The sequence below is a fragment of the Hibiscus syriacus genome, unplaced genomic scaffold (assembly GCF_006381635.1).
Source record: "Hibiscus syriacus cultivar Baekdansim isolate YM2019G1 unplaced genomic scaffold, ASM638163v2 tig00110890_pilon, whole genome shotgun sequence".
Classification (NCBI taxonomy): domain Eukaryota; kingdom Viridiplantae; phylum Streptophyta; class Magnoliopsida; order Malvales; family Malvaceae; genus Hibiscus; species Hibiscus syriacus.
In genome coordinates this window covers 15,888,930-15,956,413 of record NW_024062900.1, presented here as the reverse complement: position 1 = coordinate 15,956,413, position 67,484 = coordinate 15,888,930, and the positions used below count along the sequence as shown (strand labels likewise).

Sequence of the window (67,484 nt, the reverse complement as noted above, 5' to 3'; positions counted from 1 at the left end):
GACAGCTTGGCGACTCCGCTGGGGATTTTTTTAGAGAGTCAGGCTGATAGTCGATTAATTAATTGTCTTTGCAATTGGAAATTATAAATTCGTTTTAAATTGGTTTTTGATCCCTTGCTTTGTTTTTAATAAGTTTTGTTTGTATTTTGATTTCTTTAATTTAATTCGATTGACAATTAAATAGTTGTACTGATCTGTTTGCTAATGATTTCAGAATAATTGTGTGTTTTGGGAATTGATTTTGAGTGTTTTTATTGATTGTTTTTTCCGCTTTTCCTCACACACTGCACAGTTGCATTATCATAACATGAGCTAAAATCTCTCTCCGTCCTATTTAAGTAGGAGTGAGAGACTATGCCCTCGTGTGGTTTTCACCTCTGCATGGGATAGTGGATCGCTCCTGGAGCTCACGCCTTATGGTCCCCGTGATGGTATTCACCTCCGCATGGACATAAGGAGGTGTGTTCCCTCGAAATTGAACTCGATCCCCTAAAGCCTGTGATGGGCCAGGATTGAGGGTTCGGTAGCCCAAGGGGGCACCGACAAGGACAATTCAAGAACCTATTACTTTAGAACCGAACCCAGCATATAGTGAACATAGAGCCCGAACTTAGGTCGAGCCTAACCCGAACCTTAAGAGTCCCGTGAGAAGGGTACACAAGGAAAAGCTTTTTGAGTCATTTATTTTCACTTTTCGAATAAATGCATGCAAACTAGAAATCATGCGGTTAGGTTTATTTGTCAAGCAAGCATGTGAATTAGATATTATGCGGTTAGGGTTTTAATGTTCAAACAAAGCATGGGGGTAGATATCATGTTGGGTAGGATCTACTAAAACATGATTGGGTAGCCAACATGTAAGGGTAGGTTTTATTTAATGATTATGATATTTATTATCTTGTTGTTGATATTATGTGTACTAACCCATTTTTTCTTTTTTTTTTCTTTTTTTATGTCTATTTTATTTTGATTTTATTGCATTCGCATCTTCATGTCATCACAAGGTGTTAATTCGCAAGTGATTGACTAATAAGAAGGCTGGTCATATTGAAACAAGAAATTCTTAACCATGTAGTCAAAATCAGGAGGTTCAAGGATATTCAGATGATCCATGAATAAGGACATCCGATGAATGAAAAAATCTGAAGCTGATTGAAGACTTCCTTTAAAAGAGTGAAGGCCAAGATATTCTCAGAAGATAGATACAATTATACCAAGGACAAGAAGACCCTTCACAAAGACATGAAGATCACTTCGTATTGAAAGTAAAAATGGAGACCTCAAGATTCAATTTAAAGACATCTGGTGTCATTAAAGGTGATAAAGTACGCCGACAACTTTGGGCGCAATATTAGATTCCATGAAGAGTACGGTTCAAGGGAATAAAGAAATGAAGAATCACATTTATATTTTGACTACATGGTGTACTGAATTCTTGTTGTCTAAATGAAGGTTGTTCTATGGTGGTCACTTTTGGAATTAAAACCTTGTGTATTTGCATTTGCATTCTTATTAGCATTAATTTATTTATTTCGTTATTGTTGCTTTTTGTCATTTTGTTATCTCATTTGTACTAACTTGTTTCTATGTTGTTTTTTTTCTCTTTGTCCGCATTGCATGATCATGACATATTCAAAAGGTGTTGATTTGTGAGTGGTTATCATAGTAAAAGGTTTTCATGACGGACAAGGGGTTTCGTGATCAAACAAACTATAACACAGTCAAAAAATAGCATCATGAGAAAGCTTCAAAAATAGTGGAGAGTTGCGCGCATAAAGATCATATGTCTGACGAAGAGCATAATGAGATAAGAGATATAAAAGAGCAAATGTCCAAGATGATGGATAGAATAAATATTTTGTCCAAAGAAAGAGAGACTTCTATAAAAGAAAAGAAAGAACTCAATGAAAACAATCTCGAGGTGTCAGATACGCAAGGGACTACTTTGGAACCTGCTGATTCTAGCCAAAATGAGAAACCACGCACAATCATTATTCGTATCAACAAGTTGTTTGGAAATGCCAAGGAAATAGTGGCAACTATAGAAGTTCAGAAGGATGAAAAGAAGACATGCAGTCCAAACTCGTTGGTGTTTGATAGTTTATTCCCAACATCAGGGGAAATAAAACTGGAAACTCCAATTCAACCCAAGTTGAGAGGTGGATCTCGTTGTGATTCCATCCCAATATCATATAAGGAATTGTATGATGAACTGTTAGAAGCCCGAGAAGTGGCACCGCATTATGTGAAACCTTTGCAACCTCCATATCTAAGTTGGTATGACGTCCACGTTCGTTGTGAATATCATGCTGGGATTCAAGGACATTCTATTGAGAATTGTTCCACCTTCAAACGTCGAGTCCAACTTCTTCTAGATCATGGAGTATTGGAGTTTGAATTGAAAAGACAACCCAGTTTGAAAACAAATTATCCTGTTAAGTTTGAACCAAAAGTGACCAAGGGTAAGAGTATCAGTGAGGACATCCATGAAGAAAATTGTTTGCCAAAATACGAAGCTATGATTCATCATTTAAGAAGTGAAAATAATAAATTGAGCAGAGAGATGGAAGCCATGCGAGATGATTTTTGAAGGATCAGTCAAACTTTTAAATTTGTTGGTATAGGAAATGTCCCAGAGGAGTGGATAATAGGGGTTCACTAAACTTAAAAATGATGTTGAACAGTTAGGAAAGAATTACAAGATGCACGAAGGTCAAGTTGAGAAGTTTTCTCATGATTTACAAATTGCAGAAAAAAGAAGCAATATAGTTGTTGATAATTTGGGAAGATATCAGACCGAGAATCAGATGTTGAATAAGTCTATTGCCAATATGGAAATTTCTTATCAACGCCACAAGCGGGAGAATGACGCTGAGCTTGAAGCCGTTAGAGCCAAGAACGAGAAGTTGATGAAGATGGTGGATGATTGCAGTGATCTTATACAAGAGCTTCATAACCACAATGACTTTCTTACAAGGAAGATTCAACAGCAGTGTCTACAGCTCCGAGAATCGGCACTCAAGATAGAGAAAAGAGATAATGTCATGAAAGAAACTATGACCCAAGCAAGCAATGTGGCTCAAAAATGGGTTGATTTAGCTGGCTTTGCAAGAGAATTGAAGCATATTGACAACTCGACCCCCGAGTATGAGTGGAAATTAAATTGGCTTTTGAAGGAAATAGAAAATTTTGGATTGAAAGCTGTCCGTTATATGTAAAGTTTGTTTGATGTATCGAGACCTTTGTGTTCAATGAAAGTTGTTTTAAGATGGTCACTCTGGAATGACACCTTTTGTATTTGCATTTGGCATTTGCATTTGTATTACATGTATTTATTTAAGCATTTTACATGCATTAATTATAAAAACATAGAAATAATTTATGGAAGGTTATGTGACAGTAATAACAAGATCATCCATTCATACTACTTCCTTATCGTCATGAATAAGCAAATGGAAACAATTGAGCAATCTCATAAGGGATCACAAGATCAGTTGCAAGAGCAGTTAGTCGGGTCACAACAAGATACGGGGAATCAAGCATCGGGTTCTTTGCAAGGCGTATCGAATCAAATGATCCAGGTACTGGTACCACAGGCTGCTAGTAAAGAGAAAATAGAGGATGAAGGAAATCAATCTCATCATATTGGTACATCAAGAGTGATAATTTGCCCTGGAGTGTCTAACTCAGACCTAGGGATGAGCCTCGTCAATTTTGAGCAATTTGAAGACAAATTCAGGTGGTTGAATGAAGCCATTGAAGATATGAAGATTGTTAATGCTCCTCACAAGGAGTTAGAAGCTAGAGAACTTAGTTTGGTCCCTGATTTGGTCATCCCACATGAATTTAGGGTGCCTAATTTTGAGAAATATGATGGCACTAGTTGTCCCATAATTCATCTAAAGATGTTTTGTAGAAAGATGGAAGGGTACCTAAATAATGACAATATGTTGATTCATTACTTCCATGATAGTCTTGCTAGGCCATCTATAGTATGGTATAACCGTTTGAACAAAGAACAGATCAAGACATGGGTCAACCTAGCTGATGCTTTTCTGGGACAATATCAATATGTTAAAGGCTTAGCCCCAAAACGTCATGACCTTCAAAGGATAAGAATGAAAGCTACTGAGAGCTTTAAAGAATATGCCCTAAGATGGAGAGGAGTGGCAGCACAAGTTCAACCTCCTTTGTTAGAAGAAGAAATATCATATATGTTTCACGATTCTCTTCATGCTCCTTTCTTTGAGTTAATGTTGGGAAAGTCGACGAATAACTTCAAGGATCTTATGACAGCTGGAGAGTTAATTGAGGATGCAATCAGCAAAGGAAACTTGAAAGACACTTCTAAAAACCCAACCGATCAAAAGGAACAAGCTGATGAGGTGAATGAATGTCATGTCCAGAGCTCTCAAAGTCGTAAAAGAAAAGGGGTAACGGGTTACTCGAGGCGTCTAAAGAAAGTCCCAAGATCGAAAAATATTTTAAAAGTGTTCCAAACTCCTATCTCAGATCTATATCCCCATTTGATTGAAGGTCAATACCTCACACCGAGGCCAATGAAAGTACAACCAGACCCTTTTGCTCATAGTTATGATCAAGATAGTGTCTGTGATTTCCACTTGGGGGCATTGGGACATTCTACGGGAAACTGTAGGCCGCTGTTAAAGGAGATAGAGATGCTTGTGGCAAATGAGACGTTAACAGAGGAATTGGTGGAACAGTGGATGACGAGCTTGAGTGGGGCATCAAAGAACAATATGTAGCATCCGTTTGAGTTAAGTACCACGACATTAGATGGGTAATGGGGCATCCTAATTAGGAATAGATCATTTCATTCATTATGGAGCTTTATTTCATTTGCAACATCATGTTTGAACTTGTTTTTCATCCTTTCTCAGTTTTTTTTATAATGATGTTTAAATAAATTCATGTTACTTTGAGGATGGTGAGCATTGAATCGAATTTGCAACTTGAAATTCTTTGAATACCTACTGAATTAAAAACTCTGTAAATGATTAGAGTTATAAATCTTTGACAAGATGACAAGGTTGAAACTTGATAAAACAAAGACCTTTACCTTATCTCCAGAAGATACAATCGAACACCATACCCTTCTATTACAGGGACCGATATAGCCTTCTTCTATCATAAGGAGATGAACAATGGTTTGGTATTCAGGTATGTATAGGAGCGGACAACATGGGGCATCTTTTGTGTATGATGTTACAAAACCGACTAGATTACATTTCTGTTGATGACGTTCAATGATGATTATGATCCTTACAGATGGAATAGTCGAGTAGGTGAATCTAGTTTAGGTCAGTTGCTTGGAAATTGAACTCTAACGATGAGATTTTCTGACTTTCAACAACACCTAGACTATGACAGGTTCTTCTTGACAGGCTTAAGAAATTGGACCCGTATACCCAAATTATAATATTATATGTATACAATAAAGCTTGAGTTGTCCCTCTAGAGCAATTGGTTAAATGCCCCGGCTTTATGGACATAATTTAGCTAGCCTAATAAAGGTGATGATATTTTATATATACAATAAAGCTGAGCTATTCCGCTAAAGCAATTGGTTATAGAGGAAACGCAAAAGCCTTGGTTTTATGAATATATTATATTCAAACCATAACCTTGATTGGGTACCTGTCAATTTGGTGTATGCTCCACTGTGATTGTCAAGTCAAAGACTTTGTGATGAGATGAACCCTTCAGCTAGCCCGATAGAGGCAAATTACAATAAAGCTGATTTCAGCTAGCCAGACAATGGCAAATTAAATCAAGTTTTTCTAAATAAGGAGTTTCGGTAAAGATTGACTAAGGGAGTTAAGGAAAACCTGTTATAGTCAACTTCACACGAGCACTCAGGAATTTCATTTTTAGATCGATATTTCTGCACTGCCTTTGTTAGAGGAGTCTACGAGGCTTGAACAAATGGAAGATTTCAGAGAACTGAAATAGAAGTGTTCTATAAAGTCTAGTAATTGATTATGCAAGTTGCGTCATTTTGTCCGTATCCGATTAAAATACCAAGCCAGAAGAAGGGGCATGTTGTGATGTTCACAAAGACCGAGAAAGAAATATAAGTTTGTTGGTTGAAACCTTAAAAAATAAGAAGCCAACTGAAGCCAACCCATCAATTTTGACACTTGTCAAAGAGTTATAACTCTGAAAAATTAAATAGTTATTGATTCTTTTGATATTTTTTGAACTCATGTTTATGATTTGATTGTGAGCCTGAATTAAGGGGTAATATTTTATAAAATTCTTTCATTCATTGATCCCTATAATAAGAGAAAAGGGAAAAACATTTTCAAACATGACATTTCAAGTGTGAAAGATCCTTGAAGCTTGTGAGACTCATTATTCCTCTATTGGAGAAAATGAATAAGCAATGCCAGAACATGAAGCATTCCACGATCTTGAAGTAGATGGTCCAAGAGAACAAAATGAATGAAGAATGAAGAATGAAACTTATAACATTTCCTTGTGACGTTGTCAATTACTCATCGAGAAGAAGATGATCTTGTTATTCGGAAGGGGCATTTATCACAACTTGTATAAAATGCAATACATTTTGTTAGAAGAATTGACCACTTTTTAAGTGTTTATGACAATATGAAGAGACGCCTTCAAGATACTTGGCAATACCACTGTGAAGTGACACCAAAATGAGAACATTCAAATTATGATATGTTGGGCACGAAGAGATCTAAGAGTACCCACTTTGGGGCATGACCAAAAACCCAAATCATGTTAGGATGACAAGATTCAGACCAAGAAGTTATTGAGAATGAGTCTCGCAACTTGAAGTGTCAGGGGCAGACCGTGAATTTGAGCAGAACTTACCTTGTAAAGCAAATCAACTGAGCATTGATCAATGGCAGAGTCCTGGAAGAACAACTCTAAAAGCATAATTGAGCCAAGGACAAAAATGGGGCAACACAGTCGTATTTCTGACTATAGCAAGATGTTGAGAGAGAAAACACTTTCTCCGAAATAAATAAAGAAAACAAAAACGACAAAAAGAAGATCAGAGGGCTCGTCAAAGATCCAAGTTGGAAACTATGAGTTGCTACACGAGCATATGAAGTAGATCCTTGAAAGAATGATCAAGTAGAAGAAGACTAAGTTCGCCACTTTAAAGTCAAATGAATATTAAATTGACATTTATGCATTCATGAGAACATCATTTGCATAAAAGAAAATGCATTACACTGATACATTTCATTGTATTCGTGTTTCATGCATAAACACATGATTTTGACAGATTTTCCAGTGAAAAGAGAAGATGCAAGATGTTAAAATCCCTATAATTGAAAGGTAGAAGTTAAACATCAAATACAGGGATTCATGTTTAGAGAGGCAGAACCTGAGGAATGCAAGGGTCAATCCACAGAGGAAGCATTTCTTTGAAGCGGGGTATGTGGCTCGGCCATTAAGCCATTTTATGAAGTGAAATGAGAAGGATTTCTTATTAAAATCTGAAAATTGAAATTTTTGAAAAGTAAGAAAGTTTTCTTACCTAGTAATCAATTTAAGTCCTTCGGATCATCAGTAAGTCTTTCGAGCATGATGATTAAATCCTTCGGGTAATTTGTAAGCCTTCACCGAAGAGTAGTGAAGCAACCCCATCAGTAAGTGCCATCAGTAAGTCTTTCGAGCATGATGATGAAATCCTTCGGGCCATCAGTAAGTCTTTCGAGCATGATGATTAAATCCTTCGATAATTTGCAAGCCTTCACCGAAGAGTAATGAAGCAAACCCGTCAGTAAGTCTTTCGAGCATGATGATTAAATCCTTCGGGTAATTTGTAAGCCTTCACCGAAGAGTAGTGAAGTAACTCCATCAGTAAGTGCCATCAGTAAGTATTTCGAGCATGATGATGAAATCCTTCGGGCCATCAGTAAGTCTTTCGAGCATGATGATTAAATCCCTCGGGTAATTTGTAAGCCTTCACTAAAGAGTAGTGAAGCAACTCCATCAGTAAGTCTTTCGAGCATGATGATGAAGTCCTTCGGGCCATCAATAAGTCTTTCGAGCATGATGCTTAAATCCTTAGGGTCATCAGTAAGTCTTTAGAGCATGATGATTAAATTCTTAGGGTAATTTGTAAGCCTTCACGGAAGAGTAGTGAAGCAAACCCATCAGTAAGTCTTTCGGACATGATGATGAAATCCTTCGAGCCATCAGTAAGTCTTTCAAGCATGATGATGAAATCCTTCGGGTCATTTGTAAATCTTTCGAGCGAGATGATAAGTCTTCTGGGCCATTTTAAGCCTTCTCGGAAGAGTGTTGGAGCAAGCCATCAAATCATCAGATCTGGGAGGAAAGCGAAGGTTCTCGAGTATAAAGATGCAAATCAATTGATTAAAAGGAAATGAGCACGAAGAGTCATTAACCAATTCAAGGTCCTAGGAAGAGAGAGGTTCAGATGGCAGCCGAGTCCAAGAAGATTCTCATATCTAGTTGTTGCGAGACAAGCTCCCTCAAGAGAAATAAATTCTCAAAGATTCTCTTAAATTTTAAATTTTTCGAGTATAATGTTTTTCAAATCTTCAAGCATACATTAATGAGTGGAAACATTTGATTTTCAGGTTTAACCTTTGAAGTTAAGCCTTCATGGGAGAATAGTGTAGCAGAATCACACCAGAAGATTTTTCGAGTTTTACTCCTGAAGCAAGAGGGATGACTGTCGGTAGAAGATTGTTCGAGTTCTACTCCCTGAAGCAAGAGGGAGCGAACTCGTAGGCAGAAGATTATTCGAGTTCTACTCCTTGAAGCAAGAGGGAGCGAACCTGTAAGTAGAATATTGTTCGAGTTCTACTCCCTGAAACAAGAGGGAGCAAACCCGTAAGCAGAAGATTATTCAAATTCTACTCCCTGAAGCAATAGGGAGCAAACTCATTTTTAGAAGATTGTTTGAGCTCCTTAATCCATGAACAAGAGGGAGCGGACCCGTCATTCGAAGATTTTTCAAGTTTCATTTATCCCGAAGTAACTGTGGAGTGCTTTAATCTTTTGAAGTTCTCAGGACCGGACAAACTCGATCATCTTTTGATCTTTGCTCTATTCTCGTTACACAACAATGAGCAAAGAGGGGCAGCTGTAGATACTCGATTTGTCCGGGGTTATGTCGGAGCAGACTCGAAGCCATGGCAACCTAACCCGACCCCAAGCCAATTAAAGGCCCAATTTAAACCCAACAATCTAACAGGGTATTTACCAGTTCACGTGAGGATTCCCTACAACAATTGGAATTTATTTTAGCCATGTACGATAACTGGTAAGTTATCAGAAGTTACCAATAAGATCGGGTCCATGATTTTGAATAGATAGAAAGAAACTGTAAATGAGGTGGGGTCGGTTATTATTAGCAATTAACCTCCAGAAACTAGAAGGACACTAGCATCACAAGGGGAGGGAACGAAAAAATAGCAGAGAACAACAAGAGAAAGCAACACGAACAGGGAGAAATCAAACCACAAATTCTATCTGCAGTCAAAAAACAGAAGGAAAAAAGACCAACAATAGGTGGTTCTCGGGACTGGAAAACCACACAGTGTAAACAAATTTGAAAGAACAATATTGTAATCCCACCATTAAAAATCAGAGAAAGCAATAGAGGTATTTTTTCGAGAAATTCTTCCTCAATTGTTTTTGTTTTCTTTCGTTTTTGTGTGTGTGCTAATACTATTTTGAATTAAATAAAAAGAGAGTTTGAGATTAAAACATTTGGGTTGTACGAATTTAAATGGAGTCTTGTTGACTCCATTCGTTCTACGTTCGAGCTATGTCAAAAAAAAAGAGAGTTGAAATTAGATTAGTAAATATAAGTTGAAACAAGAAAAAGTGCAAGGGAAAAGAGAGGGAAATTTACCTTTCTTCTTCGTTTTCTTTCGTCATTGGGTTGTCAGTCAGTTGAGGTGATATACGGTTGCAGTCGAAGGGAGGTTGGCCATCAAGGTGTGGTGGCCGAATGGTGGCCAAACGCTGGCCATGGGTTTAGCGAGAGAGAAGATCGAGAAGAGAGGGAGAGGGAGGGTTTTAGTGTTTACGGTTGAGGGTTAATCAAATATGAGTTAGGATTTTTATTTAAAATATTATATATGTTAAAGCAAAAAAAAAAACGACAGTGTTGCAAATTGACAAGAAATTCCATGTTTTGAGAAAGAAGGGAAATTTTGAGTGAGCTCCTTTAGGTTCTTGAATTGTTGTATTTTGGTCCTAAAATGGATATTTCGAGCTTTTTATTTTTGCATTCATAGTTTATGCGTTTTCATTTTAGTCATTTGTTAGGTTATTTAAACTTACTGTTTTTTTTACATTTAACGTGTACCTTTTTTTTAAAAAAAAAAACTCTCATATTTTCTTTGGTTATATTACGTTTGCAAGGCCTGATGTTCGATTTTTTTGTGTGATATCCTATTATTTACTCTATTTATAACGTGGTCCTTGAATTTTATTTATTTATGTTTTAGTCAACGTTTACGTTTTTTTTATATACGTATGTCTGTAAGGATAGTTTAGGTTTGCTAAGAAGGCTTGGTAACCATATGGTCGAATCATTATGACACGTGTGTGTAAATCCATATTTCATGAATGCGTGTTGTATGCATGTGGTGACTTTCTATATTCCACTTATATATGCGTGTGATGTATAATAATATAGATATATATATATGTGTACACGTATTAACATGTAAGTAGTTATTTTGCATCTTGTGAATACACGTGTAATGTATAATTATATATGCATGTCATATGAGTATTTTTCATAATAAGTAATAGTCATTTGTACATTATATGTTAATATGCATGGTTTATGATTTTTTTTAAACATATGTATATAATTTTTTGTATGTTACATTGTATGATATTTTAATTTTGTTTAATTAATTTTTGGCATGACATACTTTTTTGCACAATTTGTATGATATCCTCACGTGCATAACTCGACCTATTACATAATTGGACTAAGGGTAATACCCTTTTTGGACTAAGGGTAATACCCTTTTAATTTAAAATTGTTTTAAGTGGGCAGTCATAACTGATTTGAGGTCCGCTTTTAATGATTTTAAAATAAAAGTGTATCCCATTAGTGACGCCTAAAAATTGATCAATCACTCTAAAATTTGGGAACGAAAGAAAAGGAAATGTTCGTTTATTTAAATTTATCGAGAAAAGGTTGTTATAAATTTTAGATCTGGTCTAGATATTTGTAAATAATCGAACATTCTTTATCTTTCTAAAATGACTAGGTAATTTTAATTTAATTAATTTGGGTGTTTTTGAATATTGTAAAATTCACTTTTTTGTTTACGGGATCAAAAATTAAATTAAATTTGAATTTGTAAAGTTCATTGCAAAGACGTTAATTAATCGATTAGGTATCGATTTAGGGTGTTGTGGGGGTGCTAATCCTTCCCCACACGTAACCGACTCCCGAACTCATTTTTTGGTAACACAGACCTCAATTTGTTGTTTTAATTAAAATTAATTGTTTATTTAAAATGACAAGACACTTTTTGGGTGCTCAATCACACCTTAATCAAAAATTGGTGGCGACTCTTCGAACCATATTTTTCGATCGTAAAGGAAATCCAAAAATTTTCGAAACGAGAGGTCTTTTAAATCGCATTTGTTTTTAAATTAAGAAGAGGATAATTAAGAATTAATGTGGTTTTTTAAATCTCACCTTTTAAGAAAAATCGTTTCGAGAGCCTCCTCTCCTTGTCCATTTGTTTCCTCTTCTTTTTCCTCTCCATTGGTTTAATGGAACCAGCAGCAGCAGAAGATGAAGCAACCACATCTCCCATATCTGCATCTTTTTTATTATCCATCTTAATTTTCTTACCAGAGGGCCCCAAAACCGTATTATCAGTAGCTAAATAAGTTTGACCCTCAAGAGCTTCTACCTCAGATTGAGTACTTCTTTTCTTGCTACACATTAAGAATCCAATATCTGAAAAATATCCGCAATTATAGCTATGCATCAAACATCAACTTTCCAACTGGAAAAAAAACAGAATCAAAACATAAAAAAATAATCAAAGATATAACCTTTATGAGTGACAAAGCTATAAGCGGATTAAATTTTAACGACTGAAGCATGGAATTTCAATACTCCAAAACTGTTGCAAAAATAAGAACAAATATGTTACGGACAAATTAAGAGGCAAGAAGAGTTACCGTTGGGTTTTGTCATCTGCTTGTTAAAGAGAGATGGAGCCTCAGTAATATAACTTGGTATGGTTTAGAGGGAGAGAGGCACACAGAGCTGTTGACCATTGTAGGGTTTTATTAGTTTATTAGAAATAATTTTAGTGATATTAATCAATGTAATTTATTTTAGTGATCAATAGAATTTCTTTTACATTTTCTGGAAATTAACTTACAATTTGATTTTTCATAAATTGTTTATAAATTTTTCACTTCAAAACATAAATATTCAAAATAATATTATTTTATATATTTAATATTAATATTTTAGTATCAATTTAATATAAAAGTTTAATATTTTAATATTAAGACAATATTTAGTATCAATTTCATAAAAATAATTATTAAAATATATTTATTAATAATTTTAATAATATAATGTTTATATTAGTACCAATTAAAATAAATTAAAAGTAAAAAGGTTTTAATATCAATTCTTATTAATATAAATATATTATTTTAATTGTCAGAATAAAAAATATTAATAAAACATAAAACCAGTATTAATAATTTTAATTAGAACGTAAACGAAATTAGGAAAAACAAGGAATTTTTTTACACTAAACAAACAAGGTTTAGAAAGTTATAATTAAGACAAACACGTGTCAATGTTTTAGATGAAGAGGTAATGGGATTTCTATTCTGATAGTAGGCCCCATCAAAATTGAAAAGATTACTACACTATAATATTCAAATTCAGTTGTAAACATGGTCAATTTTATTGGTTGTATCATCGTTCGTATTCGTTTACAGATATACTTATTTTTAAAATATTTACATATAAAAAATGTATTTTATAAATTTTAAAAAATAATAAAAAAGAGTCTGCATTTTTAAAGATCTTGAGTCATATCAAAAGTAAAAGTGAGAATAAAAGTGATCAATTACCTTATCCTTACATTTTAGCAAAGCACAATACTTCAATAAAGAAATTATTTTTCAGATATTTTAGCATATCAAGCTTTCACTTTTTTTATAAATTTTATTTTTGCATATATACCTTATTTTCCAGGAATTTTTGGTAAGATAGCTTCCTCTTAATCTTATAATTTTGATTATATTTATTACTAAATTTGTAATTTATTACTAAATTGTGATTATATCAAGCTTTCACTTATATATTATAACCTTGTAATTTATTTTCTAAAATCATATAATTGTGATTATATTTATTACTAAATTTGTTTTTAATTACTCTTCAAGATATTCGTAATTATAATTAATATATATAAAATTATGGAGAAGTCATTGAATTTTTTTAAATGTTATGAGTTTTTTTTGGATAATTAAGTGTTATGAGTTCTAGCAAAAGGAAAAGGGTTATTCTTGCAAATAAGCAAAGCACAATGCTTTAACCAAAGAGAAGAGTGAATCTTTAGGATATCAAAGTTTAGCTTTCAATTCAAGTCTCTTGTTTGTACCTTACTTGCCAAGATTAATGTTGGGAATACTTTTTTTTAAAAGAAATTCCTATTTATTGTTAGAACATCTAGTCATCATTCACTGCCATCTCATTCATTACTCACAGAACACAAATGGAGATGGAGAAGAAGAGAGAGATTAAGCATCGTTTTCATGAGCACCCCTTGGTGTTTGTGGAAGATCAAATTAATGAAGGTGAGAAAGCTTACTGCTCAGCCTGTGGGGATGTGATTTCAGATCCATGCTTTAGTTGTGCACCCTGCAATTATCACCTTCATAACAACTGTGCCCTCGCACCCCAGACAATTTCCAGTCACCCTCTCCATCCCCAGCACAGATATGGCCACATCCTGGTATTCAGGTATATGGTTGTGCATTATGCAAGGAGAAACGCAACATGTTCTTTTATGAATGTCGTAGTTGTTTCTTTTCCCTTGACATCAAATGCGTTGATTTGTCTTCTTCATAAAGTAAGGTCAAACATGACTTCCACCCACATCCATTGACCTTCATTCAAAATCCCAAAGATGAACACAAAAGCTTGTATTGTTCCTCTTGTTGCCATGAACCCTTAGTTGGTTCATTATATAGTTGTGGTGATTGTCCTCTCATCTTTCATAAGACATGCATTGATGAATCCAATAAATTTAAACACCCTTCCCAACGCATACACCCTCTTTTTCTTGATCCCAATGAGAATTCTCTCTTTTGCAAACTATGTCAAAAACAACATTATGGATTCTTTTATTGTTGTTCTGTTTGTGATTTTAATCTGTGCTTGGTCGATGCCCGTTGTTGAAGATAAAAGTCGCCATCAGCACCCATTTACCTTACTCTGGAGACGAGGCTCATTCATTTGTGATGCATGTGACACTGAGGGAAACTATATGTCTTATACATGTTTGACATGCAACATCAAAATCCATAAAGACTGCACAAAACTCCCACGCTTTATCAAATTTTCACGACATGATCACTGTCTTTTTCACAAATATTTTCTTGAAACTCAAGAGCTTACAAGAAAAGATTGTAAGATTTGTTTCAACGAAGTGAATCTTGAGCGTGGGAGTTACTCTTGTGTGAAGTCCAGTTGCAATTACATTTTTCACGTGAATTGTGCATTGGAGAATGACAGCTTTTACGAGGTGGTTGAGCGAGAAAGCCAATGCGAGGTGTAAACACTAAGTTTTTGTCCCATTATTTATTATTATTATTATTATAAAAAATAATAAAAATTTCAATTAATTTTATAGGCCCAGATCTAGAACCCGGAGACCAAGATCTAGAACCCGGAGGCCTAGATCCAAAACCCGGAAGCCCAGATCCAGACCCGACCCAACACCCATCTAGGGTTTTTTACATCATCTCAGCCACCAGCAATCTCAACCACCAGCAATTTCAGCCGTTGGATCTAAAGAGATTCAACGGTCCAAAGAAGATCCAACAGAAACCCTAGGGTTGGTGAACCCTAGGGTCTATTCCGGCGCCGCCTTCAACCACTCCGAGCTGCTCCGCCGTTATGTTCCGTAGTAAGTTTCTGCCACGACTCCAAAGGCTCTAGAAGATTCTAGGCCAGCCGCACATGTCATTGCCCTATGGTGAGTCACCACCATAGCTTCGATGACTCACCGAGGGCCACCTTTGTGACCATTTTGAAAGCAACGTCGATGAGGCCTATAAAAAGACCATCCCCTACAGAGAAAAAGAGGAGGAGGGGGCAACAAGCAACCAACAACCAAAACCATCAAATATCAAAACCAAAAAAATAGAGAAAGGCTTACCGAGGAAACATCACCGCCACCGAAGTCTCCACGCGCTTTTACTCGCCGTCGAAAAGGTTGAAATACCGAAGGTATTTCTTTAGATTTATGAAAATCTAAGGTCTTTTTAGAGAAACGGGGTCGGATTTGGGTTTAAATCAGTCAGATATATTATTTAGGAGAATTTTATATTTTTCGTCCACCGACTGTGGTGGCCGGCGGCGGAGCTGATGGCGGCCGGATTCCCTTAGATGAGGGAATTATAGAGAGAGGCGAGTGAGAAAAAAATTTCTCTCTCTAAGAGAAAGAATAAAAAGAGAAGAAATGAGAAATTTGGCCTTAAGGCCGATTATAAGGGGGGTATAAATACCCTCACCAAGACGTGGTGTATCCTGCTTATCCAACATATTGAGAAATGAGAAATTTGGCCTTAAAGGCCGGTTATAAGGGGTATAAACACTGTCATGGTGTATATTTTAATACAATAAATATACTATAATATTATACCTTTGTCGTCATTTTCTGCGGGTAAGAAACAAGAAAGTAACTTAATTGATATATCCTAATAATGTAAATAATTTTTATTTTCAACCGTAAATTTTATTATTATTTTTATTTAATCATATATTTTTATTATTTTAGTCACTAATTAATATATATATATATATATATATATATATATATATATATATTAAAAGTAAAATACTCTATTTAACCCCTATTATTATTATAATTTATTCCAATATTTATATTTATGGTTAAATTATAGTAATAGTATTTATATTTAATAATAATTCAAATTATAGCTATTAATTTATATATATTTTTAATTTAATCCTATATTATTATTTTTTTTATTATTTAATTGCAATTTAATTATTACTTTTTTATATTTTAAATTTAATACTTTAATTATTATTATTATTTTATTTTTATTACATGAATATATATATCCTAATAATACATATTAATAGTTAAAATAAAATACAAATAGTGAATAATTAAAAAATAAAAAAATTTTAGTTTATATAAATTAGTGGACATAGTTGGTGAAAATAGTATAGTTTTGAAATTGTTGTAAAGTTAGCATGATTGGTCACCTAACCCAATAAAAAAGATGTGCATGTTTTTCTTCATTAAACAATAATTATTGCCATTTAAATAATAACTAAAATGCTTTTCTTTACCAACTTTTGCATTTTTAAATCCTACGTGCATGTTTTTTTATTTAATCATAATGTGCTTTGATTTTTGTAATTTCTACAAATATTTAAATTCCACGTATATGTATTAATAAATAAATGATGTATTAGTAAATTATACTATTACTTGTAAGAAATTATATTTATTAAATTTAATTTCAAAACTCTAACATTTGTAATTCCTAAGCTTTGATTTTTGTAGTTTCTACACAAATTTTGTGATAATGTGCTCATTAAATTTTTTTTGCTAATTAATTTAACTTATTTTATAATTTAATTAAATAATAATATTTATTTATTTTTTTATATCAAAGAAATTGACTGTCTTAAAGCACCTAGAAGTCATTTTCTGATATTCTTAAGTAAATAACTATCCTATTTTTATAAATTATATATTAATTATTTTTAAAGAAATATTTTATTAATATTTATTTATTTTTTAATATTAAGAAATGAGTTGTCTTAAAACACCTAGAAGTTATTTTCTGATATTTCTAAGTAAATAAATATCTTATTTATAAAAATAAAGATATATATATATATATATAAATATATTTTCTTAAAATTATATTAATAAATTTGAAATAACATGATTATAAATTAAATATATCTTTGAATTTTTAAATTTCTAATAATATGAACAATTTATAATTAATAAGTACCAATTTTGGGCGTTGTAGGAGTGCTAATCCTCCCCCAAACGTAACCGATCACGAATCCCTTTTTATTTCATAAAAAGAATGAATTTTTGGTTAAACGCAGACCAGTTTATATTTTAAACTGATGTTTTCTTAAAAACTCTTTTAAAATATGATTTTTAGGTATTCGACCTACCTAACCCAAAAAGGTCGATGGCGACTCCCAAAACATTTTTTTAATCAAAATCATTTTTATCCACATTATTTTTCCGGCCAAGTAAAATTTTCTTGCCCGGACAAAAACCGGTTACGACACGAGGAGCTCTATGGAAGTTCATCTAAGTCTACGCAGCCTTCCATCACTCGCGTTGTTGAGGTGAGTGAAGATGGGGAAGCCACAAAGATTGAACATTTCTGGCATGAAGGTCATTGCTTGGTGTTGGCAGACAAGATGGAGGAGGAAACTGATAGAAGATGTGATGGGTGCATGCTACCTGTCTCAACTCTGTTTTATTATTGTTCTGAATCAGAATGCCATTTCTATCTCCACAAAAACTGTGCTGAGCTGCCAAGAGTAAAGCGTCATTGGTTTCGTCGATTGACTGCCACTCTCTACTCCACAAGCTTCAGGGTCTGACTTGTGCAAACGACCTTGTAGCGGTTTCTTCTACGAAATTGGAGGATTCTACTATATTTGCTTAAGGTGTGCTGAAGTACCTGACATCATTGAATTTCAAGGACACGAGCACTTCCTGTTTTATGATTTCAAATGCAGGGAGCTATGCAATGGTTGTGGCGCTGACACAGGTCGATATGGTGCATTCAGATGTGGAAAGTGCAGTTTTACTTTGGATTTCAAATGCTTATCATTACCACAATCAGTTGTTCACAAATTTGATCAACATCAGCTAAACCTCACCTATCACGAGGATAATGATTATTCAAAGCATCTTCATTGTGATATTTGTGAGGGAAAAAGAGACCCGAACCTCTGGTATTATTGTTGTTCGACCTGTGATACTTCTGCTCATCCCGATTGTATTCTTGGAGAATTTCCATTTATCAAAGATGGGATCACATTGCCTCGTCCTTATGGTTACGGACATCCTCACAAGCTTCGGTTTCTTAGGAAGGCTGAGGACTACCCTAACTGCTGGTTATGCGGTCAGCGTTGCCGAAGAGAAATTCTCAAGTGTACTGAGTCTACGTGCAACTATATTGTTCTCTTCAAATGTTTTAGTAGAATCTAAGATGTTCGGGTAAGTTCTTCAGATAATTATAGAGGCATTATTATTGTTGATTGCTAACATGTCATTATTTTATTTTCATTCATTAACATTAATTTCAATGGTCTTTATGACTGTAGATGTGTTCCGCTCAAAATGGAAGGTTTAGAGGTCTTATAGAATCCAAGGAGTTCACAAATGAGAACGATTTCGCATTTCCTTCCTACTGCTTCGAGGACTGAAAAACTTTATCTTATGATTCAAAGTGTTATTAGTGTGTGATTAATGGATTTTTGTGATTAAGTTTCAATGTCACTGTAGGGTTTGTGTAAGATTTATTTGGATTTGATTTGAATGTCAATTTCAGAATATTTCTTACACAGTTATTCAACCCCCAAAGTTTACTCCTAACGTTTAAATTTATAAATGAAGGTTAATGATGGCCACAACATACTGAAAGGTAAATTACGCATTTAATACATAAACTATCAATTTTAGTTTGTTTTAGTATCTAAACTTTAATATTTTTTAAAAAAAATCATACCTAACGTTTAATTTTTTGTTTCATTTTAGTATCCTAATGTTAAAAACTTAACGCGTTTAGTACTCAAACTATCAAATTTACTCCTTTTAGTACCTAAACTTTTAAATTTTCCCCCAAAAGTTAACGTTAAATTTTGAACTTGATATTAAAATGAAACAAAAAACTAAACTTTAGGTATAGTTTCAAGAGTTAAAAATTTACGTACATAAATAAACAAAAATTGATAATTTGAATAATAAACGTGTAATCTACCCATATATAAAATATATGGATCAAATAATAAACATATACGTATATATCTATAATTCGAATAGAAAGCAAGGATGATCAAAACTTGACTCGACTCAAAAAATCGAATTTCTTTTTCCAAATTCGAGTTATTCGAGTCGAGTTATTGGAGTCAACTCGAATTGTCAATTTGTTGAAAACATTTTTGATATATCGATATAACAAATTAAGTTAAATGAATTTTAAGATTTTACAAATGATGTTACAATTTTATATTCGATTCAATTAACCGAATATCAAATTATTACTCCAAGTTTTTCAAGATCAATTTTAAACCTTACTAAATGTGTAAAATTGTGATTTGTACTTAAACTATTTTTAAAACAATTTTCACAAAGTATTTTGAACCAAAATCAAAGCCTAAATTCAATTATTTGAGGTGATGCACCGATGCATCAACCATGCATCGATGCATTAGTGAATTAATTGAAACATCGAATGCATTCCATGCACCGATGCATTCTCCATGCATCGATGCACTCTGGATATTTTCAAAACATCGAATGCATTTGATGCATCGCAGGCTATTTTCAAACATCGAATGCATTTCATGCATCGATGCACACTTGGTGCACCGATGCATCAAGTGTTCCAACGGTCAAAATATTTGAATTTTACACTGATGCACCGATGCATCCTCCATCATGCATCGATGCATGAGACGCTCCACTTAGAAAAATTAATTGTTTTCACCCTTAAACGGCTCTATTGACTCCACTAATTATCACCAACGTTCAGAATTGATTCAAGGGGTATTTAAACAAGTTCTGAAGCCATTGATCAATAACAAGAAACATCAAGCAACTAGAATCAAGAGAGAATCAAAGAGAAAGCATCAAACCTCAAGTTTGAGCATTTCAAGCCTATTTTTCATCCAATATTCATTTGCTTTCAAGAACACTTTTGTACTCAATTGTATTTATCTTTGAGTGTTCTTTTCTTTGTTCTAGAATTGTGCAAACATCTTACCTTGTGAGGTTTTCTTGTAAGTTTGCAAATTTGTAATCTTCTCTTTGGGAAAAAGAGTGTTCTCAAGAGTTGGGGTATACTCTTGAGGGATTTTGTAAGGTTATCTCTTTGGCCTCAAAAGAAAGAACAAATTAGTGAATTTGTTGGAAAATCCTTAGTGTGGATAGCTAAGGTAGTGGACGTAGACTTTGTTTGAGAAAGTCGAACCACTGTAAATCGCTGTGCAATTACTTTCAATTTTCTACAAAAGCTTCCACGAAATTTTTAATTGCCAATTCACCCCCTCTTGGCCGATTTCGTCGATCGATTAACTCAACAATTGGTATCAGAGCCACACTCATTTGAAGGTTTAATCGCTCTTGAGTCGATTCGGGAAGAGTTACATCGATTACAAAGTCATCAATGGCCTCCACTTCAAATTACGACTCCGGTCTTGATTCGATGCCCGTCAACAAGCCTCCTTTCTTCAATGGGGCTAATTATGTCTATTGGAATAATAGAATGATGTACTTCATTCAAGCAAGTGACATGGGAGCATGGAATGCCGTAGAAGAAGGATACATCAAGCCTCTCACTCATCCAAGGTTGTGGAGTGAAGGAGATACAAGAATGTTCCAGCTCAATTCCAAAGCCATCCATATTATTTTTTGTGCTCTTGGACCAGATGAATACGGAAGAGTTTCATCGTGTACAACCGCCAAAGAAATATGAGACAAGCTTCAAGTCACACATGAAGGTACATATGAGGTAAAGAAATCAAAAATTAGTATTCTAACGCATAGCTATGAAAATTTCAGGATGAAACCAAATGAAGACATCAAAGCTATGACAGATAGATTTTCAACGATTGTCAATGGTCTTAAATCGTATGGAGAGTTCATCTCAAATGAAAAGCTTGTGAGGAAGTTAGTCTACTCCCTTCCAAAATCATGGCAATCAAAGAAGACGACAATCATCGAGTCTAAGGACCTATCATCCTTAACTCTTGAAGAACTTATCGGTTCACTCCTCACTCATGAGATGATGCTTGAAGATGAGGTGGACCTTGATAAAGTTGAAGAGACACCAAAGGAGAAGGAGAAGAAGAAAAACATTGGAGTTGCTCTCAAATCCACAAAAGATAAGAGTGATTCTAATAATGATGATGATGACGAGGAAATGGCATTATTTGCCAAACGGTTCAGAAAAATGATGAGACCTTACCGAGGAAGAAAATTCAAACGAAACGAAGGCCTCAAAAATGAACCAAAAGAGAAAGACCCAATCATTTGCTATGAATGCAAAAAGCTGGGGCATGTCAAATATGATTGCCCACAATTAAAGAAAAAGGGTCAATCAAAGAATAAGCACAAGGCTCATGTGGCTACATGGAGCGATGAAGAAAGTTCCGATGAAGAGGAACAAGAAGTAGCAAACTTGTGCTTGATGGCATTCGGGGAAGATTCTAAGGTAACCTCTAACTCATCCGATTTTGATGATTTATCTTATGATGAGTTATTAGAGGAATATAATGGGTTGGCTTCGGATTATGAGAAATTATTTTTAAAATATAAAAATGATGTTTCAAAATTAAAAAATGAAAACAAACTCATATCCAAAACCAACAACGATCTTGAAAGTAAAATCAAAGACTTGCAAATCAAACTAGAATAGTTTGAAAAGAAAAATTTAGATTTGCAAAATTTACTTTCAAAGATCAATGATGATCATCAAAAGAAAATTGATGATCTTAAAACTTCTTTTGATAAAGTTGGAACAAAACATTTTGAAAAAGGTGGAAATTCAAAATCTAACTTTGTTAGAAAAAGTTTTAAAAACTACAATCATAGAGGTCCCCAAAGAACCTCTAATGGAAAAATCGTTAGAAGTATGTGGGTTCCTAAAGAACTCATTACTACTAAAGATAAAAATATCCTACACAAATGGATACCTAAGGGGACTAGGATTTTGGAAACTAATGAATATGGACCCAAAAGAATTTGGGTACCAAAAATCAAAAGTTAATCTATGTTTGTAGGGAAAGGAGCATTGCTATAAGGAACGGGAAACAAATTCAAATTCATGGTACCTTGATAGTGGATGCTCAAGACATATGACGGGACAAAAGCGGTTCATTGAGCTTAACGCCAAAATGGAGGAGAAGTGACTTTTGGAGACAATTCAAAAGGTCACATTGAAGGTATTGGTACAATAGGTAATACCTCTTCCATACAAATTAAGAATGTTTTATATGTGAATGGATTAAAGCATAATCTATTGAGTATTAGTCAATTATGCGATAAAGGATTCAATGTCTTATTTTAAATTAATGGTTGTAAAGTCATTGACATTGCATCTAATCAGATTATGCTTGTTGGTCATAGAATAAGGAACATTTACATGGTGCATTTAGATTCTTTTGATATGACTAATTTATGCCTAGTTGCTAAAGATGAACATGATAGTTGGTTATGGCATAGGAGACTAGGACATGCTAGTATGAGTGTTTTGCAACGGCTAATTCAAGGTGATTTAGTTCGAGGGTTGCCTAAGCTTAAATTTGATTATGATAAAATCTGTGATGCTTGTGCTAAAGGAAAACAAAAGCGTGTTTCTTTTAAATCCATTAATGACGTATCAACTAGTAGAGTATTACAATTGATCCATGTAGATCTTTTTGGGCCAACTAGGACTACTAGCTTGAGTGGAAAACAATATGCATTTGTCTTGGTAGATGACTATTCTAGATATACTTGGGTTCTATTTTTAAGTACTAAAGATGAAGCATTAGAACAGTTCATCACATTTTCAAATAATCCAAAATGAAAAGGGTTACTCTATAACTAGTGTTAGGAGTGATCATGGCTGAATTTGAAAATCTTGGATTTATTGAATTTTGTAATTCTAATGGTATTAGTCATAATTTTTCAGCACCTAGAACCCCTCAACAAAATAGAGTTGTTGAGAGGAAAAATCGAACTTTAGAAGAAATGGCTAGAACCATGCTTTGTGAAAATAATTTGCCAAAATATTTTTGGGCGGAAGCCACAAATACCGCTTGTTATGTTGTAAATCGAGTAATGATTAGGCCAATTTTAAAGAAAACTCCATATGAAATTTTCAAAAATAAAAAGCCTAACATTAGTTATTTTCATCCTTTTGGATGTAAATGTTTTGTTTTAAACAACGGTAAAGAAAACCTTGGCAAATTTGATGCTAAAAGTGATGAAGGAATTTTTCTGGGTTATTCCTTAAATTCTAAAGCCTATCGTGTATTTATAAAAGAACTTTAGTTGTAGAAGAGTCTATACATGTTGTTTTCGATGATAATCCCCTTCCGAGGAAGGATTCTTGTGTGAATGATGATGTAGGTGTTATAAATACAAATGACTTAGACATGAAGTTGGAGAACCATCATCAAAGGAAGAAACGAAAAATGAAAACTCATGATCCTCTTGAGAATCCAACCATTGAAGAAAGGGAAGTATCTTATCCAAGAGAGTACAACTATGTCAAGGATGGTGAAATTATAGGTGATCCATCAAAAGGGGTAACAACTTGATCTTCTCTTAGAAATATTTGTAATTATGTTGCATTTATCTCATGTACAGAGCCTAAGATATTAAGAAGCATTAAATGATGAACATTGGATTATGGCTATGCAAGAAGAGTTAAATCAATTGAGAGAAGTAAAGTATGGACATTAGTTGAAAGGCCTAGTAATAAATCTACTGTAGGTACTAGATGGGTATTTAGGAATAAGCTTGATGAGAGTGGTAATATAGTGAGAAACAAGGCTAGACTTGTTGCTCAAGGGTATACTCAAGAAGAGGGCATAGACTATGATGAAACATACGCTCTCGTAGCTAGGATGGAAGCAATTAGAATGTTATTAGCATTTGCATGTTTTCATGAATTTAAATTATATCAAATGGATGTTAAAAGTGCATTTTTAAATGGTTTTATAAAAGAAGAAGTGTATGTGGAACAACCTCCAGGTTTTGAAGATTCAAAATTTTCAGATCATGTTCTTAATTGACAAAAGCTCTTTATGGTTTAAAACAAGCTCCTAAGCTTAGTATGAAAGATTGTCAAATTTTTTAATTGAAAAAGGTTTTTCAAAGGAAAGGTTGACACTACATTGTTTTTAAAGCATAAAGGTAAAGATTTATTAGTAGTTCAAATTTATGGTTGATGATATAATATTGGTTCTACTAATATGTTCTTTTCCAAGAATTTTCTAAGCTAATGCAAAGTGAGTTTGAGATGAGCATGGGGGAGCTCTCATTTTTCTTGGGACTCCAAATCAAGCAAAGAAAAGATGCATCTTCATTAATCAAGCTAAGTACGTCAAAGATATGCTCAAGAAGTTTGGACTGGAAAATGGGAAACCTCATAACACTCCAATGAACTCTTCAACAAAGATTGACTTAGATGAAGGAGGTAAATGTGTGGATGTTAAATTATATAGATCCATGATTGGCTCATTGCTTTATCTAACCGCAAGTAGACCGGATATTATGTTTAGTGTTTGCTTGTGTGCTAGGTTTCAATCATGTCCTAAGGAATCACATTCTAGCTGTTAAGAAAATCTTTAGATACCTTAAGGACACTCCTAGTTTAGGACTTTGGTATCCTAGAGACTCTAGCTTTAGCTTGCATGCCTTTTCTGATGCGGATTATGGAGGATGCAAATTAGATAGGAAAAGCACCTCTGGTACTTGCCAATTCCTTGGAAATATGCTGATTTCTTGGTTTTCAAAGAAACAAAATTGTGTTGCATTATCTACCACTGAAGCGGAATACATTTCAGCCGGTAGTTGTTGTGCACAAGTTTTATGGATGAAACAACAACTTTTTGATTATGGAATTGAAGTAGGTACCATTCCTATCAAGTGTGACATACTAGTGCTATTTGTCTCACTAAAATCCCATCCAACACTCTAGAACTAAGCACATTGAAATAAGACATCACTTCATTAGAGACCATGTCATTAAGGAAGATGTAGTTCTAGAATATGTTGATACTTTGCATCATTAGCGGATATCTTTACAAAACCCTTAGACAAGGAAAGGTTTTGGACACTTAGAGAGATTAGGTTTAACTGACCTATCTTCACTTAGTGTTTAAAATAATTTAGCACTTTTAATAAATACTGAAAAATGCTTTAATATAATTTTGATTGCATTCTTGCTATTAGTTAGGGGGAGTTTATGATTCTTAATGAAAATTAATTTTATGTTCAAATAAAGTTTGAAGATTAATTTGATTGATTAAACATAATTAATTTTGATATATGAGTTGCCATTACCATTAGAGCCAAATTATTTAGCATTTTAAGTGTTTAAAACGGATTTTTGACATTTTTGTGCTTCATGCACCGATGCATAAGACCATGCACCGATGCATCCGTCGGGTTTTAGGTTTTAAAGGCTTCATTTTCTTTATTTTTCAAAACCTAAACTCTAAACTTCTCACATCCGTTCGTCCCCCTCTCACCCTAAATCTCCATTATGCTCAAAACCTTCAGGAAATCATCGGATTCTTCAAGATTTTTATCCTACAAACCTGCTACAATCATTAAATCGCTCAAAACATCTCCACATTCCCCTCAATCCGAATTTTTCAAGGTAATTTTTCAAAAACTCTATTTTATTAATTTTTGAACTTAGGACTCTTTTAGATTAGTTCTAGTTTGAAATAATTATCGGGCATTGGTTATATGATGATTCTAAAAGTTTCTACAATGAATTCATCAAAAACACATAATTTTTCAAAATTAAAATTTTGAATTAAAAAAAAATTAAATTAAGTGATAGTTTTGATTTAATTGTGTGTTTCATGAAAACTATACATATTATGATTATTTTTAAAATAGTTTTCAAAACTTTGCCCATTAGGATTATGTTAGAGAACCTTGAATTATTGAGGACTCATTTGAGTTTTGGGATTGATTTTTGTGCATACATGTGTTTTTTAAATTGCAGGTGATATTTCTTTTCCGATTTCCCAACCATGTCTAATCCCAAAAGCCCTAGGTCATCCTCGAGTCGGTCTCACCAAAACCGTCCTCCCGCTCCTAGACCTCAAAATCCATCCAATTCCTTCATCCTCATTAGTACTTGTTTTAACATGCCTGAAAAACCGTAGGGATGAATTGTACTCTAGGTACATGAACTCCTTCCAATCCTATCGTATTAGGGAGAGTATTCCTTCTCTACAAGCTATGATAAAACTTGAATTTGAATACCTCTAAATTCTTCGCCGATGGAAGTTTGATAAACTCTTTTCTCTTCAACCCATCGTCTTTCACCAACTTGTCCGCATCTTTTATTCCAATGCGGTTTGTATTCAGAACACAACTCAGTGCGGTACTATAGCGATTAGATCCTATCTTTTAGGATAAATATATCACTATTACTTCTGAATCTATCGCATCTCATTTTGGTTTAGATGACGAGGGTTTATTTAATGAGAAGGAAGATGTGGAATATCATATCTCCCGAATGCTAGTGTCAGTACCTTTAGGTCTCACCACGATCGATTTCTTCACTTAATGATCTCTTGGTGGTTTAGACCATCCGCAGGTCGGTACTCTACACTACGTACTACAGACTTATGGTGGATGCACTATATAAAGAACAAAAAGAAAATCAATTTTCCACATATTGTCTTTAGCGCCCTTGTCGATATCATAAACATCATTCCCTCAAAGCATGTAGAAACCCTACCATATGGTTGTCTACTAAGCAATTTGTTTATCAAACTAGGCCTAGATGTCTCCCTTGACAATCCTATCCCGCTCCAAAACCCAATCAATATCACATCCTTAAAGAAATCGGATTGGAAATTGGATGAGAACACCGGACTATGGTCTTTTCGACCCGGTAAGCAAACCCCGGGAGCTAGGTCTTCACGAGCTGCTCCTAGTTTCTCGTGCTCCTCCTCCTCTTCCACTCCTGACGCTGATGATGATCCAGAGCTTCAAAGGCTTATGAGATATTGACGAGGAAGTACCAGCTCGGCAAGATGATCAAACGCCACCTTATTTCGATCTTTTCTAGAGTCGTTTGATCTACGTTTGCCTCCATTGAGTCTACGATTTCTGAGTTTCAGGGGGAGATGCGTGATCGTATGGATGCTCTGACTCTTGAAGTTCGAGCTCATTATCCTCCTCCTCCTGATCCTCTGATGGAGTAGACTTACTTGCCATGCTTTCTTGTTCTTAAAACTTGGATTTTCTTAGTTGTTGGATGTTTGTTTGAGGATGCTTGAACTTATATTTGGTTTGACATTTTAACGCTTTCTGTTTATTAATTTTGCATCATTAGAAATTTATGACCAAATTATGCCATTTCACATTTTATTATGAATATTGTTTGTGAAAACTAATGGTTAATCTCTTTTGATTGTGATCTTAGCATCCTATTATTAATAAATCATTGGCAATTTTTTTCAAAATTCTTGTTTAAAACGTTTTATAGAGTCTTTTTGATTTAACAAAAAGGGGGAGAAAATTTAAGATGTGCTATAGTAAGGGGGAGTAAGTTTTTCAAAATCGATTTCAAAAATAATTTCTTAAAAAAATCTTAAAATTACTCAAATGTTTTGTTATATCAAAAAGGGGGAGATTGTTGAAAACATTTTTGATATTTCAATATAACAAATTAAGTTAAATGATTTTAAGATTTTACAAATGATGTTACAATTTTATTCGATTCAATTAACCCGAATATCAAATTATTACTCCAAGTTTTTCAAGATCAATTTTAAACCTTACTAAATGTGTAAAATTGTGATTTGTACTTAAACAATTTTTAAAAAAAATTTCACAAAGTATTTTGAACCAAAATCAAAGCCTAAATTCAATTATTTGAGGTGATGCATCGATGCATTAGTGAATTAATTGAAACATCGAATGCATTCCATGCACCGATGAATTCTCCATGCATCGATGCACTCTGGATATTTTCAAAACATCGAATGCATTTGATGCATCGATGCACAAGCCATGCATCGATGCACGCAGGCTATTTTCAACATCGAATGCATTTCATGCATCGATGCACACTTGGTGCACCGATGCATCAAGTGTTCCAACGGTCAAATATTTGAAATTTTACACTGATGCACGATGCATCCTCCATCATGCATCGATGCATGAGACGCTCCACCTAGAAAAATTAATTGTTTTCACACTTAAATGGCTCTATTGACTCCACTAATTAATCACCAACGTTCAGAATTGATTCAAGGGGTATTTAAACAAGTTCTGAAGCCATTGATCAATAACAAGAAACATCAAGCAACTAGAATCAAGAGAGAATCAAAGAGAAAGCATCAAACCTCAAGTTTGAGCATTTCAAGCCTATTTTTCATCCAATATTCATTTGCTTTCAAGAACACTTTTGTACTCAATTGTATTTATCTTTGAGTGTTCTTTTCTTTGTTCTAGAATTGTGCAAACATCTTACCTTGTGAGGTTTTCTTGTAAGTTTGCAAATTTGTAATCTTCTCTTTGGGAAAAAGAGTGTTCTCAAGAGTTGGGGTATACTCTTGAGGGATTTTGTAAGGTTATCTCTTTGGCCTCAAAAGAAAGAACAAATTAGTGAATTTGTTGGAAAATCCTTAGTGTGGATAGCTAAGGTAGTGGACGTAGACTTTGTTTGAGAAAGTCGAACCACTGTAAATCGCTGTGCAATTACTTTCAATTTTCTGCAAAAGCTTCCACGAAATTTTTAATTGCCAATTCACCCCCCTCTTGGCCGATTCCGTCGATCGATTAACTCAACACAATTTATAAATGAATGTTAATGATGGCACAACATACTTAAGGTAAATTACGCATTTAATACCTAAACTATCAATTTTAGTTTGTTTGAGTATCTAAACTTTAATTTTTTTTATAACCATACATAACGTTTAATTTTTGTTTCATTTTAGTATCTCACTGTTAAAAACTTAACGCGTTTAGTACCCAAACTATCAAATTTACTCCATTTTAGTACCTAAACTTTTTAAAAAAAAAGTTAACATTAAATTTTGAATGTGGTCAGGGTCGTTCCTGACATTTTAAGGGCCCTAGGCAAAATAAGAGATAAGGGCCCTTAAAAAATAACTTAAAATTCATGAATAAATTTCGGTAAAAGCCAAACAAATTTTTTCATTAAAAATTATACGAGTAGATTCTATTACATTAACCAACATTATTTTACCAAATATATAAAGAGACATCACAATTTTTCACTCAATTTACTCCTATTATGTCTTCAATCATCTCTTAGAATCGTTTCTCTCAATCGAAAATTGACGCCTCTCACCTACAAAACAACATACACAAATTCTCATAAGAAACGGTTTCTTATAGCATTTTGAGATGCAAAGTCATTGATATTTATATATTCTATCAATTTAATTTTAATTTTAATTTAATTTAATAAATTAATCATCCAATGCACTAGTCTCTTGATTATAAAATTTACTACAACATTACTCATATATTTTATTATTAATAATGAAAGGAAAAAAGAAAATAAAATTGTTATGACAAGTTTTGAGGGATTATATGGTAGGTTGGGTATCACTTAGAAATTAGGGCTAGGCTAAATCACATATTCTATTAAATTATAATATTTTATATATGAAAGAGATACCTAAAACATTAAATAAATGTAATATACAATATGTGATTTAATAATATTATTACTAATATTTAATATATAAATATTTAATAAATATAATATAAAATAATAAATAAATAATATTAATATTAGTATTAAATAAATCTAATATAAAATATTAATAATATTATTATTCATAAAAATATGTGATTGAAATTATTATAAAATATTATATTTTAATAAATAATATTAAATAAATCACATATAAAATATTGTTGATAATTTCAAATAATCAATATGTGATTTAGATAGATCTAATATAAAATATTTTAAATATAATATAAAATATTATTTAAATAAATAATATTGTTAATAATTTTTATTAACTATAATATTGTCTATTAGATTTAATGGTTTAAGTGCTCTCATATCTGTCATATATAAATATTTTAAACTGATAAAAAAAAATATGTAATTTATCTTGATGGTTAGGTTGATCACAATCTACCTTTATGTCTTAAGTTCAATTCTTGTCATCACTATTGTTTTATGCCATTAATTTTAATAGCATACACAAAAATGTTGTAGAAAATAGCTCAATGAATAGGATAGTGTCGTGGTTGAGGCATGGCTTTGTTGAGTGTTGGTTGTGTATTTGATCCTCTCTAAACCCTTTGAAAGCTCTTTTATAAGTTTTCCATTCAATCAGGTTACCACTTGATTGGATAAAAATTATTTGATTAATTAAATAAAATTTTAAATAAGGCTGTGACACATATCATATTCTGATTGAAATATTAATTTATTAAATTAAATTAAATTTAAATTAAGATTAAATTGATAGAATTAAGGACCAAATGTATAATTATACCAATTTTATTAATGATCACGTCAGCACTTCTCTAACGACAAGTGATTTGATTGACAACAATTAAATAGTTAGGTGGTTTGATTGACAAGATTGAAAGATCGGTGGTAAAAGTAAAAAGTCTAAATAATTTAGTGGCCAATTGTATAATTTACCCTATTTTTATTAATCTAGAGTAATTATAAGTGATAATATCTATTCTAGAGATTTTTAATCATTTAACAATAAATGCTTAAATACTCTACAGTCGTTGGTGTTCGAAATCAGAATTTCTAGATATAACAATTATTCTTTTAACCGTTATTTTATCGCTTCACATAATTTTTTTTATCATCAAATTTATAATTATTAGATTCATGAAATTTGAATTACCTTATTTCATAAAATCTCTTTTTATCATTGAGATGCTTTTCCATACGAAAGATGCATATTATTTTTCTCTTAGTGGAAGATTTATGATGATACAACCAAGTTTGATAAATATTTTCATCGCAATATTTACATTTTTAAAATAAATAAATATATATATATATATATATTAAACATATATTTAAATTAATATAAACTTAGATAACATTAAGATATTTTAAATAATAATACACTGAAAAATCATCAAATATACAAAACAACAGAAATGATAATTTACAATAAGCATCGAACTTAAATTGCAAAAAGCCTTAAAAAAAGATTTTTTGTACAGTTAAATTTTAAACAAAAAATCACATTTAAAGTTAAACCTTCAAAAGAAGGAACGATCACGGGCATAGGGCATACAACAGAACCGGCTTACATTTAACGAAAAACACCACCTTTTTCCGGTGAGCTCCCGATGCAACAGCCTCTTTCGTGGATTCCGACGGTTGTCCACGTGGATAATGTCCGAGAGGAATGAACCGAAGAGGTTGTTATGGGATACCATCACATCTCTAGAAATTTTAAATTATCATATATTATAAGTATTTTCTATTGATAAACTAAGTCCGCAAACCTGAAATTTTGTACTCCTAAATCTTTAATATATATTTCTAGATTCAAGTTTTCTAACATAATATTCTCCGTCAGTCCTTACTTGACCTGAAAACCAACTTCTTATACCAGGCCGTCGCTTTGGTATATAAAGTGGGGAAGAGGAAGCACAACAACACCAGAAGAAACATTGCTAGGCAAAGAATCATGACATTGATGAAACCGTCTTTTACTTCCGGCTCGTTCTGCATGGTCCATGGAACTCCGCCCACGTTCATTCCGAACACTGAAAAATATTCAATGGAACACAAAGAGTTCAACTCGAATGTCGGTAGTAAGGGAGAATTGTGGATCATAGTATTAAAATACGTCCGTAACACAATATAGCGCTCGTATTGTAACGGTTTTTAAGATCATCACGACATTGCAAACTACATCTGGAAATTGAGTTATAGTTATTTTTTAAAAATAAGTTAAGTTGAAATGACTGCAACATCCATAACTACAGTCGCAATCACAATTCAATACTATGATATGGATAAAAATCGAAGTATTACCTCCAGTGATTACTGATAAAGGAAGAAATACGATGGAAAGAAAAGAGAGGTAGTAGAGTTTTTTGTTGATTTGCTCCGACTGCCATGTATCTAAACCTGTCTGAATGGCGGTGACACGGTTCGATAAAAATCCGACGTTCTCTTTCAGCCTCTTCAACCGTTCGATCAACCCTTCGAGGGATTTGATGTCTTGGCTTAAAAACCATGGTTTCGAAGAACATTTTTCCTTGACTAGGGGGAAAACTTGCTCTCCGTGGGTAATCACCTGAAATTTGAAGAAACAAATATGAGTAAAGAGGGTAGGATTGTAAATGCATCGAGCTTGAATTAATAAGATTATGTTCGTGTTCGTTTGTTTATTTTTTAAGTTCATATTCGTTAAAATTTTAATATCATGTTCGTTTGATTATTTTTGAAAATATTTATGTCCGTTCATTTAACGTTCGTGACATGTTCGTGTAACGTTTGCCAACATGTTCATTTATCGTTTGCAAACATTATCGCCAAAATCATGACATTATAACACTAGTCCTTAAGCTCCTTGGGAATCATAATTTAAACTCCAAAGTTCATCATATGTTTAATTTAGTCTCTACTTGCACTAATATTTAAAATATAAAAAATAAAAGAAAAAAAAAGAATCGAGTAAACAAATCGATGAACAAGCTTATAAATGAGTCAATACATAAATGAATGTTATACGAACGGTTCACGATCAGATTGATATTGCTATGTTTAGTTACACTCTTAAAAATAGGGTTTCATTGCACAGCCTGGATTCTCATAGGCAAAGACAAATTACCTGCAGGAGACGTTGCAAATTTAGATGCATTTTGGGGAATCGTCTATCGTCTAGCATCTCCATCTTCAAAGCAAATCCACCTGAGATGAACCAGATCTTCATCTACAGATAACTTCATTGCTAAGATAAAATGTGCAGTTCATACTTGACATGCAAGGAATCAGGCAAGTTTATACAAAATTTACTTACCTCTATCCAACTCAAACTCCACTGCTTCTAGCTCCATCTCGAGTTTCGTAACGACATCCTGAAGGTGATCGACGTGCGTGTCGATGATGTGAACCACAAGGTTCGAGATGGATTTCGGAACCGGATTATCGGCCTCCTCAGGGTGGCTCATTGTGAACAAGAACTCTAGTACATGTTCTTTGATAACAATCCCACTCCCTCCCGTCACTCTTCTATGATTACACGAATTTTCGACACTAGGAATCTCCGAGAGAAGAGATTGACCGGTCGGCGAGAAGCCTAGTCTCGGAACACGTCCCAGGGACACGGTGATCACCGAATTCTCAGTGATCCTCGCGGCTATCCTAAATGTAAAATTACTGGAGGCAGGGCCAGGTGAATTAACCCGAAAGACGAGCGCTCCGTCCACATGTCCGCAAAACGGCCCGTTGCTAACGAGTGAGAGAATGTCTTGGAGCTTCAAAGGTGGACAAAGAACATCTATAAGGTATTGTGCCGATAGAGAACACCTTTGTTTCACTTTCGGAAGTTCTACATGGTACCAACAAAACTCCTTGCCTTCACCCTCGGTAAGATCCCAGTCCTTGTCGAAATAATTCCCGTGACCGTCGAAAAAATACGCCTTCTGTCGCACCATACCGGGAAGACGTGTCAGAAGCTTGTCGGAGACGGGAAATGCAGTAGAAGAGGACTGCCTGACCAATCCCACAGTTTCTCCATCCCCAGACGGTACTCCCTCAGCTAAATTCATTACTTTTAGCCAATGATGTGTACAGAATACAATGGATCGAATCAAGATTTCACAACTCAGAAAAATTCTAATTCAATTATTCAATTAAACCCAATTAGGGCTTTCAGATCATTCAAAGAAAAAACTGTTTCTTGAAGGTAAAATGTAGATTTTCTTTTTCAAGTTTCAAAAAAGAAGAAGAAGAAGAAAATAGCAGAGAATGAGAAAAAACAGTTTGAGAAGAACAAAGGAATGAACAAAATCTGCCAATACTAATCACAATTCGGCTTTAGTCATGATTAGTACAGGCAAAGAAGAAAATTTATGAGATCAAAGAAGAAAGAAAGATTGACACCAAGAAGTGAAAAGCTGGAAAGATATAGATAATTCATGAGATGATGAAACAGGGGAGAGACCTATATTCATGGGAACTCAGTGATTTTTATTATCTTCTTCTAGTTTTAGAATTTTATGTGTGAATCCCTTTTGTTTTGACTCAGCAAATTGCAGCGGGAGGGAGAGAAAATGCTCAAGATTCGCCTCAAGTTCGGAACAGATTTTTTGTATGTGTCGAGCTGTTCCTTCTTGAGTTTTCATGATTTATTTTCACGACTTGTGAATATAATGTAAATATAAATTATAAATTATATATATATATATATGATTATCATATATTTTAAGTATATAATAAAATTCTCATAAAATATTTCTTAGTCTTGACTAATCTAATAATAATATTTTATACAAGTATTGATAGTGACGGAATTTGATAGTAAAATTTTGGAGGATCATCTTAAACTTTTTTTAAAAAAATTATAGGTTTAAATTAATTTTTTTAAAAGAAATTGAAGGGTTTTACCTTTTTTCTAAAAATATTGGGGTCTAACTAAAATTTTTAAAAATTTGAGAGGTTTAATGAGAATTTTTAAAAATTATGGAAGAGTTCAAGTAAGAAATTTAAAACTTAATTTGAATTTCTAAAAGTTTTGGGAGCTATCTTAAACTTTTTTTAAAAAAATTATAGGTTTAAATTAATTTTTTTTAAAAGAAATTGAAGGGTTTTACTTTTTTTCTAAAAATATTGGGAAGAGTTCAAGTAAGAAATTTAAAACTTAATTTGAATTTCTAAAAGTTTTATGGGAGCTAAATTAAAATTTTTAAAAAATTTAAGGATCTAAATCATAAATTTTAAAATTTTTGGGAGACTTTGGCCCCATATGTCTATGTTGTGTTCCGCCCATGAGTACTGATGATATAATCTTATGGTAATAAAATCATGTTTAAAATATGTACATGTATGATATAAAAGTGTATAACATATATGGTGATGGTTGACATGAATATGAAAATAAAAGTATATTGACTTTGTTCATTCGGCTTTATAAATATGATTAATTTATTGTGTGTGTATATATATATAATATTTATTTTTAATAATTAATAATATATTATTTTATAGTTTGTGATAATTTTTTAATTTTTAATATTTTTTAGTATTTTAGTTAAATTTGTTAGTATTTTAGTTTTAATTTTAATATTTTAATTTTTAAATATTTGAATATTTTTATGCTTATAATTATAAATTTAAAATTTTAAAAAAATTAAATTAGTCTTTAAATTTTCTAAAAAAATAATTTAACCATCAAAACTCAATAAAAAAACCAATTTAATTCCTCTGTCACTTCATCATTCACTGTGGACTGTCACTTCATCATTCACTGTGGACTGTCACTTCATCATTCACTGTGGACTGTCACATTAGCACATTAGATTATCACATCAGCATCGTGAACTGATACATCATTATCATAATCGTTAATGCTAGATTCCATTAGTCAAAAGGTCAAGTTAATTAATTTTTTAAGCGTCATATTAAGTGAAAAGAAATTCAATAATCATATTAATATTTTAGAAACATTTGAGGATCTCATATATCATTAAACTTAAAATAATATATAACAAAAACACTTCTCTTTTTATTCACATTAAGGAGAGACATTCCTTTTAAAAAAAAACATATAGGAGAAACATACAAGTTTTACAACAAACAAATGAAACGAAATTTAATCAATCTCGAGAAGCTAACAAAAGAGATGCAGATGCAGAACTCGATGATGAAGTAAACTGTTCGGAACTGGTCCTACAACTATAACTGCTGTAACTTGAAAATTGGTTTAATGGAGGAAGATTCAATGGTGGAGCTTGTTGTATCGACGGTCTCGAATTCTCTTCTGGGTGCTTGCACCATAACCCCACGATCATCAATTACTTAATTTCTTGCTTTGCAAGTTCTTCTTTAAGCCTTGGGTCACAAGCTTCGAGCAATTGGCCTATTCCATAAAGATCCCAAACCCACTCTACCAAATTCACTATACCCTCCCGACTTTTGGTTCGATCGATTTTCGTTCGCAAGCAAGCTTCGAAGCGATAACGTCGTAGCTATAAACATATGATTGTTTGCTAGCTTTTCCAGCCATGTGACACTCTGGGGCAAGGTACCCCATTCTGCCAGCCAACACGGTAATTTATGGCCCTTTTGAATTGTCCACGAGCCTCGCGAGACCAAAATCTGTGAGCTTGGCATTGAATTTAGAGTCTAACAAGATGTTGCTTGATTTGATATCTCTGTGTTAGAGATGCGAACATAGATAAATGAATGTTGCTTGTTGTTGAAGAATCAAACTTATAAAGCTCTAGACTAGATGAAGAAAGCGAAATGATTTGAATGGAACAATAAGATGATGGAATTGTGGAAGATAAAAATATATGGATAATTGTCCTACTAAACTCTCTTAGTCGCAATGAAAAGACAAACTCGATAAATGTCTCTAATCAGCCCTCCTAATCACAATGAAGAGACAAACTGAAGTGTGGAAATCTCTCACAAAGAACTTGAAAATAACTTAATGAAAAAAAAAGCTTCGATGACACAATTAATTAACACTTGCAAAGATAAACTCTCAATATATTGTATTCAATAAAAGATGTCTTTACAGTGGTGGGAGGAGCCTCCTTTATATAGGGTGAAGGAGTCTTTGTTGTAGTATGACTAATGCTTGAAAATTATAATAAAATACTATCTTAATTCACACTAAAAAAAACTAAAGATAATTGTTTTAACTCAATCTAAATTCCTAATAAAATAAAAAATTTAATCCTAAAAGATAATGCATCATCCTATATTAAATTACATTATAAATAATCAATAAAATTTTAAAATTTTTTAATATTTACAAAATCTCGTATTGATCATGTATAGAAATTTTTGCATGTGTTGTCTTCAATAAAATGTGAGTATCTTGAGTTCCTGATATCAGATTGACGCGATTCAAGAACCTTTAGAAAGTTAAGAGACAGACGGTCATAACTCCAGAAGACATGTTGTCTAAATAACATCATGATCCCATTCAAAAAGTAGTCTCATATCTGCTGCTATTATGTTCTTTTCCAAGGCTTGGTCGTGTGGATCAGTTGGAAGCGTTTCTATCTTTCTTTGATGTGAGCCTTGTGTAACACCCATAACCTGTATACTCAAACCAATATGAGTTACAGATGTCACATCATAAATTCAAAATATTACTTTAATTGAACTAAGTAAAATTTTGTTTCATTCAAATATCTCAAGTTTAATAACTTGAACAATTACTATAAAATAATTATTCAGAGAAAAATCATAATATTTATTCATACTATTAATTATATTTAATATTAACTATTTTAAGAAATTTTAGACATTTCATTTTCGTATACATGCCAACTAAGACTTTTAGAACACAGTAGGATGTTATCATTGTTACCTGTAAATATTTCCTTGGGGATTGATGCCAAACTCAACTCCTTACTCATTTTCTTCCTTTTTTCCTATGCATGAAAGTCATCACACGCTAAATATACACTTAGTGAGACAATCAAATGAATATTTAAAGTAATGCAACAAAAAAATTTAAATGAATAACCATATTCAATGCAATATGATCACTTTACCTGTATTCCAACCATATTATCATATATTAACATGATATAACCTGATATCAAGTTTCTTACCAATATACTTGTCATTTATCTCATAAGCTCGTAAGCTTATTTGCATGTTTTCCATTTATTAACCAATAAACCATAGCCCAAATATAATCCTATGAGGACCCTGGGTATTCGAGTCAAATATATGCACCGTAGTGCTTACACATAAGGTCGTGCCCACCATATTAAACGAAGTGCTACACATAAGGTCGTGCCCACTATATGCACTGAAGTGCTACACATAAGGTCGTGCCCACTATTTTGCACTGAAATGCTACACATATGGTCGTGCCCACCATATGCATCGAAGTGCTTAATCAATATGCAACTGATGCTAGACTCTATGGCATTCCAACTATATCTTGTCCCTCAATGACTTACTTTGGTATATAGTCTATATTTTTTTCATCCATGGCAAAGTATATTATCATAATTTAACATTGGACAGTTCATATCCGAAATATCATTCATGATAAATATCATATATATAATAACCAATTATCAATCATTTTATATTCAACCTTTGACATATTCTAAATATGTCAAATATATGATATATGACATAAATATCATGCCAACATAAACAAGAACATCCATGTATAATGTTATGTAAGTATTTTTAACTCACTTTGACATTATATAGAAGTCAAAATATAAGCCTCACTAAGCTTTAACTTGATCATTTGCTTCTAATTCGATTAAATCCAAAAATTTGTCATAATATCATATTCCGGCAATTTGCACTACCTTTAAAGAAATATTATTTTGTATTAATTTATACCTTTAAAAGTTATTCCATTTGTACCAATGGAAACTAGACTCAAATAAAAATCTATCCATATAAAGAACTCATTCTAGTTCAATTTTTACAATTTATGGTGAATTTTCAAAGTCTGCTTTGAGCAAAATCTACTGCCCCATTTTCTGACATATCATCGGTTAAAAGTTCATATATTTTTGTATACACCTCAAATCAGTTTCCATTTTTTCTAAACAAAACTAGACTGCTATACTAGTCCAACAGTATAAAAATCATTCTCTAATATTTTTTTAGAATTTATGGTGATTTTCTAAACTTACTATCCAAAACATAAATTCTAAACAGATTTCACCAATTTGCATTTTCAACTTATTCACTAACTCTATTATCTCACCAAATGCACATATATGCATGCATCACAAATAACATGACATTTTAGAAGTCACTCCTTACCATAGTAACTCTGTCATTAGCTCATCACAAGCCAATGTTTGTTCGATAACATAAGTACAATTTAAATTTGCACTCACGTGGTGTCCTTAGCTTGCAAACTTCCCTTAGGAGTTCCCATTTCATCCTTAAGCTTCCCCTTAGCTTTAATAATATTTGATCTTGATTTCAAGCACTCAATCTAAATGAACATCATTACCAAACATATACAAATTCAAACCAAATGTTAGAATCTTACTAACATAGGCATACTTTGGAAAATAAATTTCTAACACATTTTCCGATGCTTGTTCGATATAATTTCCACGTCACAACATAAATGTTGACTTTCATACTTATAATTGACCACTCAAATTCCATTTAATCCAAGTTTACATAATATTTTCACTTAAGCTCCCAACGTTTTCATATTTGTGATTTAAACCTCAACTTTTACAAGTTTTCCAAAATAATCCAATTTCACATCCTAACTTCAATTTCAAAACTTAAACATTAATTTTCAGCATAGTACATCAATTATAGAACAATTACACAACAACCCATCATTTTTCCAAAATTTCCAATTTGGTCCTTTAACTTTTCAAAAAATACCAAATGGTCTTCAAATTTTTCTAAGGCTTGTATAATACTTCCTACATTATTTCCAGTCCTTACATAATTTTTCAGAATTTTCCTCATCCTTTAAGACCAAGGTCGAATGGTTCAAAGTTCCAAAACTAAGTTTTCATGATTTTGCTCGATTTTGATTCGATTAAAGCATGAAATCCCATCCAACCTTACACCATCTCTACAATCAAAGCCCTAATCAAATATCATCAAAACACAAAGTTTCCCCAACTTATAATTTGGTTGAATATCAAAGAAACAATTCTAGGGAGATTGAACATGTTTTAATCATTAAACAAGCTTGAAAATGAATCTACAACCTAAAAACATCAATATTCATCATCAATTCCACAAACCCTAATGTGAACATAAACCCTAGAATTTTGGATCTTTGAACACCAACCAAATTAGCAAGCAATAATGGTACCAAATGATAGTGTTTTTCGAATAGAATAATTTTCTATTTCATTGTATGATCCAAATTCCTAATAAATTGGCTTGAAAACCCTTAAATACCCTAACTCTTGTGATTTTAAACCTTAAATCCTGAAAGTTTAAAATTCAAAATCACTTATCTAAAAGTAAAAATCAAATGTGGTAAAGTTAAGTCTTTCCTCTTTTCTGATTTTTTATGTTGAGTCAATCAAATACTTTTTTAGAAAATATACAGTAGACTATATATAGCGGTGGATTGAGGGAATGTTGGGTTGTTCCACAGAATTCAAATTATCGTATAATTTAAGTATTTTTTTAATTTTTTAATGATAGTTTAATTTTATACCTATAAAACTTATAATTTACATTCTTAAATTTATAATATAACTTTTAAAAATTTTCACTTGACATAAAATCATGTGTTTGTCTATTTCTATATAGTATAAACATTATTTTAATAAAAAATCATTCTTATAAAATGGAATATTTAAGTAATAAAGCGAACAAACTCTACCTCTCCAAGATATGTTTGTAAATGAACGTGACACATCACAAAGGAAAACAGTTTAATATATGTATTTATTATTAGTAAGTGATCAACAGAAGAAATGGATTTGACTTTGGCAAATAAATCATTTAAACTATTGTGTGAAATACACCTTGATTACGCTAATGGCTTTCCAGGCGTTCCACTCCCAAGGCCCTCGTCAACATTTGGAAAAGACATTGACATTTCCCGCTAAGTTCGATATCTTTCAATCAGCCATTTAAGTTTGAAATCATTATTAAACGATCCAGAGTCTCAAATTATCATCTTGGAAGAAAGTTTCTTCTTCCCTTTTCTTCTTCATATTTTAAGATCATGGATGTTAAGTTCTTGTTTCTAATGGCAATATTACCTTCAGCAGCTCCACTATCCTTCAACTTCACCGGCTTTAACTCCAGCAATGTTGATATAACCTACAAAGGCGACGCTGCTCCAATGGAGTCAGTGATCCAACTCACCAAACTCGACACTTGGAGGAGCGGCCGTGCTATATATACTCGGCCAGTGCATCTTTGGGACAAATCATTGGGAACCCTCGCGGATTTCACCACCCATTTCTCCTTCTCCATCAAAAAACAAAGCAACGTTACCCCGGCCGAAGGGTTTGCCTTTTTCATTGCTTCACTTCAGTACCATGTCGGCATTGATGTCAACTCGTTGGTTTCGAGTACCACCGTGTTTTGGATGGGAGAATAATGGATGCTTGGATAAATTATGATTCCAGTTCCAAGATTCTACATGTTTCATTCACAGGGTTCTGGTTTAATACCACCATCAGACAGAGTTTGCAGTATGAAGTTGATTTGAAGGACTACTTGTCGGAATGGACAACTTTCGGCTTCGCATCGGCGACGGGGATGTACCACTAGTCGAACAAGATTCATTCATGGAGTTTCAGTTCTCATTTACGGATTTCTGGGAACAAAAAAGGTAAAATCAAAACAGGACTTGTGGTGGGATTTGCTGTTCTTGGTTCATTCATATTGCTCGGTGGATTATACATGATCATCAAGAAGAGGATCAATGGAGAAGAAGAAGAACGATTTGCTCTCCGGTCAATGGACGACGAGTTCGAGAGTGTTACCGGAGCCAAGAAAAGAACATATGCAGAACTAGTGAAGGCAACCAATAACTTCGCAGAAGGACAGAAGCTTGGAGAGGGAAGATTTGGTTCGGTTTATCGAGGATCTTTGAAAGATGTCGACTCTGAGGTCGCGGTTAAGAGGATATCGACGATGTCTCGGCAAGGCGTGAAGGAGTACGCTTCGGAAGTAACGATCACAAGCCGGTTGAGGCATAAGAACTTGGTGGAACTAATCTGTTGGTGCCATGAAAAGAAGGAACTACTCCTTGTTTATGAGTTCATGAGTAACGGAAGCCTCGATTCACATCTTTTCAATCGAGAAAGGTCGTTAATGTGGCCCGAAAGGTACAAAATTGCCCAAGGATTGGCCTATTCGTTGCATTACTTGCATTTCGAATGCGAACCCTGTGTGTTACATAGGGACATAAAGGCAAGCAACGTTATGTTAGATTCAGATTTGAATGCCAAACTTGGAGATTTCAGTTTGGCTCGGATTGTGTCCCCTGAGAAAGCACTGCAGAGCACGAAAATCGGCGGGACATTCGGGTATATGGCTCCAGAGTATGCTCTAACAGGTCGAGCTAGCCAAGAAGCAGATGTTTATAGCTTCGGTGTCGTCGTTTTGGAGATCGTTTGCGGACGAAAGCCGATAACGCCGAACGCGGACGAGAATCAAATATACAAAGTGGAGTGGCTTTGGGGACTCTATGCAAGAGGAAAACTTATCGAAGCAGCCGATCCACGACTAGAGGGAAACTTCGACAAGCAACAGATAGAACGGTTGACGATTATCGGGCTATGTTGCGCTCACCCGCATTGCAGTTCCCGGCCTTCCATGAAACAAGTGATCAGCATGCTTAATTTTGAGGTTTCGCTGCCCATTCTCGAGTTAGAAATGTCGGTTTCAGATTATTTTTAGGTTCATTTTGTTAAAAGTTTGTTTCAAAGTTTGGCAACCAACTTTGAAAAATGTTTTTCAAAGTTTGGTAAATGTTTCTTTGAAAAATGTTTTTCAAAGTTTGGTAAAGTTTAGTAGATGTTTGTTGAAAATAGGAATGGGTAAATTCACTTTAGTCATTGCACTTTAAGGTATTTTCAAAGATTAGTCTCTAAGTTTCAACTATAAATACCCTAGCTCATTTAGCTTCAAAATCATCCCAAGTCCCAAAATCATTTTCTTTCTCCCAATACTAGAGAGTTTTCTTGTGAGTAGTGAGTGTTTTGTAAACACATGTAAATTTTCTCTCTTAGTAAAAGATCTGCAACAGTCCGGAGACGTAAGAAAAATTTGCTGAACTCTGTTATCAATTTCGGGTATTATTTTTCCGCCTTTATTTCGCATTCTCACTAATATGGTTATAGGAAAAATACTTGTACTCTGTTTATTTCCCCCCAACACATGGTAATCAGAGCTTTTGATTGTGAATTTTGTCAATTTTTGTGAGGTTACTATTCATTACTATTAATGTGAATAGTGAATTTTGTGAATAGTGAAATTTTGTCGACGATACGAATTTGTCGACGGAGGTGTTCTAATACACGGCGGTTCGTGAAAAGTGTCAGAACGATCTAAAGAAGCCAGATTCGAGTGGGAGCGATGGCTGCAGACGAAGGGAAGGTGAAAATTGAAAAGTTTGATGGTGCAGACTTTGGCTGTTGGAAGATGCAGATTAAAGATTTTCTGTACCAGAAAAATCTATATCAACCTCTCTCAGGAAAGCAACCAGAGGGCATGAAGAATGAAGACTGGGCTCTTCTCGACAGACAAGCCCTCGGAGTTATCCGACTAACGTTATCCCGCAATGTTGCTTTCAACATAGCAAAGAAAAAGACCACGACGAGTCTTATGGTGGCTGTCTCCAGTATGTATGAGAAGCCATCGACCTCAAACAAAGTTCATTTGATGAGGCGATTGTTCAATTTGCGGATGGCGGAAGGGGCATCAGTGGCTCAACACCTAAATAAACTCAACACAATCACAACCCAGTTGAGTTCAGTAGAAATTGAATTCGATGATGAAGTTCGAGCTTTAATTCTCTTATCATCTCTATCAGACAGTTGGAATGCTACTGTTACAGCAGTTAGCAGCTCGTCGGGAAACAACAAATTAAAATTCGACGATACACGGGATCTGGTATTGAGTGAAGAAATTCGATGGAGAGAATCAGGTGAAGCATCAACCTCCTCAGCCTTGCACACGAAGTCCAGAGGGAGAGCTTCAGAAAGAAATTCAAATCATGGCAGATCCAAATCCAGAAGGGGAAAATCAAGAACAGGAAAGAAATATTTTACCTGTTATAACTGCAGCAAGAATGGTCACTTTAAAAAAGATTGTCGAGCACCGAAGAAAAATATCGGCGCACAGGAATCTGCCAACGTGACAGAAGATACAGGTGATGCCATGACTCTAAGCGTCGACAGTCTGATTGAATCATGGATCTTGGATTCAGGAGCATCTTTTCACTCCACCCCATGCCGAGAAATCATGGAGAACTATGTCAGTGGTGATTTTGAGAAGGTTCATCTAGCTGATGATGAAACCTTAAAGATCTGTGCAAACAATGAGATCAAAATGGAGAGAACAGTTCCCATGACACCGCAGCAGAATGGCGTAGCAGAACGCATGAACAGAACTCTGAATTAACGTGCCAGAAGCATGAGGATACATGCCAGCTTGCCCAAATTGCTATGGGCTAAAGCTATCAACACTGCAGCTTACCTGATCAACCATGGGCCCTCAGTTCCCTTAGATGGTAGAATACCAGAGGAAATTTAGAGCAAGAAAGAAATAAACCTTTCACACTTAAGAGTGTTTGGTTGTATTTCTTATGTACACATAGACTCTGTTGAAAGAAGTAAACTTGATGCTAAGTCCAACAAATGTGCCTTTGCTGGTTATGGCGGTGATGAGTTCGGTTACCGGTTTTGGGACTATGAAAATCGAAAGATCATCAGAAGCAGAGATGTTATTTTCAATGAGAATGTGATGTACAAAGACAGATCAACTATAGAATCAAGTAGCTCAAACACCGAAGCTGAAATAAAGGAATTTGCTGAGTTCGAGGAGATTTCTAGAAATGATGTTCAGATCAATCCTGAAGCAGTTCAAGAAGAACTAGGCACACTAGAACTGAGACGCTCCTCCAGAATTACTAAACCAACCCAACGGTATTCTCCTTCTTTGTACTACTTATTGCTGACTGATAATGGTGAACCAGAGTGCTATGATGAAGCAATGCAAGTGGAGGATTCGGTCAAGTGGGAGTCTTCCAAGAAAGATGATATGGACTCGCTTATGTCAAATCAGACGTGGGAATTAGTTGAATTACCACCAGGCAAGAAAGTGCTCCACAACAAGTAGATTTACAGGATCAAGGAAGAGCACGATGGGAGCAAACGCTACAAAGCGAGATTGGTTGTCAAAGGTTTTCAACAAAAAGAAGGTATTGACTACAATGAAATTTCTCTCCAGTCGTGAAGTTGTCTACATTCAGACTGGTATTGAAAATTGTAGCTGCAGAGAATTTACATCTTGAGCAGTTAGATGTAAAGACATCTTTCCTTCATGGTGATGTGGAGGAAGAAATCTATATGAGGCAGCCAGAAGGCTTCATAGAGGCAGGCAAGAAAAACTTGGTATGCAGGTTGAAGAAGAGCTTGTATGGTTTAAAACAAGCTCCTAGACAGTGGTACAAGAAGTTCGATAGCTTCATGGGTAGCAGTGGTTTTACCAGATGCCAAACAGATCATTGTTGCTACATCAAGAGGTTCAATAATAGCTTTATTATTTTATTGTTGTACGTTGATGACATGCTCGTTGCATGCTCAAACATGCAAGAGATTATACACTTGAAGAAAAAATTGTCGAAGCAGTTTGCTATGAAGGATCTGGGCGCTGCAAAGCAGATTCTTGGGATGATGATCAAGAGAGACACAAAGTCAGGGACTTTGATGTTATCACATGCTGAGTACATCAACAAAGTACTCTCCAGGTTCAACATGCAAGATGCTAAACCATTAAGTACATCTTTAGGTGTTCATTTTAGACTCTCCAAAGAACAATCACCAAAGACGGAGGAAGAACGTGCACACATGGTGAAGGTGTCGTATGCCTCAGCAATTGGAAGTCTAATGTATGTCATGGTTTGTACAAGACCAGATATTGCTCAAGCAGTGGGAGCTGTTAGCAGGTACATGAATAATCCGGGCAAGGTACACTGGGAAGCAGTCAAATGGATCTTCAGATATCTGCGGGGTACTACAAACAAAGCACTTTGTTTCAAAGGCGGAGATACGATACTGACAGGCTATGTAGATGCTGACTTAGCCGGAAATATTGACATCAGAAGGAGCACTACAGGGTATGTCTATACTCTAGGAGGAACTGCAGTGAGTTGGGTTTCTCAACTACAGAAGATAGTTTCTATCTCCACAACTGAAGCAGAATATGTCGCTGTTATGGAAGCCAGCAAGGAGATGGTTTGGCTCCAAAGTTTATTGGAAGAGTTAGGCAAGAAACAAGAAAACAATATCTTGTATTGCGACAGTCAAAGTGTTATCCATCTAGCAAAGAATCCGTCTTTTCATTCCAGAAAGAAGCACATACAATTGAGATGTCATTTTATCTGATCTCTTCTGGAAGATGGGATTTTGAAACTTGAAAAGATTAATGGAGCTCAAAATCCGGCAGACATGTTGACAAAGATGGTGACTACGGACAAACTGAAGTTGTGTTCAGCTTCAGTTGGCATGCTAGAATAACAAGACCAGAAATACTACTGCATTGATCGAGGTGTGAAGACAGATTAAAATCAGTCTTCAAGTGGGAGATTTTTAAAAGTCAGTTTCAAAGTTTGGCAACCAACTTTGAAAAATGTTTTTCAAAGTTTGGTAAATGTTTCTTTGAAAAATGTTTTTCAAAGTTTGGTAGATGTTTGTTGAAAATATGAATGGGTAAATTCACTTTAGTCATTGTACTTTAGGGTATTTTCAAAGATTAGTTCCTAAGTTTCAACTATAAATACCCTAGCTCATTTAGCTTCAAAATCATCTCAAATCCCAAAATCATTTTCTTTCTCCCAATACTAGAGAGCTTTCTTGTGAGTAGTGAGTGTTTTGTAAACACCTGTAAATTTTCTCTCTTAGTAAAAGATTTGTAGCAGTCCGGAGACGTAAGCAAAATTGGCTGAACTCCGTTATCAATTTCGAGTATTATTTTTCCGCTTTTATTTTGCATTCTCACTAATCTGGTTATAGGGAAATTACTCGTACTCTGTTTATTTCCCCAAACACATTTAAGGGCCCTATACGTTCATTTATGTCGTCCTACGGTAGTAGCACTGCTGCTTTGAGGAGAATCTGGAAGCAGAAGAGAAATTCAAGCAGTAATACGCAGAAACCATCAGCAGAATCAATATCAAACAACGTTGTTTCTTCTTCTTCCTCAGCTACTTCCATTATGATCAGGGACACTCCATGAATAAGTGGATTCTTCCTTCATGTATGATGTTGTACTAAATTTGTAATTTAATGTTCACTTTTGATGTCGGTTTAGATTAAAACACATGTACGAAAATAATATAGACCAACTCTACCTTGTGCATTATTTATTTTGATTGCATTAATTAGATTTTTTCATATTTCCGTGAAATAAATATATATATATATAATCTTTAAGGAATCTTTTAGTTATTTATTATCTAAAAGATTATATGAAATACTCTTCAAATTTTTTCGGCATGATTTGGATTCGAACAACATAATTTGTACAGTATGCATGACTTTAAATCTAATTCTTTTGAAAAGAAAAAGATTACATTAAAATTTTTATCGCTTATCGAGCCTTCAAAAAGCCCGTATCCTTTGAGCTAGTTACATTACATAGATAAGACTCCTGACCACCATATTTATTGAGTATGTCGACCTACAAGTAGTTATAATGATTTTATTTCTGGCACTATCAGCTAAAGTCACTATAAATAATTCTCAATCACAACTGAATAGAGAATCCTCTCCATTTTTTCTCATCGACTCCTATATTTTTTATCGTGTCTTCATTTATATCATATAAAATATCGACTATTGATCGTGTTTTTACTGACTATAATTCTTCATCTAAATTTAAAAGAATGGACTATTAATGACCACTTAGACAAACTCTTCATCTAACTCTCCATCAACGTCAGAGCCATATCTAGATCTGGGTAAAAGGGACACCAGCCCAGATTTAGAATTTTTATAATGTATCATACTTGAAAAAAAAAAATTTATATTAGTTATAGAGTCAATTTATTTTTAATATCTATTATTAAGGGTTCAATTTTTCTCTAATATTTATTATTATAGGCTCAATTTTTTCTAATATTTATTTTCATGACATACTCTTATAATTTACTTTTTTTTATATTTAGACCAAAATTGATAGTTTATGTACTAAAATTAAGTTTTTAACAAGACATGTACTAAAATGAAATAAAAACTAAACGTTAAGTATAATTTTAAAAATTAGTTAGAGTCAATTTATTTTAATATCTATTATTAAGGGTTCAATTTTTCTCTAATATTTATTATTATAGGCTCAATTTTTTCTAATATTTATTTTCATGATACTCTTATAATTTACTTTTTTTTATATTTAGACCAAAATTGATAGTTTATGTACTAAAATTAAGTTTTTAACAAGACATGTACTAAAATGAAATAAAAACTAAACGTTAAGTATAATTTTAAAAAATTGAAAGTTTATGTATTAAAATAAATCAAAATTAATAGTTTAGATACTAAATGAGTAATTTATCTATTAAAAATTTACAACTACGACATTATGATGATTGAAATATCATTTGTTATGTTTGTAATAGTGATAAATATAACGTGAACGAATACACAAATACAAATTATAATTTAAAACTTGAGTCTAATTTTTTTAGTTGGTTCGAGGATCACAAAAATCTCAAAAACAGGATTGATCAATGTATATATAGATCATTAATGATATAACTATAAATAATATTATTTATTAGAGTATTCTATATTTAAAATTTTAAAAGGTCCACAAACACTTGGACTTATCCTAAATTATTCAAATAAACTGACGTTATCAGATAAAATGTTGTGGCATCATGATTGGACATTTGATCGTGGTACGTCATTCCTATAATTGTTTATAAATATTAATATTACTTTTATCTAGTATAAGGTAATTTAGTATTAATCAACCAAGGTACACGTTACACGGTGTAAACTTTTTTAACATTATATATTAATTAAAAATTAAATTACAGAACAATGTGAATACTAAACTGTGTTAATATTATAATATGAGTCAGTCCTTGCCATCAAGTTTTGAGGAAACAAATTAATCAGGTTGAAACCAACAAAATTTTCTGGGGAAAGTTCAACTGTCGTTTTGTATATAGAGAGGATTTTTTTTAGTTTCACGAGCAAATTAAATAATTAATCAATACATAATTCTTAATATTTTTGAATAAATAAAATGTGTGACAGTTTTTAAAATTTATTTACAGAGTTAAAAGTTTTAGGGTAGATTACAAGGTGTTGTTTTATTGAATCCTTATTTTTAAAAATTATAAAGTAATCCTCCAATAATATGACGTTATTTTGTTGAATATTTTAACTATTAAAAGTTACAAAATAGTCACGTGACTATTTATATGTTCTAAACTCATCGTATTTTGTTTAAAATTGATGATAGTTTGGGTTGGATGTTAATATGTTTTCTAAGATATGATAGTCGTTATATATTTTGGGATCAAATTTTATCATATCGCAGTCAGCATGTTAATGTTTAGTTTAGACTATTATCATTTTTTGAAAGAAAATTGTAACACCCCCAACCCGTACCTGATCCGAATACGAATCCGAGGTGTCACATTGACATTTCAAAACATTTACTTGTATAAAATAGTGAGTAATTTAAAACTTTTATAACATATAACTTATTCAAAACGTTTACAGAACTATTCAGAGCTTATACAATATATTCTTTTGAATACATGCCAACTAGAACTTTATATATTAAAATACATATTATTCACCTCTCTTCTGATCTGACATTCAGTAAGGAGAACTGACATGTCTTGCTCTACATTGCTCTTTACTCTTCTTGAAACCTACGTGTAAATCACTTACACGCTAAGTCTGTGACTTAGTGAGGCAATAAACATATAATGTAAACTATAACTTGTAATAATGCATGAACAATTACTGCTATCACATCATACCCAAACATATATACATTCATATATCGAATCCACATATGCATATAATTATCTTATTTCCTATCATTATCATATTATTACCATTTATTTTTTTATTCTCTTGTTTATATGATCCATTATGTTCATATCATATATCTTATAACATATACAATAATCACTAACACACATATATCATATCATATAATTCATATCACAAAACACATATATACATCACATACATTATATTCAATATTATCCCTTATTAGCCCATCTACATATATGAGAACTTAAGGTATGTGAGTACATTGAGGTTGTGCACCACTATATTGTTACCATAACTCATATAAATGTCCTGAATGACCTATCCAGATGTCATAAAGAACCTCGGCAACTATCCATAGATCCCGAAGAACCTAGGTAAATTGTCTATATGTTCCTTAGAACATAAGTATACTGTCCATATGTCTCGAAAGACATAGGTAATTATGTTCATATGTTCCGTAGAACATAGGTAAACCCTCGACTCTTGGCATGCCAACTATACCACTAGCTCTCATATTACATAACATGGGCATTATCATTTATAACATTTCATATCCATTATTCTTTCTCTTCTGTCACATACCACATGTATGTGTAATCATATATCTCATATCATATCATATCATATGTCATATGGTTCATATCTTTCTCATGCAGTCCCATAGTTTAGTTTCATATATGTTCATATATATACATCACATAGCACATACTTCTCATATCATTACATACAAAAGTATGATAACACATATAATCATGCATACATACAATTCATGTCATTCATATACGTATAATCATATATTTATACATTCTAACATAGGAAATAGACTTGTCGCAAGTCTTGTTTCCATTTAGCGCCATAAACTAATTAAAATGCACTCACCTGTGCCTCACTTGCTATCAATTACTCATATGTCTTACTTTCTCTTCTTTGATCAATTATAACCTTTCAATCATTACGGAACTTGCTCTCGATCGATATCTACACAACCATGTATACATATTAGCATTCTAAATACTATGATTCGATCCTTGATTTCTTAAGCTATAAGAAAGATCTACTTCTATTTTTCCTTTGAAGTGCATCGGTACACTCTGTAGTGTATCGATGCACTAATTACATTCGATATTTCAATTTCAAGGGGGTGCATAAATGCACTAACTTTGTATCGGTACACTCATGGCATTCGATGTTTCCATTTTAAGGGGTATATCGATGCACTTTGTAACATCCGCAATACCGGGTTAGTGACCAAATTGTAAAGTTTCAGAATTTGGTGACTAAAGTAGAAGAATGAAAGAATTCAATGATTATTTGAATATATATATTGAAGGTTATTTGGTAATTATTAAAGGAAATTAAGGGTATTATGGTCATTTGACCAGAAAGATTTTTTATAATTTTTTTTTAAGGGTAATAAGCACGTATGAAGAAGAGTCCAGAGCATTCTTCAGTCTTCTTCTTCCTCCTCTCCACCGTGAAGCTTGGTATAAGGTAAGTGAGTCTTTAGTGGTTAATTCTTTCGTTTTAAAGCTTGTTTTGATTCTTGGGATATTAAGAAAGATTAAGGAAAGCTTTAGGGGGCTTAAACCTCAAAGATTAACAAGTTATGAGAAATTAAGAAAAATGAGTTTTTAAGTGAATTTTTGATATGGAAGGAGTTAATAGATTGTGAAGTTGAATTTGACTTGTCAAGGATTAAATTAAGAGGTAGGAAGTGTTAGAATTGGAATTAGAACACATTGGAAATTTGGTATGATTTTTGAATCTTATATGGAAGATAGAATTTTGAGGTTTAAGATGAAATAAATGAATATAGATTGGTTTAAGTATGTGTACTAGAGTTAAGGATGAAAAGGGGATGATATATGAAGTGTTTGAGAGGAAATGAAGTAATTTTCGGGTTGAAAATATGATTTCTGGGCAAGGGGAATCGGTACCCATTCAAGGGAACCGATACCCCTTCAAACGAACAAGAATTTCCAGTATGTCAAGGGGAACCGATACCCCATGGGGGGAACCGATTCCCCCTAAAGGAAAATTGGGGATATGGATTTAATAAGTTCGTTTAAATTGATAGTATCCAATTACAAGGTGTAGGTATCTAATTATGGTCTCGAAATGTACATTTATGTAGATTCTACGCATAAAGCAATTCCGGAACGTTTAGCAAGTAAGATCGATCAAGGGAAAGATAGAGATTGGATTTGGCTAGTGAGGCCAGGTGAGTGCATATTAGTTAGTTTATGGTGCTAAATGGAAACAAGACTTGCGACAAGTCTATTTCCTATGTTAGAATGCATGAATATGATATACGTATATGAATGACATGAATTGTATGTATGCATGAATATATGTGTTGACATGCTTTTGAATGTAATGTTATGAGAAGTATGTGCTATATAAGGTATATATATATATACATATGTGAAACTGAACTATGTGACTGCATGAGAAAGATATGAGCCATATGACATGATATAGGTGAACATGAGAAAGCAAAGTATGAGATATAAACTATGTGATCATAGTAAAATATAATTATATTTTTATATGATAAGTGAAATAAACTGGATAATATTGATCTATAGGATGAAGTGAAAATAGTACACCAACTAGGGGATTTGAACATAAATGATAAGATGAACGTATAAGATAAGCTAGATGGGAAAGATTCATAGGTTTAAATAAAACTATAACACATGGGTTGAATGATAGAAATTTGTGAAGTTATATGAGAAGATTATAAGAGCTATAAGAAATTGAATTAAGTAACAGATTAGATTATATATAGAAATAATAGAAGTGAGATATGTTTATAAGTCTGCCCTAGATGAATACGAAATATAAGAATGCTATATGATTTATATTAGGATAATCTTGAGGATATATATATATATATAGATAGATATGAAATGAAATGAAATGAGTTATATGAATACCCAATTATGTGATGAAATGGTGAATTACCTGAACATGTGAATATATATGTTTAAGAGAAGGCATACGATTAAGATATAAGCAATATGACTTATAAGTATTTCTATTATAATGTTACATGATATGTTATGTATGTTAAAGGAATTATGTGATGGTATAAGAATTGATAGGAAATATATATGTGAAAACAAGTATATGATACGAGACAAAACTTATGACTATAAGCTACGTGAAAGTGTTCTAGGTGTTTCGATATATTATATGAAATATATGATCTTATGTGAACAAGATATGATAAGTATGTTTGTAGGAATAAAGGTGATTGGGTGAGAAATGATAGAAATTATATGAAAACATGACATATGTGACATGTGAATTATATGGAAATGATCTACGGGTAAGTGAACTACGTGACTATGTGATCATATGAAAAGAAGCTATGTGATACGTGATATGTGAAAGTGAATTACAAGTTTATGTGTATATTTGAAATGAAAGAAATGATAACGCCCATGTTATGTGTCATGAGAGCTAGGGGTATAGTTGGCATGCCAAGAGTCGAGGGTTTATTCGGTTCTTTAGGACATATGTATATCCTTTGGAACCTGTGTGAAGTCTTGAAAGACACATACTTGATCCATAGTATATGTATATGATTCTTAAGGAATTCTACGTGGTCCTTATGGACATCATTCTACGGGCACTACGGTGCAATTCTACGGGCACTTCGGTGCAATTCTACGGGGCACTTCGGTGCATTTATACGAGCTGTGGTGACAGCATAGTGCACAACCTCTATAGACTCACATATCGATAGTTCTCACATATATACATGGGCTAATCCAGAGATATGAACAAATATAAGTTAGTGGTATGATAATGCTATAGAAATTATATGATGTTGTGTGTATAGTGTTTGATTGAAAAAGTATGTGATTATATGATAACATGTGAATGATGAATTATGTGTATGTATGAATTTACTGCGATTAATCTGATATGATTCTATACGATATGAAAAATGCCTGGACTTGCTATAACATGATAGAACAGAACATGCATGTATCAATATATATGTTTTAAAGTGCATTATAAGTGGTTATGCCTCACTAAGTCTTCGACTTAGCGTGTGATTGTTTCACACGTAGGTTTCGAGAAGAGTAAGGAGTGATGCGGAGCAAGACAGGTCAGTTTTCCTTACCAAAAGATCAGATCAGAAATATTTGACAAAGTATGTTTTTGGTTATGTATAAAGTGTTGGCATGTAATAAGTCATTAAGTACGAGCACTCTGATAAAGTCTGTATTTTGTTTTAAATAAAGTTTTAAATTTCCCGGGATTTTTTTTCTTAAGAGTCAAGGTTTGAAAAGTCAATGTGACACTTCGGACTCGTATCTGGGTCGGATACGGGTTGGGGGTGTTACATTTAATGGTATCAGAGCTATGGTTTAGCCGATTCTCGGCCTAAACCGAAGTCCAAAAGGTCATAAAAGGTGTACATGCCAACATAGATTGAAAAATTTCTGATCTGATAGTGTAAGGAATACGTTGTCTTGCTAATAAAATAAGAATAGTTTAACACAGTAGAAATCCGATCGTGATAATTTCGAAGTAAGTGAAAGGTGATATTCCTGATGGTGATAGCTATTCACTTGCCTTGGCCAGGCAGGATGAAGAGCGGACATCTCAGGAAATGCCTAGTAAGATCAAAAGTTGATTTCTGAAAGCTGAAATCATATCTGAATAATGATAGAAAATTTTCATCGTTTGGAATCGGAAAAACGATGTAGAGTAGTTTTGCTATTATGAATAAGATAGAATATGGTGAACGGGTGTCACCATAAGAATGTTAAAAAGATCTAATGACGTGATGATTACGTATAGAAGAACTCAAGGATAAGTGCATCAGTGACAAGTGTATAAGATGTATATGTTAGAGCTTATGAGTTTGGAACGAAGTGATAATATTGCGCATAAACAAGAGTATGTTTATGATAAGGGTTTGCAGTTACGATGGAAAGAGTTAGCATTGGCTACCTAGAGTATGTGATAAAAATGTACTGGAATTATAAGATTATAAGATATTTTTAGGATATAATAACCAGATCTGCAATGGATCTGGATACAGTTGCATATTTGGATCATAGTAATGTGGTATAGTAAAGGAAAAGGAAGTAAGAATTGGTATATTTAAATAAAGCTGAGGATTGATAAGAAGAGTTTGAGAATGTGTATATCGATGATCAGATTATAAGACACAGGAAGTCAGAATGTTGAGTTTGAGCAAAAGAAATTTCAGGATGTATGAGAATAGGGGTGAAATTGATAAGTTGAGTAAGCGAATTTTAAGATAATTTCGATTTGAAAGGATGTATGTGTTTAGTTGATTAGGGTTTGTACCCTAGATTGAACATATATTATTGACTAGCTGTCAGAGTAAAAGTGATAGAGTTATAAGACTGAAGGAAAAGACAAAGTGGAGTTAATTGATTATGATGTGAATTTGAATATGATTGTATATTCTGAGCGGATAACTATGATGTAGAAACTGAGATAAGTATTTGCATGGAACCTTCAGGAAGGAAAATACAAGTATAAGAAATGATAAGAATGAAGTTATGTATAAGAAATGGGTTATTAAAGTAATGAGGATGCAATGAAGATTGGTACATAAAGATGAGTATAAGTATAAGACAAGAGTATGTGAACATGAAAGGAAATATATGATTAATGTAAGGAATAAGGAAAAGAAATGAAAGGGATTGATTTAAAGGATCATATACGATAAATATGGAAGTACAGAGGACAATTTTTGATATGGAAATAAGACCAGTGTGCAAGGTGATGTGAAAATATTGTTTGACTCCTTAAAGTATATGTTTAATCACATTGAAGAAGATTTAAAGTTGAGTTTTGGTCAAATGATGACGAAATACAAGTTTGGTATGGTTATAAGGTAATTAAAGATTGATAAAGAATTTGATTGATTAAGGATTTTGAGTGATAAGAACTGATGCTATTGGTTATATGATAAGTAACATGATAAGGATGTATAAAGGAAAAAGGTAGTTGAAGAACTAAGAGAAAGAAGGATTAAGTAAAAGAAGTAACATAAGAACATTAGAAGATATGTTCTTACTAAGTTGTTTAGTGAAAAATTCGAGGACGATTTTTTTTTTAAAAAGGAGGGGAGATTTGTAACATCCGCAATACCGGGTTAGTGACCAAATTGTAAAGTTTCAGAATTTGGTGACTAAAGTAGAAGAATGAAAGAATTCAATGATTATTTGAATATATATATTGAAGGTTATTTGGTAATTATTAAAGGAAATTAAGGGTATTATGGTCATTTGACCAGAAAGATTTTTTATAATTTTTTTTTAAGGGTAATAAGCACGTATGAAGAAGAGTCCAGAGCATTCTTCAGTCTTCTTCTTCCTCCTCTCCACCGTGAAGCTTGGTATAAGGTAAGTGAGTCTTTAGTTGGTTAATTCTTTCGTTTTAAAGCTTGTTTTGATTCTTGGGATATTAAGAAAGATTAAGGAAAGCTTTAGGGGGCTTAAACCTCAAAGATTAACAAGTTATGAGAAATTAAGAAAAATGAGTTTTTAAGTGAATTTTTGATATGGAAGGAGTTAATAGATTGTGAAGTTGAATTTGACTTGTCAAGGATTAAATTAAGAGGTAGGAAGTGTTAGAATTGGAATTAGAACACATTGGAAATTTGGTATGATTTTTGAATCTTATATGGAAGATAGAATTTTGAGGTTTAAGATGAAATAAATGAATATAGATTGGTTTAAGTATGTGTACTAGAGTTAAGGATGAAAAGGGGATGATATATGAAGTGTTTGAGAGGAAATGAAGTAATTTTCGGGTTGAAAATATGATTTCTGGGCAAGGGGAATCGGTACCCATTCAAGGGGAACCGATACCCCTTCAAACGAACAAGAATTTCCAGTATGTCATAGGGGAACCGATACCCCATGGGGGGGGAACCGATTCCCCCTAAAGGAAAATTGGGGATATGGATTTAATAAGTTCGTTTAAATTGATAGTATCCAATTACAAGGTGTAGGTATCTAATGATGGTCTCGAAATGTACATTTATGTAGATTCTACGCATAAAGCAATTCCGGAACGTTTAGCAAGTAAGATCGATCAAGGGAAGATAAGAGATTGGATTTGGCTAGTGAGGCCAGGTGAGTGCATATTAGTTAGTTTATGGTGCTAAATGGAAACAAGACTTGCGACAAGTCTATTTCCTATGTTAGAATGCATGAATATATTATACGTATATGAATGACATGAATTGTATGTATGCATGAATATATGTGTTGACATGCTTTTGAATGTAATGTTATGAGAAGTATGTGCTATATAAGGTATATATATATATACATATGTGAAACTGAACTATGTGACTGCATGAGAAAGATATGAGCCATATGACATGATATAGGTGAACATGAGAAAGCAAAGTATGAGATATAAACTATGTGATCATAGTAAAATATAATTATATTTTTATATGATAAGTGAAATAAACTGGATAATATTGATCTATAGGATGAAGTGAAAATAGTACACCAACTAGGGGATTTGAACATAAATGATAAGATGAACGTATAAGATAAGCTAGATGGGAAAGATTCATAGGTTTAAATAAAACTATAACACATGGGTTGAATGATAGAAATTTGTGAAGTTATATGAGAAGATTATAAGAGCTATAAGAATTGAATTAAGTAACAGATTAGATTATATATAGAAATAATAGAAGTGAGATATGTTTATAAGTCTGCCCTAGATGAATACGAAATATAAGAATGCTATATTTATATTAGGATAATCTTGAGGATATATATATATATATAGATAGATATGAAATGAAATGAAATGAAATGAGTTATATGAATACCCAATTATGTGATGAAATGGTGAATTACCTGAACATATATATGTTTAAGAGAAGGCATACGATTAAGATATAAGCAATATGACTTATAAGTATTTCTATTATAATGTTACATGATATGTTATGTATGTTAAAGGAATTATGTGATGGTATAAGAATTGATAGGAAATATATATGTGAAAACAAGTATATGATACGAGACAAAACTTATGACTATAAGCTACGTGAAAGTGTTCTAGGTGTTTCGATATATTATATGAAATATATGATCTTATGTGAACAAGATATGATAAGTATGTTTATAGGAATAAAGGTGATTGGGTGAGAAATGATAGAAATTATATGAAAACATGACATATGTGACATGTGAATTATATGGAAATGATCTACGGGTAAGTGAACTACGTGACTATGTGATCATATGAAAAGAAGCTATGTGATACGTGATATGTGAAAGTGAATTACAAGTTTATGTGTATATTTGAAATGAAAGAAATGATAACGCCCATGTTATGTGTCATGAGAGCTAGGGGTATAGTTGGCATGCCAAGAGTCGAGGGTTTATTCGGTTCTTTAGGACATATGTATATCCTTTGGAACCTGTGTGAAGTCTTGAAAGACACATACTTGATCCATAGTATATGTATATGATTCTTAAGGAATTCTACGTGGTCCTTATGGACATCATTCTACGGGCACTATGGTGCAATTCTACGGGCACTTCGGTGCAATTCTACGGGGCACTTTGGTGCATTTATACGAGCTGTGGTGACAGCATAGTGCACAACCTCTATAGACTCACATATCGATAGTTCTCACATATATATATGGGCTAATCCAGAGATATGAACAAATATAAGTTAGTGGTATGATAAATGCTATAGAAATTATATGATGTTGTGTGTATAGTGTTTGATTGAAAAAGTATGTGATTATATGATAACATGTGAATGATGAATTATGTGTATGTATGAATTTACTGCGATTAATCTGATATGATTCTATACGATATGAAAAATGCCTGGACTTGCTATAACATGATAGAACAGAACATGCATGTATCAATATATATGTTTTAAAGTGCATTATAAGTGGTTATGCCTCACTAAGTCTTCGACTTAGCGTGTGATTGTTTCACACGTAGGTTTCGAGAAGAGTAAGGAGTGATGCGGAGCAAGACAGGTCAGTTTTCCTTACCAAAAGATCAGATCAGAAATATTTGACAAAGTATGTTTTTGGTTATGTATAAAGTGTTGGCATGTAATAAGTCATTAAGTACGAGCACTCTGATAAAGTCTGTATTTTGTTTTAAATAAAGTTTTAAATTTCCCGGGATTTTTTTTCTTAAGAGTCAAGGTTTGAAAAGTCAATGTGACACTTCGGACTCGTATCCGGGTCGGATACGGGTTGGGGGTGTTACACACTTCTTGTGCATTGATGCACATTGAATTATTTATGGAATTTGCCCTTGATGCATCAATACATATTGAATGTGTATCGATGCACACTAGCCTAAAATTCCATTTCGTGCACGAAAATCCACTCAAATCAACTCAAATGCTTCATCTTTCATCCTTTTTCATGTTCTTAACTCATATACACATGCTTAAACCAATTTATATCCATATAAACCATCTTTAACCTCAAAATTCTTTTTCTCATATGTAACTCAAGAATTATACCAACTTTGTAACATGTTTTAATTCCAATTCTATTGCTTCTAACTTCTTAATTAGACCCTTGACAAGTCAAATTCAACTTCAAAATCTATTAACTCATTCTATTTCAATAATTCACTTAAAATCTCCTTTTACTTAATCTATTATAACTTGTTCATTTTGGAGTTTTAAGTCACCATAAATCTTCCCTTACTCTTTCTTATCACTCAAGAATCAAAAGAAACCATAAAATTGAAGAAACAAGAAAATTAAATCCAACTCACCTTATACATGAAGACACGGGAAGAAGAAGAAACTGAACCCCATCTCTCCAGACTTTTCTTTCCCATTTACACGTGGTTATCTCTTTTATAAAGAGATAATAAAAATCTTTCTTTACAAAGACCAATTTACCCTTACCTCCTTACATATTTACCAAATAATCCTAAAAATATTCCTAATTAAGTCTCTGAACTTTCCAATCTTTCCAAAATTAGACTTCAAATTTCCAAAACTTACATTTAAATCACTAGTCCTTATTTTGGGATATTACAAATCTCCCCTCCTTTAAGAAAAATTCATCCTCGAATTTTCACTACACAAATCGATAAGAACACTACCTATACATATCTTGTAATGCTCTTTATACATATTCTTTACTTTATACATTCATCTAATGTCTCTTATCATATAAACAATAACCATAAATTTCAATCCATTTTTGTCTTTTCTCTCATTCTATTCTGTATTTTCCTTTGACCATTTCTAAAATTTTATATAATGTCACTCATCACGTAGATAGTAACATCAATTTTTATCACTTAACCTCATAAATCCATCTCTAATTACCTTATAACAATTACCAAACTTGTTTTCCATCATCATTTGACCAAGAACACAACCTTAATATTCTTTAAATATGATTAAACATACACTTTGAAGAATCTTTTCACATCACCTTGCACACTTTTCTTACTTCTATATCAAAATTATCATTTACACTTCCATATAATCTTTATCGTATATGATCCTTTAAAACCAATCCTTTTCATTTCTTTATTCCATTATTCCTTTATTTACTCAAAATCGAAATCTCCTATACACAAATCATATATTTTCTTTTGATGTTCACATACTCTTGTCCTATCACTTATACTCATCTTTGTGTACTAATCTTCATTGCATCCTCGTAACTTTGATAATCCAATTTACTTATACAGAACTTCATCTTTACCATCTCTTATACTTGTATTTTCCTTCCTTAAAGCTCCATACAATTACTTTTCTCCTTATCTACATCATAGTTATCTGATCAGAATACACAACTATATTCATATCCACATCATAATTGATTAATTTCGGTACATTTTTATCACATAATATGGTTAGTCAACGCTAACTCTTTCCATCTTAACTGCAAACCCTTATCATATACACACTCTTGCTTATACTCAATATTATCCCTTCGTTTCAAACTCATAAGCTCTAACTTTATACATCTTATACGCTTGTCACTAATACACTTATTCTTGAACTCTTATACCAATTCTCACTTTATTATTTGATCTTTTAACGCTCTTATGGTGACACTTGTTCACCATATTCTATCTTATCCACTAAATAACAAAACGACTCCATATCACCTTTCCGATTCAAAACAGTGAAAACTTTCTATCATTATTCAGATATGATTTCAACTTTATGAAATCAACCTTTAATCTTATAAGACACTTTCTGAGGTTTCCGTTCTTCATCCTGCCTGACCAGGGCAAGTGAATTGCTATCACCATCAGATTTTTCAACTATCGATTCAGTTCAACAATTTCTATAATCCATTTCTACTATATCAGACAAATCTTATTCTATTAACAAGACAACATACACCTTACACTATCAGATCAGAAATTTTTCACTTTGAGTTGGCATGTACACATTTTTAAACTCTTTTACCTTCGGTTTAAGCATAGAATTAGCTAAACCTGGCTCTGATACCATTAAATGTAACACCCCTAACCCGTACCTGGCCTGAATACGAATATGAGGTGTCACATTGACATTTCAAAATATTTACTTGTATAAAATAGTGAGTAATTTAAAACTTTTATAACATAAAACTTATTCAAAATATTTATAGAACTATTCAGAGCGTATACAATATATTCTTTTTAATACATGTCAACTAGAACTTTATATATTAAAATACATATTATTCACTTCTCTTCTGATCTGACCTTCAATAAGGAGAACTGACTTGTCTTGCTCTACATTGCTCTTTACTCTTCTTGAAACCTACGTGTAAATCACTTACACACTAAGTCTATGACTTAGTGAGGCAATAAACATATAATGTAAACTATAACTTGTAATAATGCATAAACAATTACTGCTATCACATCATACCCAAACATATATCTATTCATATATCAAATCCACACATGCATATAATTATCTTCTTTCCTATCATTATCATATTATTACCATTCATATTTCTATTCTCTTGTTTATATGATCCATTATGTTCATATCATATATCTTATAACATATACAATAATCACTAACACACATATATCATATCATATAATTCATATCACAAAACACATATATATATCACATACATTATATTCAATGTTATCTCTTATTAGCCCATATACACATGTGAGAACTTAAGGTATGTGAGTACATTGAGGTTGTACACCACTATGATGTCACCACAGCTCGTATAAATGTCCCGAAGAACCTATCCAGAGGTCATAAAGAACCTCAACAACTGTCCATAGGTCCCGAAGAACCTAGGTAAACTGTCCATATGTTTCTTAGAACATAGGTATGTTGTTCATATGTCCCGAAAAACATAGGTAATTATGTTCATATGTTCCATAGAACATAGATAAACCCTCGACTCTTGGCATGCCAACTATACCACTATCTCTCATATTACATAACATGGGCATTATCATTTATAACATTTCATATCCATTGTTCTTTATCTTCTGTCACATACCACATGTATGTGTAACCATATATCTCATACCATATCACATGTCATATGGCTCATATCTTTCTCATGCAGTCCCATAGTTTAGTTTCATAAATGTTCATATATATGCATCACATAGCACATACTTCTCATATCATTACATACAAAAGCATTTTAACATATATGATCATGCATACACACAATTCATGTCATTCATATACGTATAATCATATATTCATACATTCTAACATAGGAAATAGACTTGTCGCAAGTCTTGTTTCCATTTAGCACCATAAACTAACTAATATGCACTCATCTGTGCCTCACTTGCTATCAATTACTCCTATGACTTAATTTCTTTTCTTGATCAATTATAACCTTACAATCATTACAGAACTTGCTCTCGATCGATATCTACACAATCATGTATACATATTAGCATTCTAAATACTATGATTCGATCATTGATTTCTTAAGCTATAAGAAAAATCTACTTCTATTTTTCCTTTGAAGTGCATCGGTACACTCTGTAGTGTATCGATGCACTAATTACGTTCGATATTTCAAGAGGGGTGTATCGATGCACTAACTATGCATCGGTACACTCATGGCATTCGATGTTTCCATTTTTAAGGGGTGTATCGATGCAATTCATGTGCATCGATGCACATTGAATTATTTATGGAATTTTCCCTTGATGCATCGGTACATATTGAATGTGTATCGATGCACACTAGCCCATAATTCCATTTCGTGCAAGAAAATCTACTCAAATCAACTCAAATGCTTCATCTTTCATCCCCTTTCATGTTCTTAACTCATATACACATGCTTAAATCAATTTATATCCATATAAACCATCCTTAACCTCAAAATTATATCCCTCATATGTAACTCAAGAATTATACCAACTTTGCAACATGTTTTAATTCCAATTCTATTGCTTCTAACTTCTTAATTAGACTCTTGACAAGTCAAATTCAACTTCAAAATCTATTAACTCTTTCTATTTCAATAATTCACTTAAAATATCCTTTTACTTAATCTTTTATAACTTGTTCATTTTTGAGTTTTAAGTCACCATAATTCTCCCCTTACTCTTTCTTATCACTCAAGAATCAAAAGAAACCATAAAATTGAAGAAACAAGCAAATTAAATCCAACTCACCTTACACATGAAGACACGGGAAGAAGAAGAAACTGAACCCCATCTCTCTAGACTTTTCTTTCCCATTTACACGTGGTTATCTCTTTTATAAAGAGATAATAAAAATCTTTCTTTACAAAGACCAATTTACCCTTACCTCCTTACATATTTACCAAATAATCCTAAAAGTATTCCTAATTAAGTCTATGAACTTTCCAATCTTTCGAAATTAGACTTCAAATTTCCAAAACTTACATTTAAATCACTAGTCCTTATTTTGGGATGTTACAAAAATAACGATTTTGGAACATATGAATAGTTGTGTAACCATTTTGTAACTTTTAATAGTTAGAAGGAATCAAAAAAGTAATATCTTATAGTTAGAAGATCATTTCATAACGTTTAATAGTTGACGGACCCAACAAAGTAGTGTCCTATAATCGGAGGACCATTTGTGTACTTTATCCAAAACTTTATGTTTTTTAATTAAGTTGTGGTAAGTACAATGCAATATATGTTCAAAGATAACTCTCAACCTTTCGAGATTAAACGCTTACACCCCTGTATCTATAGTGCTTGAACTCGAGTCCTCAACGAATAACGACAATTCATTTACTATGGATGTCACTTGGTTCGTGCCCAAAATTTTATGTTAATATACTAAATAATATTTATTTATATTATATAAAATACATAATTAAGTTAGTATTCCGAGTTTATTCAACATCAATTCAATTAGAAAAAGATACACACATTTTTTTATAAGAGAGAAATAAGGAATTATCCAACATAGACCTTAAGACCTTTCAACCGAAACTAAAATAATACTTTCTACATCCTATTAAATTTATTCATTGTAAATTTGTCCATATTTATTTTTTAAAAATTTTAAATTTTAAATTTTGATCATGATTATTATAAATATATGAATAATTAAATTTTAGAGATTATATATTTAAAAATTACTTGATTGAAGATTTTTAACATATATTTTTTTATATTTTTATTAATAATAAATTATAAATAGTAATGCGTACAAATTACAAAAAAAAATATCGAAGAAAAATAATAAAAGACAAATTCAATGAAACATAAGAAGTATATCTTATCAATATAAGTAAAACTCGATTGGGTATCTCTTTATAATTGGTAATAAATATTATTGTGATAATATATTTTTTCACTAAGTAATTAATAATATATATTATTTATTATTCTAATTATATTGTTGGTTATGTAAAATTTAAAAAGTATTTATTTACATGAAATATGAATACTTAATTTATAGTGAATAGAGTGTTAGGATCCGGCCTGAAAATATTATATCCATTAAATAAAAATGTCTTTGAAGTAAAATATTATATCCATTAAAACAAACTTACATAAAAGATAAATGGTTATTAAAACAATTTATTGTTAATATATTTTTTTAATTTTGTAAGGATAAGAATAAAAGCGTATTTAATGGTAGAACAGAAGAGAAATTTCTGTTCCAACATAATTGCTTTTTTATGATGAAACCACAAGTTTGGTTGAACGAAATTTTCATTGATTTATTTTTCACCGTGAGATATTTAATACACCAAATCTTGGCGGACTCTAAAACCACGTGAATTTCCTACTAAAACCCAGCCCCCATCGTTTTCTTAGCTTCTTCTTCCCCTTTCACAATTCCCGACAGAATCCACACTGTCGATGATACTATTAAACAACTGCCATTACTCTATACTGAACAAATAACGATGGGTCTTCTTGTACGTTGTAGAAGGTCAGTGGCACCCAAATCTCATCACTCCTTTTGTACATTGTGAATTCATCACAATCCCCTGTTTAGTTGCTTATGTTGCAAGTTTTTTTTTTGTTGGGACTCTCAAGAGTTTGTTTAGATAGGGTATATTGATAAGAGTGGAATGAAGGTAACTGAACCCACATGCAGATTCTGGGTCGGTTTATTTTGTTGATGATTGCCTGCTCTGTTCTTTAGTTGCTTAAGGGGTTCTTACAGGTTTTTTTGGGACTTTTGTGATGGATTGTGCTTCATGCTTGAGGTTTCTGTTTCCTGGGAACGAGTTTTTTGGATTTGGGTTTTTGGTTTTTGGTCGTTTCTCCCATGTTTTCAATGTGTTGGGGCTGGTTTTGGTGTTTGGTATGGGGTTAAAGGTTTTGCAATTTGGTTTGAGTAATAAGGGTATACTTCAATTTCTATGTGATGCTAGAGGGAAATCGAATGATTCGAGTTCGAAAAATGAGTTGAAAGAGATTTTCGATCCGAATATTCAAAAACCTACGGATCATTGCAAAGAATTTGTCAAGAAAGATACTGATTTTGAAGCTAAATATGCTATAGAAGAGGTTGCTGTTGATAATGAAAAAGAATGTTGTCCTGAAGATGAATTTGATGTAATGGCATTGAGGAAATTGGTTAAAACCGAAAGGAGAAGAACAAAAGCCTCTTATCAAGAGCTCGAGAAGGAACGGCTGGCGGCTTCATCCGCGGCAGAGGAGATGATGGCCATGATTCTGCGCCTTCAGACTGAGAGAAGTTTGGTGGAGATGGAGGCTACTCAGTTCAAGAGAATGGTGGAACAGAAGCACGAACACGATCAACAAGTCATTGAATCACTGCAATGGATTGTGATGAAACATGAATCAGATAGGAGTTTACTGGAAAATCAGTTGCTGATGTGCAAGCAGAAGTTGAAGCTTTATATGAAAGATGATGAATTAGGCCAACTAGAACTCGATGCAGGCCTCGGCTTTTTTCAAGATTCTCAAGAACATGGTATGGAGAATGCATTAGTTAGCTCACTTGAAACGTGAACTTTGTTGTTGTAAGTTGTTCCTTATAGTTCATTCTTAGGGTTGAGCTGAATCGTACACATTTAGGTGCTAAAGTAGCCTAAAATGCAGTCTTTTCGAGTTCAGAAATGAGTTAAAACACTACAGTTTAGCTAAATATGAACACCAATTGCAGTTGTGCAAGCAGAAGTCGAAGCTTTACATGAAAGATGATGCATTAGGCCGGTTCGAGAACTCGATGCGGGCCTAGGCTGTTTACTCATGGAGATAGGTATGGAGAATGCAGTAATTAGCCCTCTTGAAACATAAACTTTGGTATTGTAAGTTGTTGATTACAGTATACCTAAGGGTTGTTGAATTGACTAGATTTAGGGGCTCAAATGCTCATGTTTTCAAGCATGGAAAATGGGTTAAAAATACTTCTTTGTTCTCAGGAAGTTTGATTCTTCAGCTCATCTTTCTCACACAAAATGTAGCTTCATATCCAATTGAATTACCCCTTTGGTTCACCATAACTTAGCATTCTGTTAAAGTGTGATTTACTAAGCATTGGTATATGATTTGATTAATTTCCCCCCGTTTTAATTTCATCTCATTAACTATGAATTAAGTGTATCATTGAGGATATCATAAACTATTGAGGCTGTAATTGAGGATATATATATATATATATATATATATATATATATATATATATATCTATATATATATTCACTGATTTTCTGACGAGTTAAATGATATCATTTATTAAAAGATTATAAAAATAAATAAATAAATAAATATGATATAAATGTGTACTTATTTGGCAATGTCCATATACCCCTTTTGTCCCAAAAAATATCTAACAGAAAGGTGGATTAAGGTAATGGAAGTATCAGTTCTAGTAATA

At 32.9% G+C, this 67,484-nt stretch overlaps 5 protein-coding genes across 5 annotated transcripts; 4 read left to right on the top strand and 1 right to left on the bottom strand.

The window, feature by feature from the left end:
* Nucleotides 1-13,769: 13,769 nt before the first annotated feature.
* On the top strand, nt 13,770-18,724 carry LOC120144779. Its single transcript, XM_039158754.1, has 4 exons — nt 13,770-14,009; nt 17,609-17,887; nt 18,003-18,476; nt 18,623-18,724. The coding sequence occupies exons 1-4, from the start codon at nt 13,770-13,772 to the stop codon at nt 18,722-18,724; spliced, it is 1,095 nt and encodes a 364-aa protein (XP_039014685.1).
* A 13,085-nt stretch (nt 18,725-31,809) lies between these two features.
* On the bottom strand, nt 31,810-34,016 carry LOC120144777 (zinc transport protein ZntB-like). The gene is made up of 4 exons (XM_039158753.1): nt 33,266-34,016; nt 33,077-33,156; nt 32,275-32,539; nt 31,810-32,003 (listed from the first exon to the last, which is right to left on the bottom strand). Exons 1-4 carry the CDS (start codon nt 34,014-34,016, stop codon nt 31,810-31,812), a joined length of 1,290 nt encoding a protein of 429 aa, XP_039014684.1.
* Nucleotides 34,017-41,128: 7,112 nt separating this feature from the next.
* LOC120144776 (seed lectin-like) lies at nt 41,129-41,682 on the top strand. Its single transcript, XM_039158752.1, has 2 exons — nt 41,129-41,480; nt 41,567-41,682. The coding sequence occupies exons 1-2, from the start codon at nt 41,129-41,131 to the stop codon at nt 41,680-41,682; spliced, it is 468 nt and encodes a 155-aa protein (XP_039014683.1).
* A 132-nt stretch (nt 41,683-41,814) lies between these two features.
* LOC120144775 (L-type lectin-domain containing receptor kinase IX.1-like) lies at nt 41,815-42,816 on the top strand. Its single transcript, XM_039158751.1, has one exon. The coding sequence runs from the start codon at nt 41,815-41,817 to the stop codon at nt 42,814-42,816; it is 1,002 nt and encodes a 333-aa protein (XP_039014682.1).
* Nucleotides 42,817-65,475: 22,659 nt separating this feature from the next.
* LOC120144577 (protein FLOURY 1-like) lies at nt 65,476-66,690 on the top strand. Its single transcript, XM_039158613.1, has 2 exons — nt 65,476-65,564; nt 65,802-66,690. Exon 2 carries the CDS (start codon nt 65,822-65,824, stop codon nt 66,614-66,616), a length of 795 nt encoding a protein of 264 aa, XP_039014544.1. The 5' UTR covers nt 65,476-65,564; nt 65,802-65,821; the 3' UTR covers nt 66,617-66,690.
* Nucleotides 66,691-67,484: the final 794 nt, after the last annotated feature.

Coding starts and splice junctions, on each gene's coding strand:
- LOC120144777 (XM_039158753.1), bottom strand. CDS start 34,016: ATGAATTTAGCTGAGGGAGTACCGTCTGGGGATGGAGAAACTGTGGGA. Junction 32,540..33,076: donor ATTTGCAACGTCTCCTGCAG/GTAATTTGTCTT, acceptor TTCAAATTTCAG/GTGATTACCCACGGAGAGCA. Junction 32,004..32,274: donor TTTATCAGTAATCACTGGAG/GTAATACTTCGA, acceptor AATATTTTTCAG/TGTTCGGAATGAACGTGGGC.
- LOC120144779 (XM_039158754.1), top strand. CDS start 13,770: ATGGAGATGGAGAAGAAGAGAGAGATTAAGCATCGTTTTCATGAGCAC. Junction 14,010..17,608: donor ACAGATATGGCCACATCCTG/GTATTCAGGTAT, acceptor AAGTCTACGCAG/CCTTCCATCACTCGCGTTGT. Junction 17,888..18,002: donor TCTACTCCACAAGCTTCAGG/GTCTGACTTGTG, acceptor CAAGGACACGAG/CACTTCCTGTTTTATGATTT.
- LOC120144577 (XM_039158613.1), top strand. CDS start 65,822: ATGGATTGTGCTTCATGCTTGAGGTTTCTGTTTCCTGGGAACGAGTTT.
- LOC120144776 (XM_039158752.1), top strand. CDS start 41,129: ATGGATGTTAAGTTCTTGTTTCTAATGGCAATATTACCTTCAGCAGCT. Junction 41,481..41,566: donor TGTCAACTCGTTGGTTTCGA/GTACCACCGTGT, acceptor TTTCATTCACAG/GGTTCTGGTTTAATACCACC.
- LOC120144775 (XM_039158751.1), top strand. CDS start 41,815: ATGATCATCAAGAAGAGGATCAATGGAGAAGAAGAAGAACGATTTGCT.